This window comes from Theropithecus gelada, chromosome 11 (assembly GCF_003255815.1).
Source record: "Theropithecus gelada isolate Dixy chromosome 11, Tgel_1.0, whole genome shotgun sequence".
Classification (NCBI taxonomy): domain Eukaryota; kingdom Metazoa; phylum Chordata; class Mammalia; order Primates; family Cercopithecidae; genus Theropithecus; species Theropithecus gelada.
The window spans coordinates 96,486,622-96,557,972 of NC_037679.1; the positions used below are offsets into that span (position 1 = coordinate 96,486,622).

The 71,351-nt window shown below is 45.7% G+C and overlaps 2 protein-coding genes across 4 annotated transcripts; one reads left to right on the plus strand and one right to left on the minus strand.

Moving 5' to 3' along the window:
- The first annotated feature begins 4,519 nt into the window (after nucleotides 1–4,519).
- On the plus strand, nucleotides 4,520–10,129 carry C3AR1 (complement C3a receptor 1). Of its 3 annotated transcripts, none has more exons than XM_025401979.1 (2): nucleotides 4,520–4,712; nucleotides 8,245–10,129. In XM_025401979.1, exon 2 carries the CDS (start codon nucleotides 8,255–8,257, stop codon nucleotides 9,695–9,697), a length of 1,443 nt encoding a protein of 480 aa, XP_025257764.1. In that variant the 5' UTR covers nucleotides 4,520–4,712; nucleotides 8,245–8,254; the 3' UTR covers nucleotides 9,698–10,129. The 3 variants fall into 3 exon arrangements, with proteins under 3 accessions (XP_025257764.1, XP_025257766.1, XP_025257765.1); XM_025401981.1 differs by having other exon boundaries at nucleotides 4,638–4,712; nucleotides 8,248–10,129; XM_025401980.1 differs by having other exon boundaries at nucleotides 4,654–4,769.
- Nucleotides 10,130–12,971: 2,842 nt separating this feature from the next.
- FOXJ2 (forkhead box J2) lies at nucleotides 12,972–38,038 on the minus strand. The gene is made up of 11 exons (XM_025403625.1): nucleotides 36,916–38,038; nucleotides 30,018–30,364; nucleotides 26,835–26,909; nucleotides 25,794–25,862; nucleotides 25,472–25,612; nucleotides 24,583–24,781; nucleotides 20,593–21,000; nucleotides 20,084–20,185; nucleotides 18,998–19,207; nucleotides 17,951–18,049; nucleotides 12,972–15,735 (listed from the first exon to the last, which is right to left on the minus strand). Exons 2-11 carry the CDS (start codon nucleotides 30,348–30,350, stop codon nucleotides 15,647–15,649), a joined length of 1,725 nt encoding a protein of 574 aa, XP_025259410.1. The 5' UTR covers nucleotides 30,351–30,364; nucleotides 36,916–38,038; the 3' UTR covers nucleotides 12,972–15,646.
- Between the last annotated feature and the right edge of the window lie 33,313 nt (nucleotides 38,039–71,351).

The following is a 71,351-nucleotide window of genomic DNA, read 5'->3' on the forward strand; positions in this document are numbered from 1 at the left end:
CAACATGTCCTTCTGGAAGATCCCATTCAGAACCCAGCTGGGGAGAAGGTCGAGGAGACATAGTCCATAGGTTTCAAATAGAGAGATAATAAGGAAAAAGGGTAGGGACGGCTTGAGTATTGATAGATGACATCTGACACAGTCCCTGTTTTGCAGATAAGAAAACGGGAATATAGAGTTTGAGAAACTTCTTTTCAGTAACACAATTAGTAAGTGGCAGAGTTGAGACTTAAACCCAGGCTTTCTACCTGCCCTCCCTTAGTCCTCAGAATACTCTTTTAACTGCCACCAAAGCAATGTACCTGTGCTATTTATTTGTATTGGGCTCACCTCCCCCTTAATATGTGCTCATGCTTTTCCCTCAAAATGCCCTCTCAGCTTCAATCTCCCTGCTCAAATGAGAGAATTATAGATTGTTAGATGTAAAAGAAACCTGAAAGATCATTTAATCCAACCTTTAATTTTCCACCTAAGAAAACAACAACAACAAATTTCTAGGGCAGGTATCTAGCCCAAGGTCGAGTAGTTATCACAAAAGTGAAAGTCAAATGCCCGTCTCCACATTCCTGGTCTAGTGCTCTATCCACCTCATGAAACGTTTCTTCCATAAAAATTTTCCAGCTAATTCCAGCCACCATCAATCCATCTTTCCCTTTGCTGACCAGCCATTGCATTTGACTGGTCACCCACAGTTTTTGGCACTTAGTTACATGTAATCTAGAGCATAGGTTACTACAAATTATCTAATAATGGATTTAATCATTTTTATTGAAGTCTTTAAGGACAGTAACTTTATCGTGTATTTAACTTTCTCACAGAAAACAGGCTAGAGATTCTGTGATTCTAAAATTTTTATTTTGGCCAAACAAGCTTTAATACAGATCTCCATCAATGACAGTGTAGAATTAGTCAGTGACTGGTAAAAGGTTTTAATATGGCTGCCTTTGCAATATATATTCAAATTTTCTTTTCTCCAAAGCATCTGATCTCTGCTTTTAGAAATTTATGTTTAGATATTCAGAACAGAACAAAACAGAAGTGAATCACATAAATTCCTCAGAGCTTTCCACAATACACCACAAAACAACCAGTACTTTATAAGAAGAGAGAGAAGTCATTCAGAAACAGGAGCAATATTCACAACATGTTTTTAGTAATTTCCTTCCTGAAAATCCAAAGAACACAGCTGCGAGCTCTTGAACCAGTTTAAACTGCTGTATAATCTTTTTTTTTTTTTTTTTTTTTTTTGAGACATAGTTTCACTCTTGTTGCCCAGGCTGCTAGTGCAGTGGTGCAACCTTGGCTCACTGCAACCTCCACCTCCCAGATTCAAGCGATTCTCCTACCTCAACCTCCCGAGTAACGGGGATTGCAGGTGCCCACCACCATGTCCAGCTAAATTTTTGTATTTTTAGTAGAGACGGGGTTTCATCATGTTGGCCAGGCTGGTCTCGAGCCCCTAACCTCAGGTGATCCGCTAGCCTCGGCCTCCCAAAGTGCTGGGATTACAGGCGTGAGCCACCACGCCCAGCCACATTGCTGTGTAATCTTTAGAGAGAGAGAAATTAGTAAAATTGAATTCATGCCAGAAACAACTTCAAGGACTCAAGTTAATTCTTTGAATTATATTCAGATGTCAACATCCTTTTCAAACAAACATTCATTCACTTATTGGTGCCACAGACCTGTTATACCAGGCAAGGTAGCAGTCACTGGAGACAGACAAGAAATTCACGGTAGGGGAGAGAGACAGACAAGGTATTAGTTTACAGTACTATTGCCTGACAAATTTCTAGCCATCCTTATGGCCCCAGTGCTTCCTCTTCAGTGCATCATCGTGGGTTTGCTTCCATGAGAATCAGTCTCTTACGGTTTCGTATTCCCAGGGTGTATTTCGTATGCCCTCCTAGCAGCCCCTACTGTATTACAGTTATATACATCTCTCATTCCTCCTCCATCTTCCGCAGCGCAACACACTGCGTCAGTAGCAGGAGCAGACTATATGTTTATGGTACTGAACTTAGTGTGACGATTGGTGAAGTCTCTTTAGTGGAAAATTCTGTATCTTTCAAAAATTTAAATGTGTATGCTCTTAGATTTAGCAATTCCAATTCTAAAACTCTTTTCTACAGAAATACGTATAAATACAACAGTGCTCATTGAGTTTTGTTTTAATCATTTAAAATTGGATAAAAACAATATTAAACGAAAAATAATTGATTAAATGAAATAATATGGAGCAATTTTAAAAGTATAATTCGGGGCCGACCACGTAGCTCACGCCTGTAATTCCAGCACTTCCGGAGGCCGAGGCGGGCGGATCACGAGGTCAGGAGACCAGCCTGGCCAACATGGTGAAACCCTGTCTCTACTAAAAATACAAAAAATGAGCCAGGCGTGGTTGCAGGCACCTGTAATCCCAGCTACTTGGGAGACTGAGGCAGAAAAATCGATTGAACCCAGCGGACAGAAGATGCAGTGAGCCAAGATTGCACCATCGCACTCCAGCCTGGGCGAGAAGAGCGAAACTCTGTCTCAGGGGGAAAAAAAAAAAATATGATTTGGGCCAAGATGTCCTGATATAAAAAGATAAGTGGAAAAAACAGAACAAAACAATATGCGTAGTAGAATGTGAGTATTTATAAGAGAGATTACATCTGGAAAGTGGAAAAAGGATAGCTAGGTGTTTAGGAAATTTTAGTTTTTACTTTAATCTTCTCATATTTAATTTTTACCACGGGGAATTAACTGCTTTTATAAAGTATATTTTAATTGGATATATATGTACATATATGGTAATCCTATCTTTTATATGCTTTCTGAATACCTAGATTATTCAATATTTTCAAATATTGGAGGAAAGAAAACCTAAAATAATCAATAGAATTATATGTACTAACATAGAAATGGGTTTGATATATCGTTAAGTAAAAAAGCAAGACATAAAATCACACGTAAATTACCATCCCATTTGTGTTCAAAACTACCTTTTAAAAAAATAAGTGTTAGGTCAAGCGCAGTAGCTCACGCCAGTAATCACAGCATTTTGGGTGGCTGAGGCAGGTGGATCACCTGAGGTCAGGAGTTCAAGACCAGCCTGCCCAATATGGTGAAACCCCATCTCTACCAAAAAAATACAAAAATTAGCCGGTTGTGGTGGTGCATGCCTGTAGTCCCACGAATGCGGATGAGGTGGGAGAAGTCCTTGAACCTAGGAGGCAGAGGTTGCAGTGAGCCAAGATCATGCCACTGCACTCCAGCCTGGACAACAGAGTGAGGCCCTGTCTCAAACAACAAAATGTGTGCTATATTCAGAAAAAAAAATTCAGGAAGAATGAACACTAACCTATTAAAAATAGTTACTTCAGGCAGTGGAATTGAAAAGAAAATATTTCATTTTTTTACCCATTACACTTCTGTATTATTTCAATTTATCTCTTCTAGAACAAAGTATGTTCTATTTTTGTAATTAGATGATGACAATGGAAATAAACTAATAAATACTACTCAACTGTTGGCATTTTTCTTTTGGTCTTTCTGCCTCAAAAATATTCCGTGGTGACTTGACTGCAAACAAGAGGAGAAGCAGATATTATGGTCTGGACAAGTTGATTAATATAGACTGAAGCCTATATCACAGACAACAGTGTTCAAATACATTTGACCCAAATAAACTTTATTTTATATGCATGTATCTAAAATAATAATATAAGAATTATTTACAGCATAGTATTCATTAAGCAGGAATCATCTTCAGTCTTCTGTACTCCTTCCTGATGAAACACCACCTCGACTCCAGCCTGTTCTCCAGTGGCCACTAAGCTCTCCCACCTACCTCCCCACCTACTTTCCCTCTGCCACCTCCCTGCCCTCGGCCACCTCACTGCCCTCTCCCACCTACCTGCCCTCTCCCACCTACCTGACCTTGAATAGGCTCCACTTATGGCCTAAGCAGCTTTACACCTTTTTCTGTCTCTAGAATTCCTACAAGTACTTAAGGACTTGCCCACATCTTATTTCTATCTTAAGACTCTCCTAGATTGCCCTGGGTTATATACACCCTTGCCTAGAGTGTTCTATTATTTTACTTCTATTGTTCCTTCTATTATTATAGTGTAGGCTATATTACAGTTTTGTGTATATATGTATGGGTACAAATTCCCACTTGATTGTGAATCTCTGGAGATTAGAACAGAGCTTCATCCATCCTGATTTTGGCATGGCACCATTTTTCACATATATCAAGCATTTAGGATATGTTATTTGAGATTAATTAAATGAGTTTATTCAGGTCATTCCTCCCCAACCACTCCCCACCCCAACCCTCACATCTCATAGAGTCATTTTTTTTTGCATTTCTAAACAAAACCTATGAAGTTGAACCCTATGTACAGAAGCACCCTCTCTCTAACCGTTCTCTGTGTGTTGCAGAAAATGTCTCAGGATTACAGCCTCCTACTTCTGTTTTCCTGCTTCGCCTTTCTAAGTCATTTAGAAATGACTCACTTTGAAACCCTTCCTGTGAGGTCAGATAGTGGTCTAGAGCATGAGGCTTAATTTATTGCCAGAAACAGAGAGAGGAAAGAAGAAGAGAAAGCTCAGCAAATTTTCTTGCCACACTTCATGACTCCACTGTGGTTAAGTGTGGGGACCAGACAGACTCGTGGGGACATCCAGGTGCTGAAGCCTTCAGCTACTGTCTTGGTTTTTTGGTAAGAAAATCTAGATCCACCTGATGACTTGTGCTTAGCTTGTTTTGCTCCTTATAGGCAATGATTTTGAGGGTCATTATCTTCTATTTCCCCTATTTCTTCTCCGACTTTCAATTATTTTGTCTTATCTCTATGTCCAACTTCCCTTTTCTAAATATTCCACATTCCATTTGTCTTTGCTTTTAATATTTTCATAGTGGAATTAATAGTGAATTTTTATGTAATTTCTTTCCTCTCTTTGAATTGGTTATGTATTTCACCCTGAACTTTGATTCCAGCTGTCCCCATTAATTTGTTTTTCAAATCATTGATTATACTTTCTTTCCTTTCCATTTCCTCTTTCTCTTTTTTTAATTATTTTGTCCTTATTGCTACTGACTCTGTTATTCTATTACTACAATTTGATTCTGGGGTCCACTTTTCTTTCTCTATCATAGTGGAATTTTAGTTTCAGGATATTAATTACCTTTAAATTACTGCTGGTCAACTTAGTAATAACTTTTTTAATCCTCTACTAATCTTAAACATAAAGGTATGGTACTTTTTAGCCAAATCAACTTGAAGAAATGTAAAAAATAATCTTGTTCTGCAGGACTTTTTTTTTTTTTTTTTTTGAGACAGTCTTACTCTGTTGCCCAGGCCAGAGTACAGTAGCACAATCTCAGCTCACTGCAACCTCTGCCTCCCAGGTTCAAGCAATTCTCCTGTCTCAGCCTCCTGAGTAACTGGGATTATAGGCACGTGCTACCACACCCAGTTTATTTTTTTTTTTTTTTGTATTTTTAGTAGAGACGGGGTTCCACCGTGTTGGCCAGGTTGGTCTTGAACTCCTGACCTCAGGTGATCTGCCCGCCTCAGCCTCCCAAAGTGCTGGGATTACAGGTGTGAGCCACCGCACCCGGCATTGTTCTGAAGGAGTTTTAATCCCTGACTCATACATACTTTCATTTCAAAACAGATAATATGCAATATTTAACATATAGCTCATGACAGATAACTCTATTTATTTTTATTGAAAGTTTGCTCTTTGCAGTCCCTGCTACTTCAATTCATGCATTTCTCGGCAGCTTCCCCTTTATTAGCAATACCATATATCTTTTTTTTTTTAATGTGATTTTTTGTGGTATTAAAAACAGCATTGGCCTAACAGTCATTGGATCTGAAATCCAAGAACCTCCCTAGTAATGATTATATAATAGTAATCTAATTTGCTGAGTTTCACTGTCTTGAGAAATAAAAGCAGAGAAAACATAGGCTAGGCACAGTGGCTCACGTCTGTAACCCCAGCACACTGTGAGGCCAAGGTGGGAGGATTGCTTGAGTCCAGGTGTTTGAGAGCAGCCTGGGCAACATAGCAAGACCCTGTCTCTACAAACAAACAACAACAACAAAATGAGGAGAGAAGAGATGATTACCAAGTTTTCTTTCGGTCCAAGCATCCTATGACTCTATCCTTCTCTCAATATTTTAGGGGGGTACCCTGATAGGATTTAAATATCTGAGTAGACAAGGCCATGGAAAGGGGAATGAGAATAATTTCTTCTTTTTTTGGTCGGGGGAGGGGGCGGGAGGCGGACGGAGTTTCGCTTTTGTTGCCCAGGCTGGAGTGCAATGGCATGATCTCAGCTCACCACAACCTCTGCCTCCCTGGTTCAAGCGATTCTCCTGCCTCAGCCTCCTGAGTAGCTGGGATTACAGGCATGGGCCCCCGTGCTGGCTAATTTTGTATTTTTAGTAGAGACAGGGTTTCTCCATGTTGGACAGGCTGGTCTCAAACTCCTGACCTCAGGTGATCTGCCCGCCTCAGCCTCCCAAAGTGCGGGGATTACAGGCGTGAGCCACTGTGCCCAGCCCATGTCTTCTTTTTTATTGTTTTGTTGACTTGCTATTTTAACTTCTGCTAATCATATGAGGCCCTATAACAATATTTGGTTGACTCAGCAGAACTACTTCCGAGTCACAAAAATATTTTGAACTTCTATAAAAATAAATGTAAAATGTTATTTTATCCAATAAAAATTAGGAATTTAACAAAAAGAAAGTTAAAAGGGACAGCATGGGAATTAAGGAAGAGGCCTGGGTAAGGATTACATGGATACAAATTAGAATTTTAGATGTAATTGCAAAAGAAAAAAAAAACTCAACCCCCAAAATGGGCATCCATCTATTCAAGTAATTTCTTTTTTCTTTTTTTCTTTTTTTTTTTTTTTTGAGACAGAGTTGCTTTGTCATGCAGACTGGAGTGCAATGGTGCAATCTCCGTTCACTGCAACCTCCGCCTCTCTAGTTCAAGAGATTCTCGTGCCTCAGCCTCCCAAGTAGCTGGGATTACAAATGTGAGCTACCACACCCAGTTAATTTTTGTATCTTTGGTAGAGATGGGATTTTGCCATGTTGGCCAGGCTGGTCTCAAACTCCTGGCCCCAAGCGATCTGCTCCCCATGGCCCCCCAAAGTGCTGGGACTACAGGCATGAGCCACTGTACCCAGCCTGTCCACATAATCTTTAACCTTGGTGTCTCATAAGGCATTGTGTTAAATTATGTGAAACAAGCATTTATGAATAAGGCTCCTTTTTACCATCATAAAGTTTAAATCCAGAATAACAGATTAGACAGTCATTATAATTATTATACAAGATAAAATGTGTCATTGCATATAGAATATGAAAAAAGGTTCAAACATGCACGCGCGCACACACACACACACACAAATTAAGAAGCTAAAGACTTGGTGAATGGCATAATTCTAGATAGAAGTAAACAGCATTAGCCATGGAATAGAAAATGGCATTAAGTTGGAATAGTGAATTGTTCAGGAAAGCTATAAAACGGTACATTTACAAGCATGTTCAGAATTAGGGGAAGGTAATATCACAGAGGCCAAGAGAAGAGAGTGTTAAGAAATCACTGTATATAATGACACATATTGTGGAAAGTGGCTGAGAAACAAACTTTCGGATTTGGTTTTTAGAAGTAATTTTAGCAGAATTATGGAAGCAGAAGATACGTTACAAAGGATTAAGAAGTTGGTGGCCGGCTGGGCGTGGTGGCTCATGTCTGTAATCCCAGCACTTTGGGAGACCGAGGAGGACGGATCACGAGGCCGGGAGTTCGAGACCAGCCTGGCCAACATGGTGAAACCCCATCTCTACTAAAAATAGAAAAAAAATTAGCCGAGCGTGGTGGTGCATGCCTGTAATCCCAGCTACTCAGGAGGCTGAGGCAGGAGAATCGCTTGAACCTGGGAGGCGGAGCTTACAGTGAGCTGAGATCAATCCACTGCACTCCAGCCTAGGTGACAGAGGAAGACTCTGTCTGAAAAATAATAAATAAATAAATAAATAAAATTGTCTATCAGAGAATGCTTTTGTGTGGTCCAGTGTGAGGTGAAGGAAGGCAAACTAAAACAGCGTGAGGACCTTCTGGTTTCATGATCCCACATCTTTATGTGGGAAGATTAGAATCCTAAGAATATGTATGCATTTTCAAAAAGATACCATTCATTTTAACATTTTTTTCATCTTTTTGCAGAAGTTTAGCAATGGCGCCTTTCTCTGCTGAGACCAATTCAACTGACCTACTCTCACAGCCGTGGAATGAGTCCCCGGTAATTCTCTCCATGGTCATTCTCAGCCTTACTTTTTTACTGGGATTGCCAGGCAATGGGCTGGTGCTGTGGGTGGCTGGCCTGAAGATGCAGCGTACAGTGAACACAGTTTGGTTCCTCCACCTCACCTTGGCGGACCTTCTCTGCTGCCTCTCCTTGCCCTTCTCGCTGGCTCACTTGGCTCTCCAGGGACAGTGGCCCTACGGCAGGTTCCTATGCAAGCTCATCCCCTCCATCATTGTCCTCAACATGTTTGCCAGTGTCTTCCTGCTTACTGCCATTACCCTGGACCGCTGTCTTGTGGTATTCAAGCCAATCTGGTGTCAGAATCATCGCAATGTAGGGACGGCCTGCACTATCTGTGGATGTATCTGGGTGGTGGCTTTTGTGATGTGCATCCCCGTGTTCGTGTACCGGGAAATCTTCACTACAGACAACCATAGTAAATGTGGCTACAAATTTGATCTCTCCGGCTCATTAGATTATCTAGACTTTTATGGAAATCCACTAGAAAACAGGTCTCTTGAAAACATTGTTCAGCTGCCTGGAGAAATGAATGATAGGTTAGATCCTTCCTCTTTCCAAGCAAATGATCATCCTTGGACAGTCACCACTGCCTTCCACCCTCAAACGTTTCAAAGACCTTCTGCGGATTCACTCCCTAAGGACTCTGCTAGTCACAGTCTGTATTCTAATGTATTTAAACCTGCCGGTGTGGCCTCACCTAAAATCCCCAGTGGGTTTCCTATTGAAGGTCACAAAACTAGCCCACTGGATGACTCTGATGCTTTTCTCTCTACTCTAAAGCTGTTCCCTAGTGCTGCTAGCAATTCCTTGTACGAGTATGAGCTACCACAAGATTTCCAGGATTATTACAGTTTAGGCCAATTCACATATGACAATCAAGTGTCAACACCCCTCGTGGCAATAACGATCACTAGGCTAGTGGTGGGTTTCCTGCTGCCCTCTGTTATCATGATAGCCTGTTACAGCTTCATTGTCCTCCGAATGCAAAGGGGCCGCTTCGCCAAGTCTCAGGGCAAAACCTTTCGAGTGGCGGTGGTGGTGGTGACCGTCTTTCTTGTCTGCTGGGCTCCATACCACATTTCTGGAGTCCTGTTATTGTTTACTGACCCAGAAACTCCCTTGGGGAAAACTCTGATGTCCTGGGATCATGTATTCACTGCTCTAGCATCTGCCAATAGTTGCTTTAATCCCTTCCTTTATGCCCTCTTGGGGAAAGATTTTAGGAAGAAAGCAAGGCAGTCCATTCAGAGCATTCTGGAGGCAGCCTTCAGTGAGGAGCTCACACATTCTACCCACTGTTCCTCAAACAATGTCTTTTCAGAGAGAAATAGTATTAGTACAACTGTGTGAAAATGCGGAGCAGCCAACAAGCAGGGGCTCTTAGGTAATCACACAGTGAACGTTTCTAAAAGGATGAAGTGATATGGTGAGCAGGGGACTTCAAAAACTGTCAAAGAATCAATCCTTTGTTCTCAAAGTGTACACAGACTACTGGCATCAGCATCACCTAGAAACTTGTTAGAAATGCAGATTCTCAAGCCCCAGCCCAGACTTACTGAATTGGAATCTCTAGGGGTTAGGACCCAGCAAGTGCATTGAACAAACCCTCTCGTTTCTGATTGATGCAAAATGTAAAAATCATTGTAAAAATTAGTTCTATTTCTATCCTAAAGCAAGCTGGGTGACATAAGAGAATCTACTCTGTTTTTCAATGTTTGATGTTAAATGTTTGTTGATGTTTCCCTCATTAAATTTTTCCTTAGCATTTGTCTGTCTTCCAGATTCCATTTAAAACCATTTCTTCTTCTCCTATGTGAGTGAGAGACGATCATATATTCTACTGCTTTGTTGTCATGTGGTGTTGATGGTTTTAAATGAAAAGAAGGTGCAGAAAGAAAATGCCTCTGAAGACAAGAAGCCATGAGACTGAGTCTGGAGCACAGAATTATGCAATGATGCCTGTCACTGGGCACACCCCTGGGTACACGACATAGAAATTTCCACTATTACATATGGTTTCCACTATTACAACTAAATAAGCATCTATTGCGTGAAAACAGACTACTAACACATCTAAAAACTGACTCATGAAATGTTATGAAAGCTGTGGTTTGGGGAGTTCTGTTTATTCTATCTGCTTACCGGTTGGGTACCTATCTTCCACTCCTCTTCTTAAGCTCCTTAATTTCCTTATTACTCCCCTGCCTCCAAATCTTCCACATCAGATTTGTGCCTCAAACAACCTCTAATTTCACAAGATTCTAGTTACTCCTTTCCTCTTGCTCCAAAATAATACTTTCTAAGAAACCCATTTCAAGTGGAAGGAGAAAGAGGGTGGAGGATGGAGCAGCAATTCTACTCTCTGCAACTGAGTACCCTACCAGGCTTGCCATCACATTTTAAAACATAACAACAGGCAACTTTCATGCCAAAATTACTAAATACGTCTTCTGGGTTTTTAAAAACTTTTTCTTTGCCAAAGTAATATATGCACATAGTTTTAAATGAATTTAGTAAGGTATATAATGAAATATGAGGTCTCCTACTTCACTGTACCCAAAAGTTCACTCCTCCCACTCTCATTTCCCAGAGATAACACTTGCACAATTTTAGATGTTTCGTTTGATAATTATCATGTTGTTTCTAAATCACGTGCTTATGCTGCTCTTTTCTGGAGACATGATAAAATGACTTCTTGCTTTGAAAGACAAAAATGTTTATCCAAGCACCCCATATTTTTAATTTGTTTATCCAGCATCCCAATATTCATTAATAACCATATTTTAATTCATTCATGACCGCATATTTTTCTTCTACTTTGTCTATACACTCCAACCATTTATATAGCTTTCCTTCTGTCCCTCTTCCAGTTAGAACAAAATTATCTAACTCCCTACCACCTTCTCATTTTTCTGTGTATGTAAATGTTTGTGTTAAACGTCTGAAATTTCAGGCTTGCTTATATCACAACATTGCTTCATCTAAACCGAATACAATGATGTATTCTCAAAATAGAAAATGAGATATGTTTTAGACTTGTGAGACATTATTTGTTCAATGGTTGAGGTGAAGATTAAATTTTTTTTTATAAAAACGAAAAATTTTATAAAGTATATGCAGAAATATTACAAATCACTAGGAATTCTCTCAGTTGAAGAATGTCTGACATAAAATTTGCGGTGCCACCTTTCCAGCTTATATATTAATTTGCTTGTATATTTTATATGAATAAGTGCTTTTCTCATGGTTCCTTGCAAGGCTCAGAGATTCATGAATCCTTTTGTTTCACATTCAGAATATATCACAATCTCTAAATATGCAGCAAATAAATCTCCTAGTGAGTGACTATAGACTTGCTTAATAGCAATTAGCCAGGCTTCCAGAAACCCCAGTACATCCCATAAGACCCTGGGAATAAGACCTAAACTCCTGGGGTTACTGCATAGGATTATCAAGGTAAATAATCTTGACACAGTCATAAAGATTTAATGTACAATGAGTAATCAGCATTTCTGGACTCCTTTTCTTTTCCATTTACTCTGGAAATGTATTCTGAAGAAATTCCTACAATTAGAATTCCCTCATTTCTGATGAAAACCTGGTGAGTACCTGTAACTATTTTGTACTGTATCTTCTCTAGGAAGTCCCAGATGCGAACACAACTCCTGTCCGAAGTATGTCTTTTCTTTTTTTTTTTTTTGAGACGGAGTCTCACTCTGTAGCCCAGGCTAGAGTGCAGTGGCGCGCTTGGCACGATCCTAGCTCACCGCAACCTCCAGCTCTCAGGTTCAAGCGATTCTCCTCCCTCAGCCTCTCGAGTAGCTGGAATTACAGGCGCCTGCTTGTAAAACTAAAATTTTTAGTTTTTATTAAAAAAAATTTAGGCGTCTTTATAGTAGAGATGAGGTTTCACCACGTTGGCCAGGGTGGTCTCGAACAGCTGACCTCGTGATCCACCCGCCTCGACCTCCCAAAGTGTTGGGATTACAGACGTGAGCCACTGTGCCCAACCAATGTCCTTTTTTTGTTGTTTTTGAGAGAGAGTTTCGTTCTTGTTGCCCAGGCTGGAGTGCAATGGCACAGTCTTGGCTTACTGCAACCTCCGCCTTCCAGGTGCAAGCGATTCTCCTGCCTCAGCCTCCCGAGTAGCTGGGATTATAGGCATGCGCCACCATGTCCAGCTAATTTTGGGTTTTTAGAGATGGGATTTTACCATGTTGGTCAGGCTGACCTCGAACTCCTGGCCTCAGGTGATGCCCCTGCCTCAGCCTCCCAAAGTGCTGGAATTACAGGCGTGAGCCACCGTGCCCGGCCCCAAAGTACCATATCTTAAATCTTTAAACTATCCTAAAATGCAAGCAAGGTGGGCCTACTCCATACACTAACCTACAAAGGGTGACTGACTCTCCCGCAATATTCCATCATAGTTGATAGCATTTGAAAAGAGGAATGTTAAGGACATGCCTTTGATGCTTCTTTCCCACCAATGTCACAAAAAATGTCAGGGTCAACTAATTCAACCTGGTGGTGAAAGGTGGAAGAGGAATAAAGACCAACTAAAACTAAATGATTTCACATTTCTCTTTTCCTTCCCTGGCCAAAAGAAATTTGAGACCACTACCAGTAAGATAAAACTGTAAACATTCTTTTTTTTTTTTATTAAGAAAGCATGCAAAAAAACAATGACGACAACTTGTGAGACCATATACCCCCTTCCCAGGATGTAGCAATGCAAAGCATTATGGGTAGTGGCACAATGGACTCACCAAACCAGAAACATGAGGAGCAGGGACTGAGGAGAGAAAGGTTGGGATGGATGGATCTATACCAAATAATTACTCCTTTTGTCCCTCTCCTCCACTTTCTCTCTTATTTCCTCTTATAGGCAGTGAGCTTCTGCAGTTTTGCACACATCACCCAATACAACAATAATGACTACACTTTGTGTCCAGCAATGCTAGACCAACAAGAAAAAGTAGTATTCTTTTTGTTTCATGAAGGGGAGGGGAAACTGAGGCCCAAAGGGAGTCAGGTTTGCCCTGTGCCATGTAGCAAGACTGGGCTTGGTGGAAGGGAGCTGGAATCTCAGGAGGCCAAATGGCCAATCTCCAGTCCCAGAACCAAACTTCACTACCCTGGCTGCACACCAGAATTCTTCATGAGACTAGTTTGCAGAAGACACAGATGAACAAGGGGCATTTGCATGTATGATTCAGTCTACCCTTGCAAATCCTGTATGGATCTGAACAGGAAAAGGGTTTAGAAAAGAGGAGTGATCATTTACAAAGGGGGAACATTGAGGAGAACTAATGGGAAGTTATGTGTAGGACACACCCTGACTGGAAGGAATAAGGAAGGAAAAGATGCCTAAAATAGAGACACTGGGCAAAGGCATTTTGCCACCCTCTAAGAGAAATTCTCCTTTCCCCAACGGGAAATATTATGTCATACTTCAACCCCACTAAGTGCCCTCCAACGTCATGGGAGATTCAAGCCACTTGCACCCCCATTTCTTTCTTACAAAGGCTTCAAAGAAATAAAGTGCTCTTTAGTTAACTGCCCTATCTTGCCCCTTTACTTCAGCCTCACTGGACTTCTTCAATAAACTCTCACATATAACCCCCTTCCAAAAAAAGGAAAGGGGTGGATGAAAGAAAAAAGCAGGAGAGCAGAAAGCCAAATCTCTTGGAAATCATGGGTAAATAAAATAATATGAATGAAAAGCAGAAATCACAAAGAAAGTGGCCTTGTCTATTCCATACATTTTGTCCCACAGCTTTTCAGCAAGTGAAATAAGGACAGAAATAAAATTGTTCTTCCCTCTCATAACTGAAATTCAACAATTAACATTAAATATACACTGAGTACTTTGCAACGGTGAGTCATGGCCACCCCTTGTAAAAGAGATGAGTTCGCTCTATACCTTTTTCTGGGGGTCCCCCTTGGCCCTCACTGAACTCTTGCCTCTGATTATTTACTCACCTCCGCCAATCTCCTTCACCTCTCAAAGCCTACTTGCAAAAGCTTCAGCCAGATGATCTAGATTCCAAGAGAAGCATCTGCCTATATATTTAAAGAACTAAAATATCCCCTATCCATTTCTTTGCCAGCTCGCTTTTCCTCTCCCCATCCTCCTACCACCAACACTAAAGGTTTGGTTCTGCTATGAGAGGTGGGAATGAGATTCCCATCATGTCTTAGGACATGATGAAACTCAGAGTGATAATGGGTTACTCTTTCTTGAGAATCCCAGAAAATGGGGGAAGAAAAAAGATGGGTGGAAGATGTGGGCAAACAATTAAAGGAGGACAAACTAATATTTGCTGAATGGGAAAAAGGGATAGGAAGATAATTCGTAAATGCAAATAAGAGCCACAATTAATTTTCAGAGGAAATTGTTTAAAAGGCCAAAATAATTAGGTTGGAATCATCTCCAAGAAGCTAAAACTATGCCGAATAGTTGTCCTCATGCCCTACCACAGAAGCAGAGTTTGGGCTAAAACCAATCCTATCTTCTTACAGAATGCGCTCGAAACAAGCCAGTGGACACTGATGTAACATGGCAATGTATACTCAGTTTCACACTGACTTATATTCCATCCCTTCCAACCCAGGTCTCCAATTCCAATAGGATTTTATTGTCACCCTCCTGCACCACCATCATCACTTTCACCCCGATAGGAAATGCAGACTGGCAGAAGTAAGGATTGAAGGTATAAAGGGACAAGGAAGACCTCAGAGGACAGAATTAGCACCATTTTAAAACCTCCAAATTCTTGGCTGCCAAGTAATGTTTCAGACCGTTTCTACTTGGTAATGTGGCCTCTCCAGTCCTGGCCTGAAACTGACGGGAACAAAAAACAATTTAGGGCCAAAAGGTGGGATCAGCATCGAGTTTCTCCAAGAGAAAGGTAAATTGGAGTCTGAAACTTTTCTCTGTAGCTATCACGGCTTCATCTTCCAGCCTGATGATTTTAAATTAGCAAGAGGTGGACATGATCCATGATGTAGGGACAGGAGACTACAGACAGTATATAACCAATAATAATAATAATAATAATATAAGAATAATAATAAAAGAACTAGGAAAAAACAGGAAGGAAGAGAGCAGAACGAGGCAGGAAAAGAGGGGGTTATCTTCGGCAGCATCTTGCAGTGGCTTCTCCGACAGAGAAAGAACAAAAAGAGGATATATGTCTATATACAGACGTGGCGGGGAGGGACGGGTTGGGGTTGCTCTTTCTCCACTGCCAGACTTCACCATGCGGCCCTGGGCTGATCTCCACACTCTGTGATGCACTAAGTGATTAAGTCCCAGTCGAAGTCATCAGGGATCTCCTCATTGGCACCAGGAGGTGGCACTGGTGGCCGAGGGACCATATGGTGTGCTGTTAGAAAGAAAGAAAGAGAGTAAAAGGAGAGTGGATGGGAAGCTGTTCCCTCAATTTAGAAGGACTGTGCTCAGCCCCAGATAACACCACGAAGAAGGCCGTGCAAAGTGATTGCCCTTATCAGCTGGAGTTATTTTTGGTTGCAGGTCACCATTTCAGTGAGGTCTCAGGAAATAAACTAGAGCTAATTACATTCCACAGCAATTAAATATTATGCTGCCATTAAAAATTATACTTCTGACGCCAGGCGCAGTGGCTCACGCCTGTAATCCCAGCACTTTGGGAGGCCAAGGCAGGCGGATCACAAGGTCAGGAGTTCGAGACCAGCCTGGCCAACATGGCGAAATCCCACCTCTACCAAAAAGACAAAAAATTAGCAGGGTGTGGTGGCATGTGCCTGTAGTCCCAGCTACTCAGGAGGCTGAAGCAGGAGAATAGCTTGAACCCGGGAGGCAGAGGTTGCAGTGAGCCAAGACTGTGCCACTGCACTCCAGCCTGGGTAACACAGCGAAATTCCATCTCAAAAAAAATTATACTTCTGAAAACATATAATAATGATAAAACAACATACAGAAGACAATATCATATGGCCGGGCACGGTGGCTCATGCCTATAATGCCAGCACTTTGAGAGGCCAAGATGGGTGGATCACCTGAGGTTAGGAGTTCTAGACCAGACTGGCCAACATGGTGAAACCCTGTCTCTACTAAAAAATAAAAATTAGCCAGGCACAGTGGTGGGCGCCTGTAATCCCAGCTGCTCGGGAGGCTAAGCCTTGAGAATCACTTGAACCTGGGAGGCGGAGGTTGCAGTGAGCCAGGATCACACCATTGCCTACTGCACTCCCGCCTGGGCAACAGAACAAGACTCTGACTCAAACAAACGAACAGAAGATAATACCACATGAAATAGTATAGAAATTTGTATTTATAGGCCGGGCGCGGTGGCTCAAGCCTGTAATCCCAGCACTTTGGGAGGCCGAGATGGGCGGATCACGAGGTCAGGAGATCGAGACCATCCTGGCTAACACGGTGAAACCCCGTCTCTACTAAGAAATACAAAAAACTAGCCGGGCGAGGTGGCGGGCGCCTGTAGTCCCAGCTACTCGGGAGGCTGAGGCTGGAGAATGGCGTGAACCCGGGAGGCGGAGCTTGCAGTGAGCTGAGATCCGGCCACTGCACTCCAGCCTGGGCTACAGAGTGAGACTCCGTCTCAAAAAAAAAAAAAAAAAAAAAAAGAAATTTGTATTTATATTATATGGACAAAGAATATAGAGAGTCAGATGTCACCCCCAAAACTGAAAACACTTGTGGTTAGGCAGAATAACAGTGATTTTTCTATACGTGTCTAAATGTGAAGGATCTGTTCATTTTGTTCTGTCTATGGCAATTTAGTGTCTCCCTACCCCACCCCCAATGTCAGAGATAGTTCAATCCCAGACCCCCGATTCTGGAGATCAGGTGACAGGAAAGCAGACATGGGCACAAAGCAAGTATGTGTGGATAACAAATTCATTTTATTTGCCTGAGCACGTCTTCCATCTAGATTCCAAGGCCACACATAAATGTTGCACATAGCTATCTTTTGCTCATATGTACGCTTTCACTTCCTTTTACTATTGCAGTTACTAATTTTAAAGTACATCTAGCCGGGGGCAGTGGCTCATGCCTGTAATCCCAGCACTTTGGGAGGCAGAGGCGGGCGGATCACTTGAGGTCAGGAGTTCAAGACAAGCCTAGCCAACATGGTAAAACCCTGCCTCTACTAAAAATACAAAAATTAGCCAGGCATTGTGGTGTGGGCCTGTAGTCCCAGCTACTTGGGAGGCTGAAGCAGGAGAATCATTTGAACCCAGGAGGTGGAGGTTGCAGTGAGCCAAGATCGTACCACTGTACTCCAGCCTGGGCAACAGAGCGAGACTCTGTCGAAAAGAAAAGAAAAGGGGAAGGGAAGGGGAAGGGTAAGAGAAGGAGAAGGGTAGGGGAAGGCTAGGGGAAGGGAAGGGGAAGGGAAGGGACATCTGTCTTCGTTAGTCTCCCCTGACATATACCTCCTTAGCAGGTAGCCCATCCTCCAGCCTTGGGAATTATAAAGGCTCATTCCGTCCTGTGAGATGCAGGCAAAAATGCACAGAATGCCAGCTCAGAGTCAAAGGAAAGCAAAACAACTCATCAGAGTACAACGGTTTTGAAACAAGCTTCCTGGCTCTTACCTGGGCGATTGTATCCTGCTGAGTCCTGGGTGGGGATTGGGTACATTGGTGATGGGCCAGGGTAGAGGTGCGGAGCTTGTGGGTGCCCATAAGAGTTCACTGCCAAAGCAAGACAAGAGTTACTTGAGTGGGGGGGGGGTCACTGTACTCAACAAAGCAGGGACGAAAAAAATATACCCTTGCTCCCATCCTCCTTCTCTCTTCCCTGCCCTGTTCTATAGCTCCTGCAGGCATGAAGGCTTTCTGCAAAAGCTGTCAGTCCTCACCACTGAGGGTAAAAAGAAATGGATAGTACAATTGTGAAATAGGAAAGATATAAGAATGAAAAATATAGAAACATAGGGCCAGGTATGGTGGCTCATGCCTGTAATCCCAACACTTTGGGCAGCCGAGGTGGGCAGATCCCTTCAGCCCAAGAGTTTGAAGATAGCCTGGGCAGCATGGTAAAATCCCAGCTATATACAAAATACAAAAAAAAATAGCTGGACATGGTGGTACACACCTGTAGTCCTAGCTACTCAGGAGGCTAAAGTGGGAGGATCACCTGAGCTCCAGGAGGTCAGGGTTGCAGTGAGCTGTGATCACACCACTACACTCCAGAGCCTGGGTGACAGAGCGAGATCTCATCTCAAAAAAAAAAAAAAAAAAAGCAAGAAACAGAAACTTAATCATGACATCTCTCTCATTTCACTAGTTTGAAGATCACGTAAGTATAGAACCACCATTTCATCTGGTATCATCCCGGAGGTAGGGATTACTGAGACGCAAATTTAAAATAGGGCCTTTCTCTAACCTCCCTTTTCGTAAGTAATTCTGATCTCCCAAACCGAGGTCTAAAAAGGAATCATACAGTCTATTTCTTTTGCATTTGTCAGTTTACAACTTCGCTGATTCAACAGATACTCAGTCACTGATAAACTATTCAGTCACTGCTCAATTTGGGTCGCTGCCCCAGAAAATCCTTTCCCTCAGTTCTTTTTTGCCTTTCTGCTACGCTTCCTTTTCTACATAGTCTCCACCTCCATGGCAACTGGCTTTGTGCAGTACCTTGGCTCATGGCGGACTCCTGTTTGCCACTGGTGAGGGCACAGGAGTCAGCAATACGGGCAGGGGCTGGTGGGCGGTGGGTACCCCCTTGAGGGGGCACGTGACCAGTCTGAGTAAGGAAGTGGTTGAGGGAGTCACACAGATTGGCAATGTGATGCTGGTCGAGGGTCCAGTTCTTCTGCTCTGCCTGTCGTAGACTCTCCATCAGTTCTACAAAGACGGAAGCAAGCAATGCAAACCTTGCAGAGGTAGGAAGCCCCTATCAGACCCAGCCCTATCTCACCGTTCCAAACACACCATCAATCGCCCCCACTGATAACAGGCACTAACAATAACAATGTACATCTTTCAGAGCTCTGCATTTTCACACTCATTCCACTTGATCCCGTGTACCAAATTCTTATAATCTCCATCTTACTGATGAGTAAGATAACTGTTCAACGTGACTGAGTGACTCAGCCAAGGTCACACTGTCAGTATCAGTAAGTGGTGACAAAACTACAAAATAGTGGTCCAAGGCTTCTAATTTCCTGAGGGCCTTCTCTCTCCCAAAGACAGAATGGACTAGGATAATTCACTGCCATATTGTGAGTTAAGACAAGATTAATGTGAGTTAACTTGAAAATAATGTAAATATTATCCATCTTGTGTCAAAAGAGGCTGGGTGTGGTGGCTCATGCCTGTAATCCTAGCACTTTGGGAGGCCAAGGCAGGTGGATAACCTCAGGTCGGGAGTTCGAGACCAGCTTGACCAACATGGAGAAACCCCATCTCTACTAAAAATACAAAAAAATTAGCCAGTGGTGGCAGGTGACTGTAGTCCCAGCTACTCGGGAGGCTGAGGCAGGAGAATGGCGTGAGCCCGGGAGGTGGAGGTTGCAGTGAGCCGATATCACGCCACTGCACCCCAGCCTGGGCGACAGAGCGAGACTCCGTCTCACAAAAAAAAAAAAAAAGAAAGAAAGAAAGAAAAACGATGAAATCCTAAATTCTGGAACTTCATTTAACACCCCCGTCCAGTTCTAGTTTCTATTGGGTTTTCCCTTACAGTGTATCCCTCTCTTCCTCCATCCTTTGATCACTAACCTGAGAATTGTGACTGCTCAATGCTGGACCAGTTGAGCCGATTCACCATCTTGAAGCTTTCCTTTAAAGAGTCAATATTAGAGCACCAGTCAGAAGGAAAGGCTGTAAAGAGGAGGGGAAAGTGGATAATAAGATAGAGTGAAGTGTAAGACAGCAGTCAACTGATACCAGGCTGACGACATGCAAGATTCTTGCACCTATACAGACTATCAGTTGCATTTCCAAGTTTTGGACTCTCCCTCCCTGGGGGTTTAGGACTGGAAAAGCTATCTAGGCTTTAGGTACAGCCAGGCTCATAGTCAGGAGAATACGTAAAACAATCTCAATTGATCCAAGAATTCTATAAGACAGAGCTCTAAGTACTAACATTGCTCAGATTAGCCCACATGAAGGAGCGAAGCCTAAAAGACCCATCGTTAACTTCCTAACGAACTGCACCTCCATGCCGGAGTTAGGACAAGGACATCACCCCACCCTCCTCTAGATCACTCTGCACCCTCCTTACTCACCAAAGCCAGTGTTGTTGATGGCAGCCTGGCCTTGTGCCTGCGGCTGTGGAGGTGGTGGCTGCTGGGCAGGGTGGGAGTGGGGATGGTGCTGATGAGGGTGGTAGCCTCCGTGCTGCAGGGGGGGTGGATGCATGGCCATCACAGGGGGAGGCCCATAGCCTTCCGCCCCAGCTTGCTTTCCCCCTGGTGGGGTACAACCATCCGGGCTTGGGGTGTGCAGTGGAGGAGCACCGCCTACAGCTGAGGGGCCCTGGGCAGATGCCTGCTGCTGTTGTGGCTGGGATTGCTGGGGAGGTGGCTGTGGCGGCTGCTGCTGCTGCTGCTGCTGTTGAGGTGGCGGTGGCTGCTGCTGCTGATACATGTAGTAGTTGTTGGAGGGTGGGATGTCCCCCAAGAGAGAAGAAAAGCCTGCAGGTGGGGAGAAGGCAGGCAAGTGACTTAGGCAATGCATTTTTCACGAAATGGGATTTTCCCTGGCTTGCAATGGTAAGCCTCAGACCGAAACTGTGGAGTGAAAAGGTTAAGAACGGGCCAGGCACGGTGGCTCAAGCCTGTAATCCCAGCACTTTGGGAGGCCGAGACGGGCGGATCACGAGGTCAGGAGATCGAGACCATCCTGGCTAACATGGTGAAACCCCGTCTCTACTAAAAAAATACAAAAAACTAGGCGGGTGCCTGTAGTCTCAACTACTCCGGAGGCTGAGGCAGCGTAAACCGGGAGGCGGAGCTTGCAGTGAGCTGAGATCCGGCCACTGCACTCCAGCCCTGGCGACAGAGCGAGTCTCCCTCTCAAAAAAAAAAAAAAAAAAAAAAAGGTTAAGAACATTCTAGGGCAGCAAAGATCCCTGTGGTGCTCCTGGCAGGTACAAGAGACAGGAAGGCACTTAGGTTAGAGGAGGGCCCCGACAGTGTGAAGACCACTGAAATCTTACTAAAAAGGTCAGCGTGTAGCGTTTAATGCTACTGTTTAGGGATTTGGCTGTAGGCCTGAAATCACAGTTTCCCAGCAGGTGAACTTTAAAAAAGAAACCATCCCTGGTCGTCTAGCGTTTAGGGGGGAAAAAAAGTAAATCAGAAACAAAACAAAGCCATTGGTCGTCTATTACCTCCTCTTCCTTATTTTCTCTACACTCTGCTACTGCCAACTAATTCCTGTATCCTCTAGAAACAAATGTAGCTTGGGTACGGAGCAGAGAGGATGGGGTTATTTCTCAAGCAGTTATTTCTCAAGCAGACAGGCCAGGAAGAACAAAAGCCTGAGGCTAGGGGCTTTCACTCACAATAAAACTTGAGTGAACTCTAGGCTGTCCTCACCCAATCTAATGTTTTACTTTATTTTTTATGGTTTCTCGTGTTCCCGCCTCCAAGCAACCAATGGAATCCACCTGAGTTGGAGTCATTTCTCAAGCAAATGCTACAGTCTTGGAACACAACTCTAGAAATTGATCCCCCGGGATATACAAGAATTATTCATGAAAATTAATAAAAGTTTTCCAAAAAGTGACTAAACAGTTTTTATCATTCCATTTAGCCCCTGCTGCTAACATAGGGCCACTGCACAGAATGAGAAGGTCCAATGCCTCACCTGAAATCAACCTCACCACTGTCTCTAAGTTATTTTAAAAACGAGCACACAGATATTGCAGAGGGCTGAACCAGATGTTCTCTCAAGGGGCCTCCCGATAAAAACTTTAAGTCATTCTCACATGATAAATAGGAAAATGTGCATGGACAAGATACCAGCTGATATTAAGGATGTATTATCATTTCTGTTAGGAGTGATAATGTCATGGTAGATAACTAGAAGAAAGTCATCATTTAGGGATGTATATCAAAATTGTATTTATGAGTGCAATGACATGGTATATGTGAATTCCATTAAATTACTCCAATTTTTAGAAGGCTCAGTGGTAAACAGAACAAGGCTAATAAAATACCGATAACTGTTAAAGTTGGGCGATGGAACACAGGGGTTTATTATATTTTTCTCCAAACTTTTGCATCTGTTTGCAATTTTTCACAATAAAAGTAACATAAATATAAATGCACTAAAAAGGAAAAAGAAACTGTTCTCACAACGAAACGCGGGGATTCTTAGGGAGAGGGTACTGCTGCTGCCCCCTCGTGGTCATCCTCCAAATGACTCGCCTGCAGCCCCTAAAATCACTGCCCTTGGTTCTGGAAGGGGCAATCCTCCAACTCACTTTCTGAAGCTAATAACCTAGCTTGCCTCCTGAAACAGCTGTATTTGCACAAGGACAGATGAGCTCGCTTGACTCCAAACAGTTTCAGTTCATGAAATATTTCCTCTGAGTAGTGATACCTCTCTTTGTGTTAAAAATAAGAAATACGGGTCAGGCTCATGCCTGTAATCCCAGCACTTTGGGAGGCTAAGGTGAGTGGATCACCTGAGGTCAGGAGTACAAGACCAGCCTGGCCAACATGGTGAAACCCCATCTCTACTAAAAAATACAAAAATTGGCCGGGCGTGGTGGCTCAAGCCTGTAATCCCAGCACTTTGGGAGGCCGAGACGGGCGGATCACGAGGTCAGGAGATCGAGACCATCCTGGCTAACAGGGTGAAACCCCGTCTCTACTAAAAAATACAAAAAGCTAGCCGGGCGAGGTGGCGGGCGCCTGTAGTCCCAGCTACTCGGGAGGCTGAGGCAGGAGAATGGCGTGAACCCGGGAGGCGGAGCTTGCAGTGAGCTGAGATCCGGCCACTGCACTCCAGCCTGGGCGACAGAGCGAGACTCCGTCTCAAAAAAAAATAAAAAAAAAAAATAAAAAATACAAAAATTAGCTGGGTGTGGTGGCAGGAGCCTGTAATCCCACCTAACTGGGAGGCTGAGGCAGGAGAATTGCTTGAACCCGGCAGGCCGAGGTTGCAGTAGACCGAGATTGCAACACTGCTCTCCAGCCTGAGCGACAAAAAAGCGAAACTCCGCCTCAGAAAAAAAAAAAAAAAAAGAAAGAAGGCCGGGCGCGGTGGCTCAAGCCTGTAATCCCAGCACTTTGGGAGGCCGAGACGGGCGGATCACGAGGTCAGGAGTTCGAGACCATCCTGGCTAACACGGTGAAACCCGTCTCTACTAAAAAATACAAAAAACTAGCCGGGCGAGGTGGTGGGCGCCTGTAGTCCCAGCTACTCGGGAGGCTGAGGCAGGAGAATGGCGTAAAAACCCGGGAGGCGGAGCTTGCAATGAGCTGAGCTCCGGCCACTGCACTCCAGCCTGGGCGACACAGCGAGACTCCGTCTCAAAAAAAAAAAAGAAAGAAAGAAAGAAATATGGCTGAGCACAGTGGCTCACACCTGTAACCCCAGCACTTTGGAAGGCTGAGGTGGATAGATCACTTACTTGAGCCCAGGAGTTTGAGACCTGCCCAGCCAACATGTTGCAACCCTGTCTCTACTAAAAATACAAAACTCAAGACGGGCACGGTGGCTCACACCTGTAATCCCAGCACTTTGGGAGGCTGAGGCGGGCGGACCACCTGAGGTCAGGAGTTCGAGACCAGCCTGGCCAACACAGCGAAACTCTGTCTCTACTAAAAGTACAAAAATTAGCTGGGCGTAGCAGTGTGCGCCTGTAGTCCGAGCTACTCGGAAGGCTGAGGAAGGAGAATTGCTTGAACCCGGGAGGCGGAGGTTGCAGTGAGCCGAGATCTCGCCACAGCACTCCAGCCTGGGCAACAGAGTGAGACCCTGTCTCAAAAACAAATAAAAATAAAAAAACAAAAATCAGCCAAGCATGGTAGCACGTGCCTGTACTCCCAGCTACTTGAGAAGTTGAGGTGAGAGAATCGTTTGAACCCATGAGGCGGAGGTTGCAGTGAGCCAAGATCGTGCCACTGTACTCCAGTTTGGGCGACAGAGTGAGACCCTGTCTCAAAAAAAAAAAAAATTTAAAAAAAGGAAAAAAGAAAATATCACCACTTGTTCAACAAGATAAAAAAGTCTCCATGTACCCATCCCAACTCCAGACTCACCGTGCTGAGAGGAGGAAGAGGACTTCTCCAGCATGGACTTATAGAGGTTGCGGAAGGACCAGCTTAGATCCTGAAAGTTGATCTCTGAGTAGGAGAATTTAAAGTCGTGGTTGGTGTTATAGAGGGGAGGGGGACCCTCAGTACTTTCTCGACCTGAAGACCCTGCTGCCACTGCTCCACCATCCACAGATCCTGTGCCCTGCAAAAACAGGTAAGAAATTCCTGATCAGTTTCCCAGCTGAGGGACCAATAAAACGCTTCGATGGTCACCAGGCTCTCCTGCCTGTCCTCTTAATCCTCGCCCATCTCTTCAATGGCCCAGCATCATTTTCTCCTTCTTTGCTCATTGGTTCTTATCTTGAATCTACCCTCTTCAGTCTCCATTTCTTCTTTTTGTTTGTTTGTTTCTGAGGCAGGGTCTTGCTCTGTCGCCCAGGCTGGAGTGTAGCGGCGTGATCTCAGCTTACAGCAACCTCCACCTCCCAGGTTCAAGTGATTCTTGTGCCTCAGCCTCCTGAGTAACAGCAACTATAGACGCATGCCACTGAGCCCAGCTAATTTTGTATTTTTAGTAGAGATGGGGTTTTGGCATGTTGGATAGGCTGGTCTCAAGCTCCTGGACTCAAGTGATCCGCCTGCCTCGACCTCCCAAAGTGCTGAGAATACAGGCATGAGCCACTGTGCCCAGCTTTTTCATCCTGATCTTTCTCAAAGTTCTGCTGTGCCTTTCTATTTCTCTCTCTATATTTCCCTTTTCTGCTTTCCCCTTCTTTCTCAATTTATCTGCCTCATATATCACAGATGCTCAGTACATAATTCTGAATAAACAGGGACACGTCTGAATCTATTCAGCACCCATGCCATGACCCCTGCCATATCTGCTTCCTACCTGACTGTAGCTAGCAATAGATGTGGGGCTCTGAAGTGACATCTGCGGATTCCCCTCAGGAGGCAGTGAGGCTTCTCCGCTCCCTGGAACGCCTCCCCGTGGGCTCTTGCTGGCCTCCTGTTCTGGTGAGTCCTGGGACAGCTGAGGGTTGTGAAGAAAAGGCAATCTATCAGCAGAGGCACAACAGCCTCCCAAGACCCATGGTTTCCCCTCTGCTGGTATGCCTTCCACCTTTGCCTCTCAAAGGACTGAACATCCACAAGAGGAGGTGGAAGGAGCAGCTGGCTCAGATATGGCATCTCCCCATGAGCTGGGAACTTACATCATCATCTGGAGGGTGTCTTCTCTTTCGGGAAATGTCAGGGCAGGTGTCAATTGTCCAATAGGAACCCTGGAAGGAGATCCCATCCGCACAGAAAACAAAATCATTACATTCAGAACCTCCCAGGGTTCCGGGTATTAATGAAGAGCAAATTTGTCCTAGAAACTCACTGAGTAGGCCAGAGGTACTCCTGTGGTCCAAACACAGGCCTCGATTGTTTTGGAGGGGCAGAACAATGGCATCTAGCTCAAAGAGCTGAAAATGTCCAGACACAGCCTCTCCCTTCCCTTCTGACCTGAGGCAAAACTTGCTTGGACTTTAGCATCCACATCTGTCAAATGCAGAGAATGATCCATTCCTTCTCTTTTATGGGGGAACCACCAGGGACTTTTCTATAGAGATGTTTGTACAAAGGTTATTAAGTCTACCTTTTACATCTAGGAAAAAAGAGTGCCACACAAAAAAGGGGGAGCATGAAAGTCAACTTTACCCTAAGTATTTCTATTTAAAAAAAAAAAAAAAAAAAAGATTTCACAGTCTTTTTTTTTTTATTTTTTGAGATGGAGTTTCACTCTTGTTGCCCAGGCTAAAATGCAATGGTGTGATCTCAGCTCACTGCAAACTCTGCCTCCCAGGTTCAAGCAATTCTCCTGCCTCAGCCTCCTGAGTAGCTGGGATTACAGGCATACACCACCACGCCCAGCTAATTTTTTGTATTTTTAGTAGAGACGGGGTTTCACCATGTTAACTAGGCTGGTCTTGAACTCCTGACCTCAGTTGATTCACCCGCCTCGGCCTCCCAAAGTGCTGGGATTATAGGCATGAGCCACCGCGCCCAGCCTCACAGTCTTCCTTAGTCACCCATTCTAGTGGGGGCCCACAAGCTTGACAACCAAGCTTCCTCTGAGAAAAAATAAAGATGCTTCTCTAATTAGCATGATGTCCTCTTCTGGGCAATTAAAACAGCCATGGGACTCTGGGCTGTCAACTACTTCACTCTCCTTCCTGCTCCTCCTTTCAATGCTTATAGGAGTCTCTTACCTTCCCAGGGTCATCCCGAGGTCTGGGCACCTTCCGGAAACACTTGTTGAGAGAAAGGTTGTGCCGTATTGAATTCTGGAGATGCAGAGAAGCAAGTTAGGCCTGAGCATTGTGCAGAGCAGAAAATTTTCCAATAGAACACAGAGGGACACACAAAAAAACATAATAAACCATGGAGGTGAAGTATCAGGGCAAGCTTAGTACCTCTTAACTACACTGACGGAGGGAATTATGCATCAAATAGCAGTAGCAATGAGATAAGAAAAATGCAGAGATTAAATTGATGGGAGGGAATGACTACAAATTTGATTACTAATGCTTCTGAAAAACTGATTATATAGTTTTTCAATCTTTCCAGCCAACTGACAAGTATATAAATGCTTCACAATCACATCTGCCCAGTTCCTCAGTCTACCCTACTGATAGCAAAAGAACAATGTTTTACAACTTTTTATATACATTATGAGTGAAACAAAAACACAGATCACCTTCATTTTCTCAATAGCCCATAGAATGTTCACATTCAGAGGAAAGAAATATTGTGTAAGTGTGTTGGGGCCGGGCACGGTGGCTCATGCCTATAATCCCAGCACTTTGGGAGGCCGAGATGGGCTGATCACCTGAGGTCAGGAGTTTGAGACCAGCCTAGCCGACATGTTGAAACCCCGTCTCTACTAAAAATGCAAAAAATTAGCCGGGCGTGGTGGCACGTGCCTCTAATCCCAGCTACTCAGGAGGCTGAGACAGGAGAATCGCTTGAACCCAGGAGGCAGAGGTTGCAGTGAGCCTAGATCGCGCCACTGCATTGTAGCCTAGACAACAAGAGCGAAACGCCATCTCAAAAAAAAAAAAAAGGCCGGGCGCGGTGGCTCAAGCCTGTAATCCCAGCACTTTGGGAGGCCGAGGCGGGTGGATCACGAGGTCAGGAGATCGAGACCATCCTGGCTAACACGGTGAAACCCCGTCTCTACTAAAAATACAAAAAACTAGCCGGGCGTGGTGGCGGGCGCCTGTAGTCCCAGCTACTCGGAGGCTGAGGCGGGAGAATAGCGTGAACCCGGGAGGCGGAGCTTGCAGTGAGCCGAGATCGCGCCACTGCACTCCAGCCTGGGCGACAGAGCCAGACTCCGTCTCAAAAAAAAAAAAAAAAAAAAAAAAATGTGTGTGTTGGGTGGGGTTGGGGGTTATGGTAGCTAGGAGGGACATATTTACAAAGGCAAAGCTCAATGGGCCAGGCATAATGGCTCATGCCTGTAATTCCAGCATCTTCGGAGGCCGAGATGGGAGGATCACTTGAGTCTAGGAGCCTGAGACCAGCCTGGGCAACATAGTGAGACCTCATTTCTACAAAATAAAAAAAATTCCTGTGCATGGTGGTACATGCCTGTAGTCCAAGCTACTCAGGAGGCTGAGGTGGGAGGATTGCTTGAGCCCAGGTTCAAGCTCCAGCGAGCTGTGATTGTACCACTACAATCCAGCCTGGGTGACACAGCAAGACCCTGTCTTTAAAAAAAAAAAAAAAAAAAAAAAGAGAGGCCAGGTGCGGTGGCTCACACCTGTAATCCCAGCACTTTGGGAGGCCAAGGCAGGAGGTGGATCATTTGAGGTCAGGAGTTCGAGACCAGCCCAGCCAACGTGGTGAAACCCCCGTCTCTACTAAAAATACAAAAAAATTAGCTGGTTGCAGTGGCAGGCGCCTGTAATTCCAGCTACTTGGGAGGCTAAGGCAGGAGAATCGCTTGAACCTAAGAGGAGGAGGTTGCAGCGAGCCAAGATTGCACTACTACACTCTAGCCTGGGCGACAAAGCAAGACTCAGTCTCAAAAAAAAAAAAACAAAAAAGAGGCCGGGTGCAGTGGCTCACACCTGTAATCCCAGCACTTTAGGAAGTCAGGGCGAGTAGATCACTTGAGGTCAGGAGTTCAAGACCAGCCTGGCCAACATGGTGAAACCCCATCTCTACTAAAAATACAAAAATTAGCCGGGCAGCAGTGGTGCACACCTGTAATCCCAGCTACTCGGGAGGCTGAGGCAGGAGAATCGCTTGAACCCGGGAGGCGGAGGTTACGGTGAGCCGAGATCATGCTACTGCACTCCAGTCTAGGCAACAGAGTGAGACCCTGTCCCCCACCCCTGCAAAAAAAGAAAAAAAAGAAAAGAAAGCTGAGTGCTTTCAATAGTCTCCAACTCACTACATGGTTTGTACGTCAAATGGGGATTTACAGAGTGAGGGAACTACATATTAAGTTCCCATTCCTACTCAGCAATTGACAAATGAGCTACTGCTCCAAAAAATTGAGCATATCAGCCTTCCTTCTTTGCTTGGGAGAAGAGCCCCTTCTTTCTTCATCTCCAGCCAAACAACTTAGCTTCTCATTACTTGCTTGGTAGCCAGCTGTTGGTAAAGAACCTAATTATATTATTATTTTTCTTGGAATGCAGCTTTTCAAAAGATGATGACTGTCCAATGGAGCTATGGAAATCTGATGATCTAGATTAGATTCCTACCTTTAGGTAGGAAGGAGTGATGCCATGCCTTCATAGTGACTGGAACATCGTAGAATGGTAATAAACATTTGTGAAATGAATGAATATCCTCTTTGAGGGATCAGAAGACAAGAAGGTGTGGGCCGGGCACAGTGGCTCATGCCTGTAATCTCAGCACTTTGGGAGGCTGAGGCGGTCAGATCATGAGGTCTGGAGTTCGAGACCAGCCTAGCCAACATAGCAAAACCCTGTCTCTACTAAAAATACAAAAAAATCAGCCAGGCATGGTGGCGGACACCTGTAATCCCAGCCACTCAGGAAACTGAGGCAGGAGAATCGCTTGAACCTGGGAGGTGGAGGTTGCAGTGAGCCGAGATCATGCCATTGCACTCCAGCCCGGGCGACAGTACGAGACTCTGTCTCAAAAAAAAAAAAAAAATGAAGATAAGAGGGTGTGACAAGCAACAGTATCCCGCCATCCCCATCACTATACTTAATGGCTTGGAGCTTCCCTAATATACCTTATAAAAGTTGTTCAACTCTGAAAAACAGTAGGGGGCAGAACATATGAGATTTTAAGTTTTCACATCTCTGAGACAAGCCAGAGTAAACTGAACAGGTTACAGGAAGAAACAAAAGTAGAGAAAAAGGTTGTTGAAGGCTAAATCTAAGCCAAAATTACAGAAGCATTCCCACCTTCCAACCAATGCCAGCATTCTTGTAATAGGGGAAGTTATCACAGATCCAGCGGTAAATCTCGCTGAGAGTCATCTTCTTGGCTGGAGAGGAGTTGATGGCATAGGTGATGAGAGTGGCATAGCTGTATCGTGGCTTGCCATCCTGGTGAACTGCTGCCTCATCTTTGCTCAGGGTGGCATTAGGATCTGTGGGTGAGCCTGGTGAACACTTGCGGCTGCTCCCGGGAGGCCCAGCCTGGGAGGCACTTCCAAGCTTCTCAATGGTAGCTCGGAGGGTCAGCTGGGGAAGCCAGTCTATGGAGGTGAGGCTACTCTCTAGGTCAGAAGCCATGGTACTTCTGGCTTCTGCAGAGAAGAAGACAAAGAGGAGACGAAAATACTGGGGGCAAGTAATACTCAAATCCTTTTGTTTGAGGGAAGGAGAGTTTCTTCCTGCTCTCATTCCCATAAGACACCCATGGCATGGCCTTCCACCAGGTGTTCCCAGAATCCCCAAGCAGATCTATCTACCAGATGATGGACTGCTAGTTACCCTACAGCTTAACGTGGAGCACGGCCAAAAGGCCTCTCCATATAGGACTAAAAGAGATCAAACTTCACACCAAATTGAGCTATTTCCTCAATTCACCTTACTTATAGCCCTACAACATAGTATTTTTAAACGATGTAGGAATGAGTTTGAAAAAAGAAAAACCCCACTTAGCAGGTGAAATTAAAGTCCATTCTCCAATCATGTGACACCTGTTGTATTTTCATACAACATCCAGACAGATGGCATGAATGTCCACGTAAAGAAAAGGTCTACCTAAATACAAACATACATGGATGAAGCACGCACCAACACTTTTAAAGACGTTTCCTACTAGATATATTACGAGCACTTGCCCCTTTTATCCCACACACATGTGCACCTGAGGCATATTAGATATATCCCAGGCATAAATTATACATGACAATCAGCAGACAGATACATAAACAGTGAAGCACATACACAGAGATCACGATTACATATACAGCATACATTACCACCAGAGCACAAAGTCACACACAGAAGCAACACATCCTGAGTACACAGCTGCCCTCACACTTTTTAAGCTACCCCTTGCATGCTCCCGCCCACAGACACCACCACCAGGAAGAAGTCATCCACAAGGACCTCCCACCTCTCAGCCTGCTGGGCTTCACCCAGCCAGGGAGACACCCAGCTGTGTGCCTACCGGTAACAATCAGATAGCCTGGCTAAAAATAGCCACTCTGGGACTCGGAGCTGGCTCCCCTTCTCCGCCCTCCTCCTCCCTCCTTCCTTCCAGCCAGGCAGGCACGCTCGCTGCACCTCCATGCAAACTCCTGGAGCTGCCAGACCGCCTACGCCTGATGTTTGCACGCCCTGCTGCCACCCACACTGCCTGGGCGCTCTTCCCAGCAGAGACGTATAGCTACAGCGACGTCTTGCTGAGGGAAAGTGAAGAACGATGGGTGCTATCTGTATTGCAGGGTCTAGAAAGGCTGGCAGGAAGCACTAGGTAGCCATTTGGCACTCCCCTAGAGCTGATGCCAGCAACCCCTAAGCACTTGCTGCCTAACAGGTTTGTGCCTGCACAGCCGCCAGATTCCAGCTAACATTGTCTTCCTCAGTCCCACCAGGGCATTTCTCCTGAGGAGCCAGGACTAGACGGCCTCAAAGTTCAGAATCCTGAACAGAAACACATGATGTAAGTGATCTCTAAATCCACAGCTAGATATATGCACAAGCGTATCCATAAAATACAACAGATCCACACACTTTGCAGTCTAAAACTCAACAGCAGATCGGACCATGTCCCCCTCTCTCCTGACCCCATCACATCTTTCAGGGTCTCAGCTCCCTCTTCTATCCTAGGTAGTGATTCTTCTGCCCTTGACCCTTAAGCTTTTCTCCTAGGGGTCAGCATTCTCACTTGCTCCCTTCTCCCCAAGGCCCACCCACGCAGATGGCAATCTGCATGTGTGCACATGTACCCAGCCCTGTGCTCCTCACCAACACCACGCCCACTCCACAAGGCTGAAGGAAACACCTTAGTGCCTCAGGGGCTGGGGCAGCAAGAGACCCAACTGTAACCCAAGAATTGTTGGACAGGAGAAAAGGGGCGGAGGGAGAGGGATGGCAGGTTTATAAATAGCGTCATAAAGGGTTTCCCCTTTATCCTTAGCTTCTCTCCCACCATCCTCCTCTGCATCCCACTACCACCTTGCCCTAACCATGGAAACTTGGAAACTAACAGGAACACTTAATCATTCCAGGAACCTCACACCTTCCAATACTACTAAGTCAAAACACCCCAGCCCCTGGGCTATAGCAGGGTACTTGTAGCAGGATCACAGTCCTGTAGCTGGGTCATCTGAACTGAAGAGTGGTATGCCAATGAGCAGGTTTCCAATGACCAGGGTCCTCCTGGGTCCTCCCCAGATGGGGAGGTCCCTAAAGTAGTTCTGCCCTATTCCCTATTATCTCTTTCTAAGGATCCCTAGGAAATTTCATCTTAAGAGCACAAAGGCCTTCTGTTGATATTTCGTTTGAAACAACTTTTCCAACATTGGACAGGGGCATGACAGTCGATTTAAAGTATTTAGAGGGCTTACAGAAGAACCCACTTGGCACATGCCCATCACAGTGAGTGCCTGAAAGGGAAGCACTCTCAGCCTTGTGCAAGTTGTTCTATGCCCTTCCCTACTCTTACCCCAGCACCAGGTTAGGACACTGAGGTTAAATTTAACCTTTCTCCAGCCCCCTTCCAGTCAGCCCTCCAGATACAGCCCCCAGCACTCAAAATATATTCAGATCTCACCAGCTACAAGCAGTATGTAGCATCTGATCCTTTTGATCTTTCAGCACCGTTCTCCTTTGACCCATTCCACTTCCTCACACTCTTCACTTCCCCATTTGCGAAGGGCAGCCCAGTGTGTACAGCCTCAGAGACTGAGGTTCCTTGGTTCTATTCCAAATCCTCCTGGGCTGTCCCTAACCATCCCTTGCCTCTCTGATGAAGTCCTTTTTTCTCTTTTTTTACAGACAACGCCTTGCTCTGTGGCCCAGGCTGGAGTACAGTGGCGCGATCTCGGCTCACTGCAACCTCCGTCTCCCAGGTTCAAACGATTTTCCTTTCTCAGCCTCCCGAGAGGCTGGGATTATAGGCACGTGCCACCACGCCCAGCTAATTTTTGTATTTTTAGTAGCGATGGGGTTTCACCATGTTGGCCTGACTGTTCTTGAACTCCTGACCTCAGGTGATTTACCTGTCTCGGTCTCCCAAAGTGCTGGGATTACAGGTGTGAGCCACCATGCCAGGCCCCCAGTGAAGTCTTGATGCCTCAGTTTTCCCCTTCAATAAAAGAGATGAACTCATAAACCCTGCCAAAGCATTGTCCCTGGAGGGAAGTGAATGAAACCTAATGAGCTCGTGGCTGCCACACATTCCATGCTCCCCAAAATAATGGCATGAAGCTAATGTTCAGGGCTATTATTAGAAAGGCAAACAAGAGGTACTTCCATTTTTCAGTCCAACCAACCTAGTTACCCAGACCTCTCTCTCCAGGTGGGCCTTGTGCCACGGGGCTTGGGCAGAACCTGAGTCAGGCCACATTCTTCTCTGTGAGCTGGAAGACTGAAAGGAAATACCCATAGAAGCTGGGAAAGGCAGCCAAAGGGCAGGCTCCATCACATCCACAGGACGTCTAATGAAGACTACAGAACTGGGAGAAAGGCAGAAAAAAACAGATAGACATTCTGGGAGTGAAAGACTGATCCTGGATGAAACATAGAAGATCCACAATAATAGGCTCAGTTTTCTTCCCATTTTATCTGAAAGGCCACTAATTGTTCTAATGCCAATGTCAGGTATTCACATGTGATAACGTCCTGCCCCGTACAGAATGCCAGAATAAAGAGGGCAGTGGCTAGGTGTAGCACATGAGGAGTTAGGCTGCCTGAGGTTCTTTTTTTTTTTTTTCTGAGAGAGAAGTCTCGCTCTTGTCCCCCAGGTTGAGTGCAATGACTTTATCTCAGCTCACTGCAACCTCAGCCTCCCGGGTTCAAATGATTCTCCTGCCTCTGCCTCCCAAGTAGCTGGGATTAAGGCGCCTGCCACCACGCCCGGCTAATTTTTGTACTTTTCGTAGAGACCGGGTTTCACCATGTTGGCCAGGCTGGTCTCAAACTCCTGACCTCAGATGATCCGCCCGCTTCGGCCTCCCAAAGTGCTGGGATTACAGGCGTGAGCCACCGCGCCTGGTCAAGCTGCCTGAGTTTCAATCCCAGCTCCACTAGTTTGATTGTTGTAAGGATTACCTTGAGTTCATATTTTCAGAGCACTCTGTAAGTGCTAAATAAATGTAGCTATTGTTTTTGAATGGGGAAAAATGAGAATACTAGAAATTAAACATTAGCAAACTGACAGACTCTAGATGGGAGTGGAAGCAGCAAGCCTGCAGCGGTTTGCATTACAAAGCCTGCACTGAGTCTGCAATGGTTTTCAGGATGTCGGAATCTCAAACTTTTCCTTTGGAGATAACCACCCAGTACGAGATAATGCTAGGATCAGGAAGACTCCAGGGATGAAGGAATGAGGGACTATCATCTCTTACCTTCCAGGGAGAACTCAGTGTAGTCATAAGACATGGTCTGGGAAAGTACTCTCTCAACCACAGTTAATCCCACTCAGTAGCCACCTGCTTCTAACTGATTCCAGGGAGGCAAGGAGGGTTAGGGAACTCAGTCCAAACAGGACCAGTTAAACTGTGTGGCGGTGGCGGACTTGGAGGTGTTGTGATATAGTTCACCCTGAGCCATTCAGGCAGGTGGTGAAGTACTTTATAAGAAAAGGCTGCTGTTAAGAATGATGGTTTCCCACACAAACAGAAAACCAAACACCGCATGTTCTCACTCATAGATGGGAACTGAACAATGAGATCACTTGGACTCAGGAAGGGGAACATCACACACCGGGGCCTATCATGGGGAGGGGGGAGGGGGGAGGGATTGCATTGGGAGTTATACCTGATGCAAATGACGAGTTGATGGGTGCAGCAGACCAACATGGCACAAGTATACATATGTAACAAACCTGCACGTTATGCACATGTACCCTACAACTTAAAGTATAATAATAATAAATAAATTAAAAAAAAAAAAAAGAAAAGGCTGCTGTTAACCAGAGTGGCCTCTTTTGTAAAAGGTAGGGGAGGGAGCTCCGGAGTTAGGAGTCAAGGATCCTCATGCTTTTGCGAGCAGCAGTATCAGCAATGAAGCTCTCTTATGAGTCCTAGAAGAAATGATCCCAACCTGAGACTGGGCTGCCCTGCTGCTTAAAGGACTGTCCTGTAGACTGTCATGAGGGCTCCCACTGGCTGGGGGAGGCCAAGCCTTTCCCCTCAGGTGGGTATCCTTACCACCTCTCCATGTTCGTGTACAGGGGCACCTGCTTCTAGAGGCCCACCAGGAACACACAATTCTAGGTAACTGGAGTATAGTCGGAAAAGCACATTGAGTACCTGTCTCCACACACTTACCCACTTGAAACAGAGAGAGCCACACTCACCTGAATTAAGAAGTATATGCATGTTGTCCCACAGCACAGCCACACAAACCTGTGCCCTATCTCATATACCACCAGTAGCTTCCAGGACAAGTGAATGTGCTCAGGAACTTAGGTAGAACTCACCCATGCCCCAGAAAGAGGAGGAAATATGAAAGGCCAAGTCAGATGAAGCCTCCTTCACAACTTGTCCTTGCTGTGAGACAGAAGATAAGGTATCTGCTCATGGCAAGGCAGGAAAGCAGACACCCAGCTAGTGACCTCTCCTAAAAACAGCCCAGGCTTCAGGGGAGGATTTCCTGGTACCCTTTTCCTGCCTTTTCTGAAGATTCTGGACTTCGATAATTCCCTGGCTTATGAAGGAAAACTTTAACACAAGGTTCCAGGAACTGAGAACTGAACAAGAAACAGGAAGGGAGAGGATGAGACTATTAGGTACTTTTCTGGAAGGAAACTTTCTATACTCCTCAAAAGTGAAATCTCTCCAGTGGTCAACTTGTTTAGATGGAAATCTGGAGAGAAGTGGAGCAGCAGCCCTCCTCCCTTCGTATCCAGGATCTAATTTTTCCTGAAGAATTGTGAGCAAAAAACAGGAGCTGAGAAGGAGACTGGGGCAGTGGTACAGGGCCAGCATCAAGGAAGCACTTCAACCCAGGAGTTGGCATTCCCCTGCACACTTTCTTCTCGCCTCAGAACATGTGGGATTCCCATTTTCCCTTCGGATTTTATGGGCAGAGGCATACATCCAGCTAGCAATGGAAATGTCAGGAGAGGAGGCCTCTTGGTGTCTGAGATAGGATGAGCAGGAACAGACTGCTTTTCTTGTCAAGGGAGCAGTAATTGCAGTAAGCTGGAGGGAACACCTCTGGTGAACACTAAGCTGACCTCGGCGTGCCCTGGGCAAGGCCAGGACACCAGATGCCACCGTGATTTTCATGAGAACCCGCTCTCCAGGTGCAAAGGCCCAACGTGAAGGGCGGTCTGGGAGTCTTACCACTGGTTGGGTTGTGTACACAGCATGCATGTTCTCAAAACGCAGCCGTTTTCTGATATCCCTTTTCCTCAGCATGAAAACATCCACTTCCCTAAGGGACCTAAAATGAATCCCATCCCTTTAGTCCCCAAACACTAAGAAACCCATTTCTCAGAGCTTCTGCCGCAAGATGTGAGTTCAAATCCAGGAGGCCCTTGGATCACATTTCCCACTGGATTTTCTGAGTCATCACTCTTGTCTTCCCCGTAGTGAAACCCACGATCCACCAGCTCAACCCCGTACACCCACTAGTGCCAGACGATGACAGAGAGAAGATGAAAGAAAGCACTAACCTGTCTCCAAGGTTCCCCTGGCAAAGGGAGGGAACCACTTGGTACTGGAGTTTGGGGCTGGAGGGATTCCCCTCTTCAGATGCAGGTGACGGCTCTCATCCTCAGTGGCTCTTCCTGTACGTGGCTGAGCCTCCCAAGTCGGTGAGGGGAACTTGGTCCCCTGAGGATGAGGAGCCAAGGGAGGAGGAGGGGGAGGGGGAGGAGAAGGAGGTCCTACTTGGGGAAGGTGGCACACCCCCCACACCCTGCTTGTTACCCTGGGGAGGAGGGGAGGAGCCTCTCCCAACCAGGAGTTGTCTCCTCCCCCTTGGGGGAGTTCCCCTCCCCCCCCAAACTGGATCTTTCTGAGTTGGAGGGCTCTTTCTGTCTGCTGGAGATCTGAGCGGAGGGGCTCTACCCCGTTCCACTGTCTAGGCACGAGGAAGTTGAGGGGGAGGCCTCCCCTCTCCAGAAGGCTGAAAGCCGATTCCTCTTCTTTCCCTGGAGTGGCTTCTGAACGTAAGGACTCCTGTCCCCTGTGAATATTGGTGGGCCGAGGGTGCTACTCCATAGGCAGAGCCCTCTCTCTCTTTGCCTCGAAAGTCCTGAACTGTTGAGATTGTGTGTTTGGCGGGGCGGGGGCGCGCTAGGGTGGTCTCACTCTGCTTCTCTGCGGAAAGCTCCCCTCTTTCCACTTCTGGGGGTCTCCTCCCCGGCCAGTACAGGGGTCTTCCTCGCCTCTAGGCAGAAGAGCGGCGTCCCCCCACGGGTCTCTTCTTTCCCTCACCCGAGTGGTAAGGGTCTTTTCTCTCCAACAGGGGGAGAGGTTGCTCGCGTCCCCGCTCCCGCCTCCGCTCCCGGGGTGCCCCAGAGGGTGGGGCTTTCGTACTCCCGGCTCTCCCTGAGCTGGCCTGGGCAGCACGGTCCGGGAGGCCGCGGCTCGAGACTCCGGTCCCTGCTACTGTGGCGGCAGCACCTCCTCTAGGGCCGTCCTGTCCGGTCCGCTCCCTTCGGCGCGTGGGGCTCCCAGCGCTGCCACCGCTCGGGCTCCGGCCAGTCCGGGCTCCCGGGGAGCCAGAAGGCGGACGGACAGTGTTAGGGCTCGGCGCGGGCTCGGGCTCGGCTCGGCTCCGCTGCAGGCCCCGGCTCCTCCCCGGCCTCCGCGCCGCGCTCGGAGCCCCTCCCCCTCCCCCGCCCGCCGGCCGCCGCCGCCACCGCCTCCCGGCGCGGGTTAAGGAGGAGCCGGGCGGCGCCGAGCCGCAAGCCGCGAGCCGCCAGCCGCGAGCCGCGCCGTCCGGTGTGCACTCCGCCTGGAAAGCCACGGCTGCGCTCATGCCGGCGAGGGGTCTCGCCGCCCTCGCCCCGCTGCGGCCGCGTGGCTCCGGGAGCTCGCAGTCTACCCGGGATGACAACTCACTGCTCCCCGTCGGGAGATTCCCTCGTGCGCACCGTACACCATCAATTCCAGCCGACACCCCGACCCCGGCGTTTCATTCTGTTAAACTCCGAATACAGATGAACAGCCCCAGCTTTCTCAGGACTGTCTTTGATGGGCTTCTCTTTCCCTCGAGATAATTTATAAAGGATCATGAGCATTGAGTTGAAGATTGGGGTGAAGTTTATATGTTACCCTTATATCATCCTGGAATTTAGTAAATGCTCCTTGAATGAGTGGATACATGATAAATGAGCGTGTAACGGTGAAATAAACATCAGAAGATCTGGGTCGTGTACCTTGTTCCAGCTTCGTAAACTTGTGCATGGCCCTTGTTCTCTGCAATCTTGCTCAGCGAAGAAGGGAACTTGATATTCGGCCTGCTTACCCTTTACAGCCGTCACATCCTGGAGTCATATTATTCTGCTGCAAATTCTTATATATTTCATACTCTGGCTTTTTTTTTTTTTTTTTTTTTTGAGACGGAGTTTAACTCTTATTGCCCAGGCTGGAGTGCAATGGCGCGATCCCACGTGCAATGGCGCTATCTCGGCCCACTGCATCCTACGCCTCCTGGGTTCAAGTGATTCTCCTGCCTCAGCCTCTGGAGTAGCTGAGATTACAGGCGCGCGCCACCACGCCCAGCTAATTTTTGTATTTTTAGTAGAGATGGGGTTTCGCCATGTTCGCCTGGCTGGTCTCGAACTCCTGACCTCGTGATCCGTTCGCCTCGGCCTCCCAAAGTGCTGGGATTACGGGCGTGAGTCACTGCGCCTGGCCCATACCCTGGCTTTTTAAACTTTTGTCATACTACCCTACTTTCTTTCCTTTCTTTTTTTTTTTTTTTTTTTTGAGACGGAGTCTCGCTCTGTCGCCCAGGCTGGAGTGCAGTGGCCGGATCTCAGCTCACTGCAAGCTCCGCCTCCCGGGTTTACGCCATTCTCCTGCCTCAGACTCCCGAGTAGCTGGGACTACAGGCGCCGCCACCAAGCCCGGCTAGTTTTTTGTATTTTTTAGTAGAGACGGGGTTTCACCGTGTTAGCCAGGATGGTCTTGATCTCCTGACCTCGTGATCCGCCCGTCTCGGCCTCCCAAAGTGCTGGGATTACAGGCTTGAGCCACCGCGCCCGGCTTTTTTTTTTTTTAAAATACAGACGGGGTCTCAGTATACTGCCCAGGCTGGTCTTTAATTCCTGGGTTTAAACTATTCTACCGTTTTAGGCCTCCAAAGTGCTGGGATTACAGGCAGGAAACACGGCCCCGGCCTGCTCTCTACTTTATATCACATAAAATAATAGGAGACCCGGCGCGGTGGCTCACGCCTGTAATTCCAACACTTTGGGAGGCCCAGGCCAGGGGATCACTTGAAGTCAAGAACTGGAGACCAGCCTGGCCAACGTGGTGAAACCCCTGTCTCTACTAAAAATACAAAAATTAGCCGAAGGCCGGGCGCGGCGGCTCATGACTGTAATCCCAGCACTTTGGGAGGCCAAGGCGGGCGGATTACAAGGTCAGGAGTTCTAGACCAGCCTGGTCAATATGGTGAAACCCTCGTCTCTACCAAAAATACAAAAATTAGCCAAGCATGGTGGCGGACCCCTGTAGTCCCGGCTGAGGCAGGAGAATCGCTTGAACCCGGGAAGCGGAGGTTGCAGTGAGCCGAGACCGCGATACTGCACTCCAGCCTGGGAGACGGAGCCAGATTCCGTCTCAAAAAAAAAAAAAAAGGAATTAGCCGGGCATGGTGGCGCGTGCCTGCAATCCCAGCCACTCGGGAGGCCGAGGCAGGAGAATCACTTGAAACCGGGAAGCAGAGGTTGCAGTGAACTGAGATCTTGCCACTGCACTCCAGCCTGGGAGACAGAGTGAGACACCGTCTCAAAAAAAAAAGATAATAAGAATACAAAAATATTACTTGCAAAATATTTGAATTTCCCGCCAAAGACCGCATACTTAAGTTATATGTATATATTATATTAATAATGATATTTATAATATGCCAGGCATTGCACTGATCATTCTGCGTGCGTTATCACATTGATGATTCCAGCAATTTCCTAAAACACTATTATTATACTTATTTTACAGATGAGAAAATTGTGACTTCCAGATACTATGTGTGAGTTCACTTAATTAGTAAGTAGCAAAGTCAGTACTTAAATCCAAATGACTCCAACGCCCAGCTCTTAACCTCTATACCATTGTTCGGAGCCATCAGAATTTAAAGTCATCCTCAAAATTAAAGGCAGTAAACCAAACCAAGCCTTTTCCTCCTCCTCACACTTCCTATATTCAGGTTTAAAGATTTATTTTTTCCCCTCTTTGAGGCATTAAATGATTCTCCCACACGCAGATAATTTGGCGGCAAATCTTTCTTGCTACATGTTGGATGTTTTGTTATGTTTCAACCGTTTTTGACATTTCCTATGTATGCAAATTGCTTGAGTGACAGGCAGAAATACTAAAAATGGAAACATAAGGGAAGGATTAGAATCTTTCTGGCAATTTGGAAAAATAAAAAGCTCAAGAAATTATTTGGTTTTTACAAGACATTTTCTGCAGTATTTTTTGTAACTGGAAAATTAGAAAAGACCTAAATATCCAAAATAGGGTGATTTTAAATATATTATGGCACATCTGTACAACAGAGTACTATTTAGCATTTACGAGAATAATTATATTTATCTCTGAAAGGTAGTGAGTGAAGTTATTTTACTTTTATTATGTTCTTTATCATTTAGATATTTTGCAGTAGGCATACATTATTTTAAAGAACCATTGTTTCATATATCTGACTTATTTGAGTGAGAAAATCATTTTAAAATTTGTATAATGCAATCATATAGTTGCTTTTTAAAATATATATGTTCATGTATATATTTGTGTGCATACCAATACACACATAGAAGATGGATGCACACCAAAGATGTGAGTTTATGGATTATTTTAATTTACTTCATTTTTTACTGTATCTATAATTAGTGTTTGTATAGATTTGCTTATGTAATTTTTCAAATTAAAAGAAACTGATAAGGCTGGTTTGGTCTGGTTTTGCCTGAAGATTGGGGGGAAGCACTTACATTCATTCTCACTTTACTTTCTATTAAGGGGGGTAATATGGAGAAGGATTCAAGTCACTGAAACATGCAAGAAATTAAAATGTAAGGATCCACTCTTCTTTGTAATAAAACATGTTATATAATTATTCATGAGTGTTAATTTACCTTGAGCAAAACTCTTCTTTATAAAATTGGTGACTAATACGCTACAACGCACATTTTGGAAGCATTTATTAGAGACTATGTGTTACATGAAACAAAAATAGTGGTTAAGATTCATGTACAGTATTCAGATCTCAACTTTGAGTCCTAATAATTGTGAGAATTTAGGTAAGTCATTTAACTGCTTTGTGACTCAGTTTCCTCATCAGTAAAATGGCGGTAATAATAGTACCTATTTCATAATGTTGTGAAGGCATTATGTGACTTCATACGTGTAATGTATTTAGTTAAATGCCTAAGGGAGGAGGAACCTAGAGACTGAGAGGCTTATCAACCAAATGCAATATATATGGACCAAGAGACATGTCCATAAAATACAATATGTAGACCTTTTGGGGGATCCTGATTAGAACAAAGCAACTGGAAAAAATATTATGAGTATTATGAGACAACTGGTAAAATTCCAATACTGAGGGCAATATCAAACAATTATTATATACTTTAGATGCTAATGGAATTACCATTTTTAATGAATATTTATGAATACTAAAGTACTTAGACATGAATTGCCTGAAATTTGCTTCAAAATAATCAAGTAATGGGGGAGAGGGGTACAGATGTTAGATGAAAGATTGACCAAATGTTGCTTTTTACAACAGTTTCTTTAAAATGCTATTCTCTGGGCCAGACATGGTGGCTCTCGCCTGTAATCCCAGCACTCTGGGAGGCCGAGGCAGGTAGATCACCTGAAGTCAGGAGTTCAAGACCACCCTGACCAACATGGAGAAACCCTGTCTCTACAAAAATATGAAAATTAGTTGGGCATGATAGCGGGTGCCTGTAATCCCAGCTACTCGGGAGGCTGAGGCAGGAGAATTGCTTGAACCCAGGAGGTGGAGGTTGCAGTGAGCCGAGATTGTGCCATTGCACTCCAGCCTGGGTGACAGAGTGAGACTGTCTCAAAAAAAAAAAAAAAAAAAAAAAAAATCCCATTTTCTCTACTTTTGCATGTGTTTGAATTCTTACAAGATAAACAATTTTTTTAAATGTACTGTTGGCCGGGCCCGGTGGCTCAGGCCTGTAATCTCAGCACTTTGGGAGGCCGAAGCGGGCGGATCACGAGGTCAGGAGATGGAGACCATCCTGGCTAACGCGGTTGAACCCCATCTCTATAAAAATACAAAAAATTAGCCGGGCTGGTGGTGGGCGCCTGTAGTCCCAACTACTCGAGAGGCTGAGGCAGGAGAATGGCATGAACCCGGGAGGCGGAGCTTGCAGTGAGCCGAGATCGCTCCACTGCACTCCAGCCTGGGGGACAAAGCGAGACTCCGTCTCAAAAAAAAAAAATTAAAAAAAAAAAAGTACTGTTTAGCCCAGCGTGGTGGCTCACGCCTGCAATCCCAACACTTTGGGAGGCCGAGGCGGGCGGATCACGAGGTCAGGAGTTCGAGACCAGCCTGGCCAATATGGCAATACCTCTGTCTTTACTAAAAATACAAAAATTAGCCGGGCGTGGTGGCACGCACCTGTAGCCCCAGTTACTTGGGAGGCTGAGGAAGAAGAATCGCTTGAGCCTGGGAGGCAGAGATTGCAGTAAGCCGAGATCACGCTACTGCACTCCAGCCTGAGCAACAGATTGCAGACTCCATCTCAAAAAATATAAAAATTTAAAAAGATAAATTTAAAGTACTGTTTAAAAATGCTGGAACATAGGACTATGTGTTTACTATTATTATATGCTTTGTACATATAATATTACCTAATGTCTGTTTACACCTTTCAGATTACAATATTTTCATTTATACTAGGTCTTTTAGTATTGACACTAAACCTAGGAGGTGAGGAAATGTTACTCCCATTTACAATTGAGACAACTGAACCACAGCCAAGACCTCATCTCCACTCTTCCAGATTCCTGGGGACCTGTGATCAACGAAGTAGGGGGTAGTCTGCAGCCACTAAACAGAGTTCTGACCTCTTTTAATGGCTGTAGTCGGGTCTATTAGAGAGAAACTAAACCAACATACAAACGATTCATTTAGGAATATTTATCAGACAAAACATGAGCTTACATTTGCACCACCAGAAAAATTCTAACTGCTACTTTAAAAGATAATGGGGTCACCATTGACTCTGGAAACTGAAAAAATAAATAAAAAGTAATGGAGGGGGGAATAGAACGCAAGATATTAAATCATAAAGGTGAAGTTATCTGTATAGTTTGAATTTCCTTTACATAACTGTTTATTATTTACCGTTTTCTACGCTTTCTTTCTTTTCTTTCTTTCTTTTTTTTTTTTTGAGACAGAGTCTCTTTCTGTCGGCCAGGCTGGAGTGCAGTGGCGCGATCTTGGCTCACTGCAAGCTCCGCCTCCCGGGTTCATGCCATTCTCCTGCCTCAGCCTCCCGAGTAGCTGGGACTACAGGCGCCTGCCACAAAGCCCGGCAAATTTTTTGTACTTTTAGTAGAGAGGAGGTTTCACCGTGTTAGCCAGGATGGTCTGGATCTCCTGACCTCGCGATCCGCCCGCCTCGGCCTCCCAAAGTGCTGGGATTACAGGCGTGAGCCACCGCGCCTGGCTTTTCTACGTTAATTTTCTAGTCTCTACCCAACCTGTTTGATTTCCACTCCCCTAAAAATTAGACTGGTTCCCACAAGGGAACCAGAGATGAAAAACTGGGAGGCGAGGTTGGGAAGCAGGGGCCGGCACATCTCAGCGGTAGAGGCCCAGCCGCTCAACATTCCTGTTCCACCTTAAGAAGCTTCGCCTCTGCCCAAGACAAGCAAGCACTTGGCTCCTCCCACCCCCGTGTCAGCTCCGGCCCGGGAACGTGGGCAAGGCAGGAAAGACGCACTGAATGGAAAGATTGGCGCCAGAGGCAGCAGGTCTCTCCTGCCCCCTACTCCACCGGCGCGGGGAGGAGCGTGTGAAGCAATCGCCATTGGGGTTGGGTTCCTTTCTGGAGGACCTCAGGGATGAGGACACGTCCTATTGAAACTGGGGGTCGGGTAGGTGGGCCATGGGGCCCATCTTGGGGTGGGTCTTGGGGAGACAGAACTGGCACAGGAGATACACAGCACGCCGCGATCGTTAGCAAAAGTCGTAAGTTTCCCTAGTTCCGGACGCACCTCTTGAAATCATTTCCAAAAGAGGTGGCAAGTTTTCCATCCTCCGCCCCAATTCCTCATCTTCCTCTTAATTGGCTGGGGTTCGGGTAGGCCCGGCCCAAGATCGCTTGTTGATTGGCTGCGTCGGTAATCTATCACAGGATGACGCACGCGAGGGGTGGTATTTGGGGGAGGAAGTGAAGATTATTTTGGTACCTCCTACCCCAACTACTGATTGGCTGAGATTTGCAGTGATGTAAAACAAGGCATAAAAATGTCCACTAAAGGGAAGGGTCTGTTTGCCATTCTCTCGGGGCAGGGGGAGCTCTGTTAATGTAGAGAAGGACCAAATTGATTGAAACACGGAAATGAGTTTAGAAAGGAATTGAAGGAAAACGAGGGAAATCCGCGGCACCTTCGTTGCCTTCAAGCAAGGTCATTTCCTGCATGGGATCGATGGTTTCCTGTTTACTGCCTCGGAAGTCTGCGTGTACGCTGGCTTTCTGGAATATGCATAATAATTAAATTCTTATGAGTCTTTGGTCCCAGACTTCCCATTTGTTTATGTTACCTAAGAGAATGAATGACACGGAGGAAAGGAAAAGGGTTTCACCCTGCCTTTAGAGAAGGACAGGGAAAACTGAGGTTCTCTAATATTAGAAAGCTGAAGACTGACCCTGGGTCACAGTATTCAAGCAGCTGGGTTACTAAAGAAACCATTCGTGTAATAGTTGGAGAGAGGGGATGCAGGTGAAGAGAACTGTAAAGATTTCTCAGAAGGAAGGGCATTAATCACATACAGAAGTCTTCCTTGATAGAGAACTACATTTTTTTTTTTTTTCCTTTAGACAGGGTCTGGCTCCGTCGCCCAGGCTGAAGCGCGATTTCGGCTCACTGCACCCTCCGGGATTCAAGCGATTCTCCTGTCTCAGCCTCCCGAGTAGCTGGGACTACAGGCGCCCACCACCACGCCCAGCTAATGTTTTTTGTATTTTTAGTAGAGGCGGGGTTTCACCATGTTGGCCAGACTGGTCTCGAACTCCTGACCTCAAATGATCCGCCCACCTCCCAAAATGCTGGGATTACAGGCGTGAGCCATCCCGCCTTGCCGAGAACTACATCTTATCTCTGGTGCCAGGCAGTGTCAGATACATAGTAGGTAGTCAACTGATGATGTGAACCAAACCAGAGGGAGAAGACCTTTATAAAGTACACTGCTGGGCACGGTGGCTCACGCCTGTAATCCTAGCACTTTGGGAGGCCAAGACAGGCGGATCACTTGAGGTCAGGATTTGGAGACCAGCCTATTGTGAAACCCAGTCTCTGCTAAAAATGCAAAAATTAGCCGGAAATCGCTTGAATTAGGGAGGCGAGGTTGCGGTGAGCCGAGATCGTGCCTCTGCATTCCAGCCTGGGCAAACAGAGCGAGACTCCGTCTCATAAATAAATAACGCTGGAAAAAATCCTAAAAATGCCTGATTTGAAGTAGATCTGCTTCAGAAACCTACCTGAGTTGCTACCTCCCTGGGAAAATGCTATTTTCCTCCTAACACCATGAGGCCTTTAAAATTTGAAAGCAGATTTCCCCTCAACCTACCTTCCTGGAGAAATTGAAAAGATAGGTGGGATTAGTGAAAAGATATCCTCTACATTCAGTGAATGGAACATAAAATGTTTAACCTAGAATCTGAGATAAGAGACTAGGAAGAAATTATTTGAGAACTTGAGAGATACCATCTATACTATGTTAGTTATGGAATCATTTGCTTCCTTAGCATGATATACATTTTTTTTTCTAGTCGAGAGTTTTCTTTTTTTAAGACAGAGTCTTGCTCTGTCTGGAGTGCAGTGGTGTGATCTTGGCTCACTGCAATCTCAGCCTCCCGGGTTCAAGCGATTCTCCTGCCTCAGCTTCCCAAGCAGCTGGGACTACAGGCGTGCTCCACCACGCCCAACTAATTTTTTTTGTATTTTTATTAGAGACGGGTTTTCACCATGTTGGCCAGAATGGTCTCGATCTCTTGACCTGGTGATCCACTCGCCTCAGCCTCCCAAAGTGCTGGGATAACAGGCATGAGCCACCGCGCCCAGCCTAGTCCAGAGTTTTTCTTATAATTAGAGCTCAATGATGCTTTAGCATTGTGTAAAAACTGCTCTAAAGTTGAGGGCAAGAATTTCCCTTTCATATGATAACTATCCCCCCCCCTCCCCCCCGCACAAGACCCTGCAGGGGCTATTGGTCAAGATTCTGCAACAGGTATTTTCTGCTTATCCAAAGAGATCCTATCTAACGATTCCCTAGGGTCTTCTAGGTCAGGTGGTTTACAAAAGAGTATACCACACTGGCTTTTTAGTATCATCGTGGCAATAGTTTAGGAACAAGGAAAGGAACAGGAGGCAGCTACATTTGCAATAACAAAAATGCCATGGAAAAATTATTACTGGGCGTAAGTAATTCTGGCATAATAAAGTGTATATTACCTATGCCAAAAGAGAGGGGAGATGTTAATATTTTCAAGAGTTTTGTTTGAGGGAAAAGCGCACTTTTTTTTTAGTAGAGTTCCTAGTAATATTAAATAAATTGTGAAAAACATACAAAAAATTATTTTTAGGCTAATAATTCGTACTTACAGCACTGTCACTTTTCCCTGATGATGGGCAATAAGCAAAAGCAGAAATTTTCTTTAGCGGGGGGAACCTAGAGCCCAACGTGAAGTCTAAAGAAGGAAAGAACTGGTATTGTTCCTAACCATAGATCTAAGCTCTCTAATTTGTAAAGGGGTGTTACCTTGATTGGTAAGAACGTAACATACTGAATCACATAGAACCTGAGGCCTTAGAAAAATCCTCAACTCATGATTCCTCCTGAAGCCTGGCTGCCTGCCCTTCTTAAACAATAGTAATCATGACTTTCTTTCATCCCTGGAAGCCCAAGAAATGAACACGAGGCCTCAAAAGACCAGGGATGAAAGCACCAGGTTGCATTGCCTTTGGCATTTATGGAAAGAAGAAGAAAAGGCCAGTGGGCTACTGCTCAGTCAGGTATTACATCTGTCAGGGCTGGCTGCAGTAAATAGAAACCACTTAAGTAGGAAAGGCTTTAATACTGGAGCTTAATGTGCTTACAAAATTGTTGGAAGTACTGGAGAAAAGGGGGTTTCTGCTGTATATCAGAAATGGCTCCAAGAATGAGGCTGCTAAACTCAGCCACCAGGAAAGCTTCAGAAAGGTGAGAAATCAAGACTGTATTGCTGAAACTGTTGAGTTCAGGAACACATGCCCCTGCACTGACATGTGTATGGAAAGAAAAAAAATTAAAAATAAAGAAAAAAAGGAGAACTTACTGCCCTAGTTGTGATCAAGGAACTGGGCAGCTACTGTTGCTAACACAGCCTCAGCACCTCTCAACAGCCATAAAACGCCGGGCATGGTGGCTCATGCCTCTAATCCCAGCACTTTGGGAGGCTGAGGCAGGCGAATCACCTGAGGTCAGGAGTTCAAGACCAGCCTGGCCAACATGGTGAAACCCCGTCTCCACTAAAAATACAAAAATTAGCCAGGTGTGGTGGCGGGCACCTGTAATCACAGCTACTTGGGAGGCTGAGGCAGAAGAATCACTTGAACCTGGGAGGCAGAGGTTGCACTGAGCCGAGATCTTGGCACTGCACTCCACACTCCAGCCTGGGTGACAAAGTGAGACTCCCTCCCCCCCCCCCAAAAAAAAAGACCGTGGAACTAGTGAATAGACATTGGAACACTGCTGCAGAAAAACCCAACATCCCATGACTCTACTGACCAGCAGCAACAGCCAAAGTGGCCAGCAGCTGGCCCCAGCCTGGCTTCCACTTTTCAAGTTTCTTATGTGTGCAAATTATGGATAGGTCCACAATTTACAACTAGAGCACTAGTTGCGAAAAAATCTGGAAAATATACTTTTATATATATTTTTCTGGTTTTCCAGTCTCTGCAGAGGAAGATATATAAAGGAAATAGAACATGGGTCACCCATATCCTCTACAAGAATATATAGATCCACATTTAAAAGATTTCCCTCCAGGGCGTGGTGGCTCATGCCTGTATTCCTAGCTACTCAGAAAACTGAAGTGGGAGGATTGCTTGAGCCTGGGAGGTCGAGGCTGCAGCGGAGCCATGTATGTTCCACTGCACTCCACCCTGGGTGACAAAGTGGTCCCTGTCTCAATAAATAAATAAGCCGGGCTGGGTGACTCACAGCGGTGTGGTCCCAGCTACACAGGAGGCTGAGGTGGGAGGATCACTACTGCACTCCAGCCTGGGCAACAGAGCAAAGTCTTGTCTCAAAAAGAAGAAAAGAAAGAAAGAAAGAAAAAACCCACAGATTTTCTTAGGAACAAATAGAACGTAGAATGAAACAAAAGGATCTTGAACCAGAAGCAGCATAAGAATGAAGCAAAAGTCTGTTCTAAACTTTTTCATTTTATGAACCAGTGGGGAAATATGAGAGAACACAGAACTTTTTATATTTTCAAGTAAAGACATTAATTACTAACTACAGTCTACTATGCCCATCATTTTATAAAAGAATCAACGTTTTAATATTAATTAAAACCTTCCACCAGAAAGATAGGAAGGTGATAGTCTCAGGGCTGGGTGCAGCGGCTCATGCCCATAATCCCAGCACTTTGGGAGGGGGAGGATTGCTTGAGCTCAGGAATTCGAGACCAGTCTAAGAAACATGGCAAGACTTGTCTTTACAAAAAAATACAGTTTAACAAAAAATTAGCTAGGTGTGGTGCTGATGCCTGTCCTTCCGGCTACTTGGCCAACTGGGTTAGGGGGATCGCTTCAGCCCGGAAGTTCACACCACTGCACTCCAGCCTGGGCGACACAGCAATACCGCCCCCCAAAAAAATTAAAATTAAAAAAGGAAAGTTTCAGTCTCAGAATTTAATAACTAAATACATTTAACATCAAGAAAAATACTACTTTATCCTGTCATTTCTGAGTGAACACTGGCCAGTATGGCAGGGCTCTGACGCCACTAAGGTAATGTGAGATCTCTGCCATAGTAAGGTGAAAGATTAGCTTCTTGCCCAGCCTGCTTCAGACTTACTGAGCAATTTTGAACAATTCACTTGACCACTGGGCCTTCATTTATAACTAATTAAAATTAGTACTACAAATAAATATTAATATTTAAGAAGAGGGAAGGGGCCGGGCGCAGTGGCTCATGCCTGTAATCCCAGCACTTTGGGAGGCCAAGGTGGGTGGATCACCTGAGGTCAGGAGTTCAAGTCCAACCTGATCAAGATGGTGAAACCCCGTCTTTACCAAAAATACAAAAATTAGCTGGGCTTGGTGGCAGCGCCTGTAATCCCAGCTACTTGTGAGGCTGAGGCTGGAGAATCGCTTGAACCTGGGAGGTGGAGATTGCAGTGAGCCGAGGCCATGCCATTGTACTCCATCCTGGGTGACAGAGCGAGACTCCGTCTCAAAACAAACAAACAAACAAACAAAAAAAGAAATTATGGGCCGGGCACAGTGGCTTATGCCTGTAATCCCAGCACTTTGGGAGGCTGAAGCGGGCAGATCACAAGGTCAGGAGTTCAAGACTAGCCTGGCAAACATGGTGAAACCCCCATCTCTACTAAAAAATACAAAAATTAGCTGGGCATGGTGGCGCACGTCTGTAATCCCAGCTACTCGGGAGGCTGAGGCAGGAGAATCTCTTGAATCTGGCAGGCAGAGGTTGCAGTGAGCTGAGATCGAACCACTGTACTCCAGCCTGGGCAACACAGCAAGACTCCGTCTCAAAAAAAAAAAAATAATAATGCCAGATGTATTCCTTTTTTCCACAAGTTTCTCCCAAGATAAGTTTTTGGGCTTCCCTAATAATTAGCGTAGGATCAAAGACTATTCCCAATTGACGGCTTTTATGTTTGTGCCACCTTCTCCTAGAAGGCAGAGACACCTCTCCAGGTCTCCACAGCGCCTACCTCCTATAGTGATTATAAAATGAATGTATGTTGAATTGAATTGAGGGGAAACTGGCACAAATTAACACGTCAGTCTTTTTTCTTAATTAAAAAACTTTACATGCCAAAAAATGTTCAATTGAATGATTGTTTTTACAAAGTGAACGAGCATCCAAACTGAGTTACACGACACATCCCATAAGCCCTTGCATCCCTTCCATCACAACCTCCCAAAAAGTGATCGCAATCTAGATTTATGACACCATAGGTTGGTTGTGCCCGTTTTTGACCTTTCTATAAATTAAATAATTCAATATGTTCTCTTTTGCAACTGGTTTCTTTCAACTTTGTGAGATTTATTCACATGGTTACATGTGGCTGTAGTATACTCACTATTTTATTATTTTATTTTATTTTATTATTATTATTATTATTATTATTATTTTTTTTTTTTTTTTTTGAGACGGAGTCTCGCTTTGTCGCCCGGGCTGGAGTGCAGTGGCCGGATTTCAGCTCACTGCAAGCTCCGCCTCCCGGGTTCACGCCATTCTCCTGCCTCAGCCTCCCCAGTAGCTGGGACTACAGGCGCCCGCCACCTCGCCCGGCTAGTTTTTTGTATTTTTTTTTAGTAGAGACGGGGTTTCACCGGGTTAGCCAGGATGGTCTCGATCTCCTGACCTTGTGATCCGCCCGTCTCGGCCTCCCAAAGTGCTGGGATTACAGGCTTGAGCCACCGCGCCCGGCCTATTATTATTTTTTGAGACGGAGTCTCGCTCTGATGCCCAGGCTGGAGTGCAATGGTGTAATCTCAGCTCGCTGCAACCTCCGCCTCCTGGTTCAAGCGATTCTCATGCCTCAGTTTCCCAAGTAACTGGGATTACAGATGCCCACCACCACACCTGGCTAATTTTTGTAATTTTAGTAGAGACGGGGTTTCACTGTATTGACCAGGCTGGTCTCGAACTCCCGACTTTGTGATCCGCCCACCTCTGCCCCGCAAAGTGCTGGGATTACAGACGTGAGCCACCGCACTCAGCCTATTTTATTTTGTAAAGACCGGGTCTCACTTTGTTGCCCGGACTGGAGTGTAGTGGTATGATCATAGCTCACTGTAGCCTCAATTTCCCGGGCTGAAGCGATTCTCCTACCTCAGCCTTTCAGGTAGCTGGGACTACAATTGCGTCTTCACTCATTTTTACATAATAAATAGTCCATTGTATGAATATACCACAAAATATTTCTCCTTTCTCCTGTTAATGGATATTTGGATTATTTCCAGTTTGGAGCTGTTATGAATACTGCTGAGATTAACATTTTAGCACCTACTTTCTGGTAAACATATGTATGCATTTCTGTTAAGTGTAAACCTAGGAGTGGAATTGTTGGATCATGGAGTAGGCATATGTTCTAATAAATATTGACAAACAGTTTATGAATTTATACCCCATTAACAAACGTGTGAGAGTTCTAAACATTCCATATTCCCCAGGTTTGGCATTCACTTCCTTTTTTCTCCACATACCCCCCCCCCCCCCCCCCCCCCCCCACACACACCTTTGTTTTAGCCATTGTAGTGGGCAAGAACTGGTATCTCATGTAGGTTTAATTTGAAGTTCCCTGATGACCAATTCAGTTGCATGCTTTTTGACATGTTCATTGTTGACTGGAATATCCTCATTTGAGAAGTGCAGTACCCTTTCAATAGCCCTTGTTTGCTATTGACTTATCAACCCTTTACTGAAGGCCAAACTGTCATGGTGAGGCTCCAGGTAATTCCAAGGTAAGCCTTACCCTTGGGCTGCGGGAGAACAATCTCTCCAAAACACCTTCTGCTGTCTGCAGGGGCCTTACCCTGGATGGCACCAATGGGGCAGCAGAGGATGATCTTTATTACTCCTAACCCCAAAACTCTAGAGAGTCTTTTCCAGGAGGTGGAGAGAACAACTGCGGGGCTTTTCATCCAAGAAGAGTTCGTGAGTCCGAAAGAACTGGTAACCGGATATCGCCCTGAGCCTTCTTCCCAGCCTAGCCGGTCTGCTCGCGGCGGTAGATAGCCGCGGTAGATAGGGGCTCGGGTATCTCTTAAAGCATAAATGTTCACACCCTCCTAACGGCGGCGCCAAGAGTGGTGGGGCCCAAAACTGTTTCCCCTTAAAGAGTTCCCTCGCCCGGGTCTCAGGAAGACGCCCGAGGGGGCGCTCGGAGGGATCCCCAGCTGCCGCCAGGGCTGGACCGTTTGGTGCGCAGGTGAGAAGCCGGGAGGGGCCGGACAACCCCGACCGCGAGCGGGACTGCTCGGACCGCAGGTGGGTGCTTGTCTTGCTTACGGAGGGCGCCCAATGAACCGAGTCACGTTTTGCGACCACATTAACGGACCATTCAAAGTCGAATGTTCGGCTGTTCGAGGCAGTTAGTGCGTCCCAACGGCTGCGGGCGGGGCCGGCGGGAGCGCAGCTGTCACTGCCTGGCGCGGCGGCGGCCTGGGTCCAGCGCAGAGGTGCAGCTGCCCGGGAGGTGCGCTGCTGAGCGCAGCCGCGGGGCCCAACCGCAGTCGCGGGGTCTGGGGAGGTGGATGCGCCGCGCAGTCCCTGCGGCCAAGGGGTGCGAGAATGAGGACCCAAGCTGGGGGTCGAGTAGAGGTGGGCGGCTACTCGGAGGTGGGTCGGGCTAAGAGAGAAGTGTCCTGAGGCTCTGGGAAACTAGCCTTGGACCCTTGGAGAAGCGATTTGTGATTTACTGAGCACTTACTATGTCCTGGGCTCCGCTGTTGGTGCTGGGATCCCACAGCAAAGGAAGCCGCCCCAGCCCTTCCCCTCCTGGACTGTATATTCTAGGGAAAAGATAGACAAGAAAACGCATAGATATGTAACAGTGCCATAAATCTTCATGAAGAAAAATGTAGTAGGGCTAGGAAGTGGGGAGGAGACTGTATGTTAATTTGTAAGTGGAGAAGGGATCGGTCTGAGAGGCCTTTGTGAGGAAGTCTTTTGGCAGGAGACCTGAAATGAAGTGAGGGAGCCTTCGGATCCTGAACCAGGAGGAGGGAACTGGATTCCCGAGGGGAACTACCTTGGCCTTGAAAGACACTACCAGGAGTTTAAGTGCTGTGCGGGTGGATCCGTTTTGTAGATTTGTGCAAGATGAAAATTGGAACTGTTTTAGGAAATTATGGATCATTCATTTATTCAGTGCTGGATTCATTCAGTGATTTATATCTGAAGTGTGAGAGAATGGGAGTAAGGCCAAGTGCCCTTGGCAAAATACCGTTATTAGTTTTGTCCCAGTTTAATACACATACCGAATTTAGAATTTCCATTGTTTTTTGTTTGTTTGTTTTTTCTGAGACGGAGCCTCACTCTGTCGCCCTAGCTGGAGTGCAGTGGTGCGATCTCCGCTCACCACAACCTCTGCCTCCCGGGTTGAAGCAATTCTCTGCCTCAGCCTCCCGAGAAGCTAGGATTACAGGCGCCCGCCACCACGCCTGGCTAATTTTTGTATTTTTAGTACAGGTGGGATTTCACCATCTTGGCCAGGCTGGTCTTGAACTGCTGACCTCATGATCCACCTCCCTTGGCCTCCCAAAGTGCTGGGATTACAGGCGTGAGCCACCGGGCGGGCCCGCCCTTCATTGATTTTTTTAAAAAGAGTTAATCTGAGCCGGGCGCAGTGGCTCACCTGTAATCAATGCCAGAACTTTGGGAGGGCCGAGATGGGCGGATCATAAGGTCAGGAGTTTGAGACCAGCCTGACCAACATGGAGAAACCTCATCTCTACTAAAAATACAGAAATTAGCCGGGCGTGGTGGCGCGCACCGGTAATCCCAGCTACTTGGTAGGCTGAGGCGGGAGAATCGCTTGAACCCGGGAGGCAGAGGTTGCGGTGAGCCGAGATCACACCATTGCTCTCCATCCTGGGCAACAAGAGCAAAACTCCTGAAAACTTCTGAAAACTCCACCGCGCCCAGCCGATGCCATGCTCTTAGAAGGAAAAGGTGACAAGGCTCAAATTGAAAAATGTATTCGAGAAGTCAATGAGCAGTTAGATGTCACAACTAGTGAATATGAAAAGGAAAAACTGAACGGCTGGCAACACTTAAAGATGGAGTAGCTGTGCTGAAGGTTGTTGGGACAAGTGATGTTGAAGTGAATGAAAAGAAAGAGTTACAGATGCCCTTAATGCTACAGCTTTGCTGTTGAAGAAGGCATTGTTTTGGGAGGGGGTTGTGCCCTGCTTTGGTGCATTCCAGCCTTGGACTCATGGACTCCAACTAATGAAGATCAAAAAATTGGTATGGAAATTATTAAAAGAACACTCAAAATTCCAGCAATGACCATTGCTAAGAATGCAGGTGTTGAAGGATCTTTGATAGCTGAGAAAATTATGCGAATTTCCTTAGAAGTTGGTTATGATGCTGTGGTTGGAGGTTTTGTGAATATGGTGGAAAAAGGAATTATTGACCCAATAAAGTTTGTGAGAACTGCTTTATCGGATGCTGGACAGCAGTCTCATCTGGGGAAAGACTGTGGGTAACGGACGAAGGATTTCTGCCAGGTGGCGGCAGGGCGTGTGCGCGTCCAGGCAGGTCGTCGTCGGCGAGTGAGGGTGTTTTACATTTTATATGGCAAGGTAAACCACATTAAATCATAATTTTATGACAGCAAGATCACCTAATCCAATCCCTGCTCATTTTGCAGATGGGGAAACTGCTAGTTGGTGTCAGAGGAACAACTCAAAGTATACGAGAGACGTTTTTACCTTACCTTCAGCTGTCTCTCCCTTATTTGATAAAATGCTTCTCACAGCCTACTGAATGAGTGGAGTGAGCTTTGTTGGAGATCCCAGAATTGAGTCAATCTAAAACATCATTAGAATTATATGAAGTTTCACTTTATTCCACAAGTATTTTTTTAGAGTACCCATTGGCCAGGGGTCTAAATCACAGCCTTTTCCATCAAGGAGCTTAAGTAGATGGAGGGAATGAATAACTAGCCAATTACAATTTACCGGAAGCAGTACCTTGAAGAGAAATTGGAGAGGGAGTCAATTCCTAGGATAGCAAAGAGATGGACAACAGACAGCATGTGAGTATTAAAACTGATGTCAGATATCAAATTGGTTGGTCAGGGTTATGTTGATAATCCCAATACCTCCCATCTGCCTAAACTTTTCTTGTCTTGATGTGTAATATATGTAAGTGGTGGTGGGAGAGACTATTTCAGCGAGTAGACTTGGTACATTCCCAAAATCTTTTTATTCGTAAGTAATTACTATTTGCCATTTGTGGCCTTTTGTGCTTTAATATTATCAAAAACAGTAAGGATGATAAAATATTTATGATCAGCATCGTAATTGCAAACAGGCCTTGGTAATAATCATATACAACTGGTTTCAAGGGAATTTCCTTGAAAAGAACCATGGCTATATAGGTGTGAAGAGTAACATAGAGTAATATATGAATGTACACAATAATAACTATTCTTTTTTTGTTTTTTTTGTTTTTTTTTTTTTTTGAGACGGAGTCTCGCCCAGGCTGGAGTGCAGTGGCCGGATCTCGGCTCACTGCAACCTCTGCCTCCCAGGTTCAAGCGATTCTCCTGCCTCAGCCTCCCAAGTGGCTGGGACTACAGGTGCGTGCCACCACATCGCCTAATTATTTTTTTGGAATTTCAGTGGAGATGGGACTTCACCATGTTAGCCAGGATGGTCTCAATCTCCTGACCTCGTGATCCTCCCATCTCGGCCTCCCAAAGTGCTGGTATTACAGGCATGAGCCACTGCGCCTGGCCAATTTTGGTATTTTTAGTAGAGACAGGGTTTCACTGTGTTGGCCAGGCTGGTCTGGAACTCCTGACCTCAGGTGATCCACCCTCCTCTGCCTCCCAAAGTGCTGAGATTATAGCCGTGAGCCACCACATCTGGCTAATAATAACTATTCTTATAGAGCAGACTATAGAGTGTAACTGTCATTGTACTTGCGTACTCTTTTATAAATTTTTTTTATTCTTTTATGTTTTATTTTATTTATTTATTTATTTTGAGACAGTTTCTTTTTGCACAGGCTGGAGTGCAATGGGGCAATCTCGGCTCGCTGCAGCTTGCACCTCCTGGGTTCAGGCAATTCTTCTGCCCTAGCCTTCCAAGTAGCTTGGATTACAGTCATGCACCACCACGCCCAGGTATTTTTGTATTTTTCATAGAGGCCGGGTTTCACCATGTTGGCCTGGCTGGTCTCGAGCTCCTAACCTCAGGTGATCTGCCTGCCTTGACCTCCCAAAGTGCTGGAATTACAGGTGTGAGCCACCACGCCCGTGCTATACTTGCATACTCTGAAAAGACTCACAAAAGGTATTAAGCAACATATGAGCCTTTGGAATGGATTGGAAGGTAGGATAGACAGCATCTGGTGGTTAAATTACATAATGCCTAAAGTGAAGGATTTGCCACATGTGATTACCTCTGGGAAGACTTTCGCTAAGCTTGTTTTCTGGGAGCTCACTGGCAACTTAAATGCCTTGCATCTCAAACTCTCAGATTTTTTCCTGAACATTTTAATAGACATACTTAGAGAAGCAGAGCATACTTAGTGAAGGGAAGCAGTTCCTCTTCCTTTGCACGTTTTCCAAAATATGTATCTTTTGGAAACCCCATATCTTTTGGAAAATCTAAGAAGCCAACACATTTTTAAAGATGATAGGTTTATATGACAATTGTTATTATGTTTTATATATAATATATTATGTTCTGTATTATGTTATTTTATATATATTATTATATATATTTAATATTATTTATTATATATAAATAATGTTTATTATTTATATATTACATATTTACATTTATATATAATATTAATACATGAGCTGGGCACGGTGGCTCACGCCTGTAATCCCAGCACTTTGGGAGGCCGAGATGGGAGGATCACGAGGTCAGGAGATCAAGACCATCCTGGCTAACACGGTGAAACCGCGTCTCTACTGAAAAAATACAAAAAAACTAGCCGTGCGAGGTGGCGGGCGCCTGTAGTCCCAGCTACTCAAGAGGCTGAGGCAGGAGAATGGCTTGAACCCGGGAGGCGGAGCTTGCAGTGAGCTGAGATCCGGCCACTGCACTCCAGCCTGGGCGACAGAGCAAGACTCCGTCTCAAAAAAAAAAAAAAAAAATTAATACATAACATTATATAATTATTAATATATTGTTATATATTATGTTATATATTATGATATATTCTGTATTATGTTATATATATTATGTTACATATATATTATGTTATATATGACAATATGACTATTTTGGAAGGACTTGAGAGGAAACGCTGTAAAAGCAAGATATGAGACACAGAAATTAGTCAAAGAACGATCCCCTTTTTTGGGTGTTTATTCCCGTACCAACCAAGAAGGAAGCTACTGTGCCCCCCACCCCCAATCCCAGCTCCCCACCCAATTCCCCCTACTGCAGAGTCTGGCTATGCCTCCCGTACTTAGTTAACAATTAGATTTTACTACTTAAGACTAGAAGTTACTTGGTTTTTTTTGTTTGTGTGTTTTCTTTTGAGATGGAGTCTCACTCTGTCACCCAGGCTGGAGTGCAGTGGTGCAAAATCTCAACTCACTGCAACCTCCACCTCCGGGATTCAAGAGATTCTCCTGCCTCAGCCTCCTGAGTAACTGGGACTACAAATGCATGCCACGATCCACCTCCTAGGCTCAAGCAATTCTCTTGCCTCAGCCTCCAGAGGAGCTGAGATTACTGATGTGTGCCACCACAGCCCTGCTAATTTTTGTATTTTTAAAAGAGACTGGATTTTGTAATGTTGGCCAGGCTGGTCTCAAACTCCTGACCTCAGATGATCCACCCACCTCTGCCTCCCAAAGTGCTGGGATTACAGGCGTGAACCAGAACGCCCGTTTGTACAACTGGAAACGCACCAATTCCCAACCCAAATACTATTACATAAAGTTAACAGTACTTAAATGCTGATATGAAGTCAATAAATCTTATGTCACATGATAAAAGAAAGGAAATAAAATGAAGGTATTTTCTTTTTTTTTTTTTTTGGACACAGTTTCGCAGTTATTGCCCAGGCTGGAGTGCAATGGCACAATCTCGGCTCACTGCAACCTCCGCCTCCTGGGTTCAAGCAACTCTCCTGCCTCAGCCTCCCAAGTAGCTGGGATTACAGGCATGCGCCACCATGCCCGGCTAATTTTGTATTTTTAGTAGAGATGGAGTTTCTCCATGTTGGTCAGGCTGGTATTGACCTCCCGACCTCAGGTGATCCGCCCGTCTTGGCCTCCCACAGTGCTGGGATTACAGGGATGAGCCACCACACCCAGCCTCAATGGAGATATTTTCTTAGTACAAGTGTATACATGCACAAACATGTTTTTAACAAAAAAAAAAAGGAGGAAATACTCATGACAATTACAGTCTTCATTTCTGCAGCTGGTCACGTGGTCGTAGCTGGTATTGATGACTACCTTCTCTTTTTCCCTCCACCCCTCACCCCCCACCCTGAGACAGGGTCTTGCTGTGTCGCTGAGGCTGGAGTGCAGTGGCACGACCTCGGCTCACTGCACACTCTACCTCCTGGGTTCAAGCAATTCTCCTGCCTCAGCCTCCCGAGTAGCTGGGATTACAGGTGCCCACCACCACACCTGGCTAATTTTTGTATCTTTAGTAGACATGGGGTTTCATCGTGTTGGCCAGGCTGGTCTCAAACTCCTGACCTTGTGATCCACCCACACTGTCCTCCCAAAGTGCTGGGATTACAGGCGTAAGTCACCGCACCCAGCTGACTACCTTCTACTACCCATTCTGTATTCCCTGTGACTTCAGCAAGCACCTCAGCAGGTCATCGTTTTCTTCCAGTGGACTGACCCAAACCTTCATTCTTGAAGGGTCTAGGTCATTTGTAGTTCTCCCTGGATTGGGCTGTTGTAGTTTCCCATTGACCTTAATCACAGGGCATGATGATACTAAGGGACGCCCTAATGGATCTCCTGTATTCCATGCGTACTCTTCCTTACCTCCATTGTGGTGGACTAGTAGACTAATTTCATCTTAATAGTCCAGGTGAATCATCCCAGCCAATACTGTAACTCCCTTCTTAGCCTGTTGACTTAAAGGTAGAAGGAGTCCAGAGTGTCCAGGTGGCAATCTTCCAGTTTAATGGAATCGTTGTTGTGTCTCCTGGCAGCAGCGTTCCTCCCTCTGGAACTAAGACTTCTAGGCCAGCAGAAGGCCTAGAAGACAGGCCTATTGCGGGCACAGGAAGCAAAAATTTTGCTAGTGGATCACTAGGGGCGACAGTGAGTGGTGCCACTTCCACTTCCACACCTTGATTCCTGGACCCGTGAATCCTGGCTATGGGAGAAACAGCACCATACACTGGACCTGATTCAGAACATACACGGCCTTCTGGTGAACTTTGTCCTAGCCCTGCAAAGTATTGTCACTTAGTTGGCATTGTAATTCTGACTTCAAAAGACCATTCCACTGTCCTATCAATCCAGCTGCTTCAGGATAATGGGGAACATGGTAAGACCAGTGAATTTCATGAGCATAAGCCCACTGCTACACCTTTTTTTTTTTTTTTTTTGAGATGGAGTCTTGCTCTGTCGCCCAGGCTGGAGTGCAACGGTGCTATCTCAGCTCATGGCAACCTCTGCCTCCCGGGTTCAAGTGATTCTCCTGCCTCAGCCTCCTGAGTAGATGGGGTTACAGGTTCTGGCCACCTCGACTGGCTAATTTTTTTTTTTTTTTTTTGAGATGGAGTTTCACTCTATCACCTGGGGTGGAGTTCAGTGGCATAATCTCAGCTCACTGCAACCTCCAACTCCCGGGTTCAAGTGATTCTCCTGCCTCAGTCTCCTAAGTAGCTGGGATTGCAGGCACCTGCCACCATGCCCAGCTAATTTTTGTATTTTTAGTAGGGATGGGGTTTCACCATGTTGGACCAGACTGGTCTTGAGCTCCTAGTCTCAGGTGATCCCCCCGCCTTGGCGTCCCAAAGTGCTGAGATTACAGGCATTAGCCACCATGCCTGGCCCCGACTAATTTTTGTGTTTTTAGTAGAGACAGGGTTTCACCATCTTGGCCAGGCTGCTCTCGAACTCCTGACCTCATGATCCACCTGCCTTGGCCTGCCAAAGTGCTGGAATTACAGGCGTGAGCCACCGTGCCTGGCCTGCCGCACTTCTTTAGCCATGAAGTGAGTGCCTTGGTCAGAGGCAGTGCTGTGTGGAATACCATGATGGTGGATAAGGCATTCTGTGAGTCCACAGTTGGTAGTCTTGGCAGAAGCATTGCGTGCAGGATAGCAAACCCATATCTAGAGTAAGTGTCTATTCCAGTGAGGACAAACCTTTGTCTTTTCCATGATGGAACAGGTCCAGTATAATCAACCTGCCACCAGGTAGCTGGCTAATTACCCCAAGGAATGGTGCCATATCGAGGGCTCAGTGTTGGTCTCTGCTGCTGGCAAATTGGGCACTCAGCAGTGGCCGTAGCCAGGTCATCCTTGGTGAGTGGAAGTCCATGTTGCTGAGCCCATGCATAATCTCCATCCCTGCCACCGTGGCCGTTTTGTTCATCGGCCCATTGGGTAATGACATGGGTGGCTGAGGAAAGAGGCTGAGTGGTGTCCACAGAACAAGTCATCCTATACACTGAGTCATCCTATCCACTGAGGTAACACATGGTGAGCACTCACATGGGATACAAATATCTTCACAGTTTTTGACCACTCAGAGAGGTCCATCTGCATGTCTTCCTCAAATGTCTTTGTCACCAATTTTCCAATCATGCTTCTTCCAAGTCCCTGACTATCCAGCCATCCCATTGGCTACAGCCCATGAGTCAGCACATAATCGCGTATCTGACCATTTCTCCTTCCTTGCAAAATACACAGCCAGGTGCACTGCTCGAAGTTCTGCCCATTGGAAAGATGTCCACTGTATTTCAAGGATGTCCTAGAAAGGGGCTGTAGTGCTGCAGCTGTCCACTTTCAGGTGGTGCCTGCATATCATGTAGAACCATCTGTAAACCAGGCCCTAGTCTCCTCTTCCTTTGTCGACTGATCATAGGGAACTCCTCAAGAGGCCATTGGTGCAGGCTCGGGGAGAGAAGGCAGGATGGAAGGAGTGGAGACCATGGGCATCTGAGCCACTTCCTCATGTAACTTACTTGTGCCTTCAGGACCTGCTGAAGCCCAATCACATATATACCACTTCCATTTGATGATGGAATGCCACTGTGCATGACCCACTTCATGGCTAGATTGGTCAGAAAGCACCCAGTTCATGATAGGCAGTTCAGGTTGCATGGTGACTTGTCCCATAGTCAAACGTTCAGTTTCCACCAAAGCTCAGTAATAGACCAGGAGCTGTCTCTCAAAAGGAGAGTAGTTATCTGCAGAAGATGACAGGGCCCCTTGCTCTAAAATCCTAAAGGTCTCTGCTGTGATTCACCTATGGGAGTCTGCCAAAGGCTCCAAACAGCATCCCTCTGCCACTGACACCTGAAGCATCATTGGATCTTCTGGGTCATATGGCCCAAGTGGCAGAAGCAGCCTGGACCTGTTGCAGAGCCTTCTGTTCTGGACCCCACTCAAAACTGGCAGCGTTTTGGGTCACTCGATAAATGGACCAAACTAACACACCCAAATGAGGGATGTGTTGCCTCCAAAATCCAAATAGGCCCAGTAGGCATTGTACCTCTTTCTTGGTCATAGGAGCAGCCAAATGCAGCAACTTATCCTTTACCTTAGAAGGAGTATCTCGGCCAGGCACAGTGACTCATGCCTGTAATCCCCAGCACTTTTGGAGGTCAAGGCAGACGGATCACTTGATGTCAGGAGTTCGAGACCAGCCTGGTCAACATGGTGAAACCCTGACTCTACTAATAATACAAAAATTAGGCTGGGCACCGTGGCTTACCCCTGTAATCCTAGCACTTTGGGAGGCCGAGGCGGGCAGATCACGAGGTCAGGAGTTCGAGACCAGCCTGGCCAACTATGGCAAAACCCCGTTTTTACTAAAAAAAGTTAGCCAGGCATAAGGGGCCAGGTGCGGTGGCTCACTCCTGTAATCACAGCACTTTGGGAGGCTGAGGCGGGTGGAACACCTGAGGTCAGAAGTTTGAAACCAGCCTGACCAACATGGAGAAACCCCATCTCTACTAAAAATACAAAATTAGCCGAGTGTGGTGGCACATCCTGTAATCCCAGCAACTCAGGAGGCAGAGGCAGGAGAATCACTTGAACCCGGGAGGTGGAGGTTGCAGTGAGCCGAGATTACACCATTGCACTCCAGCCTGGTCAACAAGAGTGAAACTCCATCTCAAAAAAAAAAAAAAGAATATCTCAATAGACCCCACACCACTGGACCCCTGGAAATTTTACTGAGGTAGAAGGTCCCTGAATTTTAGTCGAATTTATTTCCCATCCTCTGGCACACAAATGTCTCACCAATAAGTCCAGAGTGTTTGCTACTTCTTGTTCACTGGATTCAATTGGCATAATGTCATCAATGTAATGTCCCAGTGTGATATCTGGTGGAAGCAAAAAGTGATCAAGGTGTCTCCGAATAAGATTATGACACAAAGCCGGAGAGTTGTCCTACCTCTGAGGTAGGACAGTAAAAGTGTATTAATGGCCTTGCCAGGTGAAGGCAACTTGCTTCTGGTGGGCCTTATGAACAGGAATGGAGGAAAAGGCATTTGTCAAGTCAATGGCTGCACACCAGGTACCAGGAGATGAGTTAATTTACTCAAGCAATGAAATCACATCTGGTGCAGCAGCTGCAATTGGAGTCACCGCTTGGTTAAACATATGATAATCCACTGTCATTCTCCAAGATCCATCTGTCTTCTGCACAGGCCAAATGGGAGAGTTGAATGAGGATGTGCTAAGAATCACCACCTCTGCGTCTTTCAAGTCCTTCATGGTAGCACTAATCTCTGCAGTCCCTCCAGGGATGCGATATTGTTTTTCATTTACTATTTATCTAGGTAGAGTCAGCTCTATTGGCTTCCGTTTGGCCCTTCCCACCATAATAGGTCCTCACCCTACCAGTCAGGGAGCCACTGTGAGGGTTCTGCCAGCTGCTAAGTATGTCTATGCCAATTATGCATTTTGGCACTGAGGAGATGACCACAGGATGAGTCTGCAGACCCACTGGACTCACTGTAAGTCAGACCTGAGCTAAAACTCCATTAATTACCTGATCTCCATAAGCCCTGAGTTTAACTGGAGGACCACAGTGATGTTTTGGGTCCCCTGGAATCAACATCAGCTCACAGTGTGTCCAGTAGTCTTCAAAATGTCTGTTCATTTCTCTTTCCCCAGTGCACAATTACCCTGGTAAAAGGATGGAGGTTGGCGAGACGCAGTGGCTCACACCTGTAATCCCAACACTTTGGGAGGCCAAGGCAGGTGGATCAAAAGGTCAGGAGTTCAAGACCAGCCTGACCAACATGGTGAAATCGCATCTCTACTAAAAATACAAAAAATTAATGGGGCATGGTGGCACATGCCTGTAATCCCAGCTACTCAGGAGGCTGAGGCAGGAGAATCGCTTGAACTCGGGAGGTGGAGGTTGCAGTGAGCCGAGATTGCACCACTGCACTCTAGCCTGGGCAACAGAGTGAGACTCCATCTCAGAAAAAAAACAAAAAAAACAAAGGACAGAGGTCTCCTTGGGGAGGGATGGGAGAAAGATTCACTACATAAATGATCGGTAATGTAGTGGGGTCCTTCCTCAAGGGGACCTGATCTCACCTTCATTCAAGGGGCTCTGGGTCTGTAAATTGGCTCAGATCTGGAAATCAATTGAGTGGCCGTGATTCTCTGATTTTATAATTCAAATTTATCTTTTGTCCACTCAATCTAGAAGTTTTCTTCTTGTATAAATTAAGTAAGAATGCAGTAGGCTTCCTATCAATTTCACTTATAGGAACACCGTGATTAATTAGCCAATGCCAGAACTCTACAAGAGTCAGACTATTCTGATTGCCACTTTGCCTCTGCTGTCCATTATGGTAGCTACACTACCTTGCCTTTGATGGTCGAGTGCCGCCACTTGGCTCCTGCTACCTTGGCATCCAATTATTCCCATTGTATTTAATTTGTGTAGTTGAGTGACTGCAGTTCCCACTGTTAGATTACAGGCGTGGGGGCTCATGCCTGTAATCCCAGCACTTTGGGAGGCTGAGGTGGGTGAACCATGGGGTCAGGAGTTCGAGACCAGCCTGGCCAACATGGTGAAACCCTGTATCTACTGAAAATACAAAAAAAAAAATTAGCTGGGCATAGTAGGGGGTACCTGTAATCCCAGCTACTCAGGTGGCTGAAGCAGGAGAATCACTTGAACCCGGGAGGCTGAGGTTGCAGTGAGCCGAGATTGCACCACTGCACTCTTAGCCTGGGTGACAGAGTGAGACTCTGTCTCAAAAAAAAAAAAAGATCTGACATACAGAGAAAAGCAATTACAGGGCTCCTCAAAGATGCAGGTACTGGCCTCACAAATCTATTTCACAAGGCATTGGTCGAGGGTATATCTTCTGGACCTTCCCAGCTGGGATGAGTAGGTCTAAAGTGACTAACCCACTCCACCATCCCAGTCTCCCTAACCCTTTGGATCCCTTCCTCTACATTAAAACAAGGGAGATGAGGCATTTCCAACTCCTCACAGTGGGCCATCTTTTAATCTATATTTCAGCTAACCAAGCAAATAAACTATTAGAAGGTTTTGTAAATTTCCAAGCTGCAACATTAAAAGCAGAGTCCCTACTTAGTGGGCCCAAATCAATAAATTCAGCCTGATCCAACTCTATGTTGCTTCCACCATTATCCCATACCCTTAATATCGTTTCCATGCCTGTTCTCCAGATGACTGTTTATATAAATTAGAGAACTCAAACAGTTCTTTTCAAGTGTAGCACACCTTGAGATAGAGTCTCTGTCACCCAGGCTGGAGTCCAGTGGCATGATCTCTACTCACTGCAACCTCTGCCTCCTGGGTTCAAGCAATTTTCATGCCATTTCTTTTCTTTTTTTAGTAGAGGCGAGGTTTTACCATGTTGACCAGGATGGTCTCGATCTCCTGGCCTCAAGCGATCTGCCTGCCTTGGCCTCCCAAAGTGCTGGGACTTCATGTGTGAGCCACTGCACCTGGCCAAAAGTTGAGTTCTTACTAGAGAATGTGACGGGGGAAAGGAGTGCCCAGGAGTTGCTCGTTTATGCAAAGAAGTGTTTAGTGTGGTGATTCAAGGAATTTAAGTTGGGTGATGTGGAAGGCAAAAACAGAAGAGTGATGGGCAGTGAAAAATTGATAAGGTTAATAGTTTAGAGATTCTGCTTCTATCAATAAATGGTTACAGAGGAAGTGATGGTCAGGATGAGATGCAAAATAATACAGGTTATGCAAGCAGCCCTTTTTTTTTTTTTTTTTTTTTTTTTTTNGTTCTGTCTCAAAAAAAAAAGGAAAGAAGGAAGGAAGGAAGGAAGGAAGGAGGGAAGGAAGGAAGGGAGACTTGTTTGAATGTCTAAACTCTAGTTCATGCTTCAGAGTTGGGCTTCACATTTTTCTGTTCTGACGTCCAAACCTCTGCTTAATCAACTACACCAAACTGTAAAAATTCTCTCTCCTACCAATTTTTTTCTAGTATTGACAATAAGATGAAATAAATAAAGTACTAATGCCAAGTCTCAGATCGTCTCATATCTTTTACATTCTGCTGGGTGTTAAAGAGGATACCCAGTGAGTCAGGGGAATATTCGTGCAGCCCTGCCCAATGTGAACAGGCAGTTGTGACCAGCAAGGGGAGGTGTCAGAGAAAGAACTTCTGCTTTAGAGTAGATGGTCATTTCAGGGAAGCACTGAAATACTCTGCAAGGAGTGTCACTTGTTTTTCCAATCCTGGGGAAAAAACTGTTATTAAAACACTGGAGAGAGTCTATAAACACAAAGATGTTGCTTTGCACTGCAAGTCTTTCAGAATTAGTTTGGCATACAGGGATTGGGGAGATTTGGGGGCTAAATTGTGGGCAGCTGTTGTATAAGGTAGTGGTTTTTCGTGTGGTAATTGTGACATATACATTCACTTCCCCCTCTTAGTAACCAGGTTCTTCCTTTTTTCTCAGGTCTTCCTTTATCAAGTATAATGATTGACTTATCTTTCTTGATATTGATTAGAGCATATTCAGACATTATTGATTCTTAACAATAAGTATAATATATGTGATGTTATAGTATGGTAGAACCATTTTAATCTCTGCTAAGTATTAAAAACTACTTGTGGCCGGGCATGGTGGCTCATGCCTGTAATCCCAGCACTTTGCGAGGCTGAGGTGGGTGGATCATGAGGTCAGGAGATCGAGACCATCCTGGCTAACACGGTGAAACCCCGTCACTACTAATAATACAAAAAATTAGCCAGGCGTGGTGGCAGGTGCCTGTAGTCCCAGCTATTCGGGAGGCTGAGGCAGGAGAATGGCTTGAACTTGGGAGGTGGAGCTTGCAGTGAGCCGAGATCGTGCCACTGCACTCCAGCCTGGGCAACAGAACGAGACTCAGTCTCAAAAACAACAAAAAGTACTTGTGCCAGGAAGGGTGTCTCGCGCCTGTAATTCCAGCATTTTGGAAGGTCAAGGTGGGCAGATCACGAGGTCAAGAGGCCGAGACCATCCTGGCCAACATGGTGAATCCCCATCTCTACTAAAAATACAAAAATTGGCTGGATGTGGTGGTGCTCACCTTTAGTCCCAGCTACTCGGGAGGCTGAGGCAGGAGAATCGCTTGAACCCAGGAGGCGCAGGTTGCAGTGAGCTGAGATCGAGCCACTGCAGCGAGACTCCATCTAAAAATAAAAAGTACTTGTTTAAAGAAAAATAAAAATAATTACTTAGAAGTAACAAGCCAGGCCAGGTGTGGTGGCTCATACCTGTAATTGCAGGACTTTGGAAGGCCGAGGTGGATGGATAGCTTGAGGTCAGGAGTTTAAGACCAGCGTGGCCAATGTGGTGAAACCCGTCTCTACCAGAAATACAAAAATTAGCCGGGCTTGGTGGCATGGGCCTGTAATCCCAACTACGCAGCAGGCAGAGGCTCAGGAATTGCTTGACCAGGGAGGTAGAGGTGGCAGTGAGCTAACATCACTCCAGCCTGGGCGACAGAGCGAGACTGTGACTCAAAAATAAATAAATAAAATAAAATAAAAAGAAGAAACAATGCATGGGAAATAAAATGGCTAGGCTTGGTGGCTCACGTCTGTAATTCCAGCACTTTGGGAGGCTGAGGCGGGTGGATCGCTTGAGCTCAGGAGTTCCAGACCAGCCTGGGCAACATGGTAAATCCCTATCTCTACAAAAAATTAGCTGAGCGTGGTGGTGCACACCTGTGGTCCAAGCTACTCAGGAGGCTGAGATGGGATGATTGCTTGGCCCAGAAGGCGGAGGTTGCAGTGAGCTGAGACCACACAACTGCACTCCAGCCTGGAAGACAGAGTTAGACCCTATCTCAAAAAAAAAAAAGAAAGAAAGAAACAAAGAAACAAAGAAAGAAAGAAAGAAGGGAGGGAGGGAGGGAGGAAGGAAGGGGATCACCTTTTTTTTTTTTTTTTTTTTTTGAGACGGAGTTTCGCTCTATCGCCCAGGCTGGAGTGCAGTGGCCAGATCTCAGCTCACTACAAGCTCTGCCTCCCGGGTTCACGCCATTCTCCTGCCTCAGCCTCCCGAGTAGCTGGGACTACAGGCGCCCGCCACCTTGCCCGGCTAGTTTTTTTTTTTTGTACTTTTTAGTAGAGACGGGGTTTCACCATATTAACCAGGATGGTCTCGATCTCCTGACCTCGTGATCCGCCCGTCTCGGCCTCCCAAAGTGCTGGGATTACAGGCTTGAGCCACCGCGCCCGGCCGTGAATCTTTCCTATAATTATGTTATCTAATTAGGTTCTAGCTTATTTAGATATTAGCAGTCCTAAGGATATACTTCGGACTTGTTTTATTCCCCTAATTAGACATTTTGATCACCTATTTATTAGGCACTCTGAATCTAGAGATAGGTAAAATCCAGTCTCTGCCCCTAGAGTGCTCACAGCTTAGAGAGGTAAGCAAATACTCGCCATGGGATTCAGTAAGTACTGAATGATGGGTGTGTTTGAGATGGTTGGTGGCGCAAAGGAAATCAGATCTTCTTAGGTTTTTCTGGGAAAGTTTCACAAATGACAAGAAATGCTGGTTATTGAAGTATGATCAGGAGTTAGTTGATTGGAAAGAATATTCCAGATGGAAGAATACAAAGGAGTGAATCTCCAGTAACATGGTGTTATGGACTGAATTGTGTCCCCAAAATTCAATACTACTGCCCTATTCTGGGAATAGAGTTCACTAAAAATCCTGGTATTAGAGACTAGTAATATTAAATTATAGTCTCTTAAATTTCAGCCTCTTAAATTTTATTTAAAGATGTTATTTCTTCTAAAGAGATAACTTTTTTCTTTTATTTTTTTAAAACGGAGTTTTGCTCTTGTTGCCCAGGCTGGAGTACAATGGCGCAATCTCGGCTCACGGCAACCTCCGCCTCCAGGGTTCAAGCAAGCGATTTTCCTGCCTCAGCCTCCCAAGTAGCTGGGATTACAGGCATGTGACACCACGCCCAGCAAATTTTGTATTTTTAGTAGAAATTGGATTTCGCCATGTTGGTCAGGCTGGTTTCAAACTCCTGACCTCAGGTGATCCACCAGCCTTGGCTTCTCAAAATGCTGAGATGACAGGCGTGAGCCAACGTGCCCGGCCTGCTCAATATTAAAATAGGCATCTACTTTAACAATTTCAGGCCATGGGTTTTTTGTTTGTTTTGGGTTTTTTTGTTTTTGTTTTTTGGGACAGGGCCTTGCTCTGTTGCCCAGGCTGGAGTGCAGTGGCATGATCACGGCTCACTGCAAGCCTTGACCTCCTGGGCTCAAAAGTCTCCCTCCTCAGCCTCTCCAGTAGCTAGGACTACAGGCACACACCACCACGCTCGGCTAATTTTTAAATTTTTTGTAGATACAAGGTCTCACTATATCACCCAGGCTGGTCTTGAACTCCTAAGCTCAAGCAATGCTCCCACCTAGGCCTCCCCAAACCATGTTTTAATACCTATGAGTGACAAAGATGGCTATTGTAAAACAGAAGAACCTGTGATTGGCAGAATTGAAGTCCTATGGCAATTTATTATAAAAAGGAAGAAAGATCCAGATTGTTTCTATACCCTCTGTAATTAATTCAACAATGATTAAGCCTTTCTATGTGCAAGGAACTTACACATTTCAAAAGTTTAAAAATTACCCAGAGAGTTGATGAGAATACTGTATTAATACAATCACCAGATGCCCAGATTTTCCAAGGCAATCCTAGTTTCAGTATTTTGTCCCAGTTTCAGACTGGGTGGAATGATATAAACATGTCAGTTATGAACATGATGAGTTTGTTGTTTGAAGTTTTCCAAAAGTCCTATATTATGTATTCAAGGCTAACATACAAAATAGAGTAAAAGTAAACTTCACATACTTTGTTATGGGTTAATGTACTCCTTGGCCAAGTGTGGTGACTCACACCTATAATCTGAGCAATTTGGGAAGCTGAGACAGGGGAATAGCTTGAGGCCAGGAGTTTGAGACCACCATGGGCTACATAGTGAGTCCCTGTCTCTATAATTTAAAAATAAAAGTAATGGCTGGGCACGATGGCTCACGCCTGTAATCCCAGCACTTTGGGAGGTCGAGGTGGGTGGATCACGAGGTCAGGAGATCGAGACCATCGTGGCTAACATGGTGAAACCCCGTCTCTACTAAAAATACAAAAAATTAGCCGGGTGCGGTGGCGGGCGCCTGTGGTCCCAGCTACTCGGGAGGCTGAGGCAGGAGAATGGCGTGAACCCGGGAGGCGGAGCTTGCAGTGAGCTGAGATCGCACCACTGTACTCCAGCCTGGGCGACAGAGCAAGACTCCATCTCAAAAAAAAAAAAAAACATAAAAATAAAAATAATGTACTCACTAACCTTGGTTTCACTGTCAAGGTTAAAGGTGAAACCTTGGTTTCACCCTGTTTGTGTGGCCTGCAAGCAAGACTATATGACCTTCCTAAACCAAATGCTTCAGGGGGAACTGAAGTGTTCATAAGTTTTAGTTTGTTCCTTTGTTCTGAGAAATACAGTAAACTTTTGTTTTGTTTTGTTTCGTTTTGAGAGAGAGTCTTGCTCTGTTGCCCAGGTTGGAGCGCAGTGGCGCGATCTCGGCTCACTGCAACCTCCCCCTCCGAGGTTCCAGCGATTCCCCTGCTTCAGCCTCCCAAATAGCTGGAATTACAGGCATGTATCACCACGCCCAGCTTATTTTTGTATTTTGAGTAGAGACGGGGTTTCCCCATGTTGGCCAGGCTGGTCTCCAACTCCTGACCTCAGGTGATCCGCCCGCCTCAGCCTCCCAAAGTGCTGGGATTACAGGTGTGAGCCACTGTGCCTGGCCGACAATAACCTTTTTTATCTGAGGAATCTGAATCCCCTTTAAATTAACAGGTCCAGAGAGGCATTGAAATGAGACTGCAGTCACTTACCATCCCTGCTTGAGCCAAGTAATTATTTTGAAGTGGCCTTCTGTATGAACTCCAGATCAACAGCTATAAATTAACATGGGCATGGTGATGCATGCCTGTAATCCCAGCTACTCAGGAGACTAAGGTAGGAGGATCACTTGAGAT

Bases quoted from the DNA above. Each gene is read 5' to 3' on its own strand.
- FOXJ2 (XM_025403625.1), bottom strand. From the start codon at position 30,350: ATGGCTTCTGACCTAGAGAGTAGCCTCACCTCCATAGACTGGCTTCCC. The intron at 25,613-25,793 runs GTAAGTTCCCAG...CACAACCCTCAG, and splicing joins GACACCCTCCAGATGATGAT to CTGTCCCAGGACTCACCAGA. The intron at 19,208-20,083 runs GTTAGTGATCAA...CCGTCTTTGTAG, and splicing joins TGAGCAGTCACAATTCTCAG to AACTGATGGAGAGTCTACGA.
- C3AR1 (XM_025401979.1), top strand. From the start codon at position 8,255: ATGGCGCCTTTCTCTGCTGAGACCAATTCAACTGACCTACTCTCACAG.